The sequence below is a fragment of the Astyanax mexicanus genome, chromosome 4, assembly GCF_023375975.1.
Source record: "Astyanax mexicanus isolate ESR-SI-001 chromosome 4, AstMex3_surface, whole genome shotgun sequence".
In the NCBI taxonomy this organism is placed as follows: Eukaryota; Metazoa; Chordata; class Actinopteri; order Characiformes; family Acestrorhamphidae; genus Astyanax; species Astyanax mexicanus.
In genome coordinates, this window is record NC_064411.1 from 34,321,058 (window position 1) to 34,384,769 (window position 63,712).

The 63,712-nt window shown below is 38.1% G+C and overlaps 1 protein-coding gene across 1 annotated transcript; it reads left to right on the top strand.

Annotated features, from left to right (window-relative positions):
- The first annotated feature begins 11,965 nt into the window (after positions 1 to 11,965).
- On the top strand, positions 11,966 to 49,931 carry jph1b (junctophilin 1b). The gene is made up of 6 exons (XM_007252982.4): positions 11,966 to 12,344; positions 18,311 to 19,076; positions 38,818 to 38,936; positions 47,266 to 47,933; positions 48,324 to 48,421; positions 49,062 to 49,931. Exons 1-5 carry the CDS (start codon positions 11,966 to 11,968, stop codon positions 48,402 to 48,404), a joined length of 2,013 nt encoding a protein of 670 aa, XP_007253044.1. The 3' UTR covers positions 48,405 to 48,421; positions 49,062 to 49,931.
- The last annotated feature ends 13,781 nt before the right edge of the window (positions 49,932 to 63,712 follow it).

A 63,712-nucleotide genomic window follows, 5' to 3' on the forward strand; every position in this document is an offset into this window, starting at 1 on the left:
AATCCTTTCATTTTCTCAAAAATTGTCACTGTGCCTTATGTATAAATTTTACCAGTCAGGTTGTAAGGAGCAGTAAAGCCACTCAGCGGAAGTGCAGGGTTATAGAAAAGATTCAGTTTAGTTCTTCAGCACAGAGGCTGGAGCAGCATTAGCATTAGACTCTAACCACGGTAAGTGCTAGCTTTTTTGCCGTTTAGAGGTGAGTATTATCGACCTGTAGCTTGCTGCTAACTCCGGCTAGCACTACTGGAGCATTAGCTGCTAACTGTGCTAAGCGCTAGCTCTGTCGCCATTCAGAGGTAAATATATCAGACTGTAGCCTGCACGTTTGCTGTGTTAAAACAAGCTACGTTTGGAAGAACCGCTAGCTAATATCTTCCTGGCTTACCGGAACACTCAGGGTTCCTCAGTGTAGCGCTGTTAGGTGGGATTTACTAGCACTATCCGCAGCTAGTGATTTACTTAGCTTAGATTTACTTAACTTAGTTACCCCCAACCACCACCCAGTGGCCAGACCCGCTAAATTAGAAGGAAAACATGACGATTCCCCTGTAACTTACTAGTATTACATAATGTATTCAATGTGCCTTATGTATAAAAAATAGACAAAAAAATAGACATTGATACCAGATTACAGTGTGAAATACTTGATTACAGTATGACAGTATGAACCCAAGATACATTCTTTCATTAAAAATAATTTGTTCCTGCATTTTAGACCTGCAACACATTCCAATTAAAGTTAATTTAAAGTTAGATTATAATGTATATTTTATAATTTATAATTCCAAATAGGTGAGGTCAACGGGTGATTGTAATCATTATTTGATACAAAAGCATTCTGTAAAGGGCAAGGGCATAAGCCAAAGCTGAACACCTATGATCTCTGATCCCTCAGACAGCACTGCATTAAGACCCATTATTTAACAACAGCTGCCAGAATCATACAAGCAAAAAAAATGCTTTGGTAAAGAGTGAAGAGTGAGGGTTTACTGAGTTAATTCTCTCTCAGTAGAGGCAGTAGAAGATCTACTACTGTATTGTCTTTGGTGGCTGCTGATAAGGCCAAGGATACCCTACTTGACTCTGACTGCTTTAGAAATAACTTGCAAAATGCTGTCTTTTGTTTTTCTGCTGCATTTTTAAACGTGAAGTATGCAATTGTGTTGCTATTTCCGTCACTCTCCAGCTGCTATTCTGAGAACATATTCCTCGAGCTCTAAAAACGACATCACTTAGAAAGAATGGCCTAGTTAGTATGCAGATTCATGGGGTGCAGGGCAGTTCTGTGTCTGTGCGTGTGTAGTATGTGTGTGAGTGTGTGGTAGACTACACACTACGAGTACAAATATGTCCATCATTGCAGAAGCACAAGTCATTCCAGTGCATTCCACTGCTCTTTTTTTGATCATATGTACGCCAAGTGCCTACATTACCATATATAGAATTTCAGTACAGCATTGGGCAGCGCAGACAGGTATTACAAACACACTAACGACTAATGCAGATGCTGGAGCTTTGACTTATGACGACATGACTTTTAAAGCTGACTCAAAACCATAATACTGGCTTGCAATATGAAGTATTCCCTGCATATTATTTCCTGTATATAGTGCATATGCATTAATACAAATGTTTATTAAATATACAGACAACGACAGACATACCAAAGTAGTGGCGTCTCCATTTGATACATTTTTATTACATGTGCCTGAAAATGAACTATAACAATCTGCATTAATTAACAAAAAATAACAAAAAATCAAGAAGTCATTTCTGGAATCTATTGAAACTTTATATGAATGTGTAGATGTTAGGATGATATATGTGTGTTATTACAGTATTAGAGCAAAAGGATAAGTGGAAAAGAGCTATAGTACCTTGTTGTGTCACCTCAAGCCTTGATACAAGATGAGACACAGTTGGGCATGGAAGCATACAGGCTCTGTATGGCATCCTGCAGCACATTTACATCTACAGATGTTGCAACTGGGCCTGTAGATCCTACACACTTGTAGGTTGCTTAAGCTGGTACCCCAGCTGGTTCTATATATCCTTAAATGGCAATGCCTCTGGTGATCAGGCAGGCCAAGGAAGGGTTCCAATCTAGTGGAGACATTCCTGGTAAACCCTTGCTGTGTGTGTGCGTGCGAGCATTATCCTGCTGAAAAAAAAATGCCAGTTGGAAGCCTTGCCATAAGAGGCAACACATGTGGCTATACAATGTCCTGCACATATTGCTGAGCTGTTATTGTCTTTTATATTACTACTATAGACGACTGTGTTATGTGTTGGCTCCTCACACCAGCGAAGGCAGGCCCAAGTCAGGACTTTGATATAGACAGCAACGCCTTTGCTAACGTATAGCCAAGATGCTGGGAAATGTGAGCTAGTAGGGAAGCCCCAACGCACATAACCACCCCCCCCTGCCTCGCTGGTAAGAATTTTTGAGTTCTTGCTGCAATGACGTTAAAACATATATGTATATACAACGATTTTTCTAAAAGAAAGGTAACGGAGCTAACCATGTAAACTGTGATGAGATTGTTTCGGAATCAAAACACAGATAAAACCCACTGTGTGCTTAATAAATTACAGCCTGTAAGAGTCGGTTAGCTTAACTTTAGTGTTAGCTAGCTTAGATAGATTATCAAGGTTTGAGGAAAAAAATATATATGTTTAACTTGCACTGATGTATCTGATCAGCCAATAACTATTTCATTTTCAAATATTTTTGATCAATTTAGGATTGCAGGACTTACTGTAAGCTATAATTAACAAACATTAATTTAGCTAACCAGTTAGCTAGAAGCTGGATGTTGTGGGTAGCCAGAATTTAGTACTCAAATGAGTTTCTTAACCCGTTTTCCACCGGATCCAACTGATCAGCTAATAAACTACACATTATAGTGTTAAACATTATATATCAGGATACTTATATATATATAATTAACTGGGCTGAGCCTTGGATCTTTATATACCCAGGCAGCGCCCCTGGTCTGTAGTGATTGACTCTGCTCTTTAGCATCCACCAACCCAGCTCTGTTATTTTGTATGTATTATTTATGTATTATTATGCATAGAGATTTGCTTTCGTCCCCAGTTGCAGAATGTTTAATAGTGAGGAAATTTCACAACTGGACTTGTTGCACAGGTGGCGTTCTATCCCAGTACCACGTTGTAATTCACTGAGCTCCTGAGAGCAACCATGTGCCAATGAAAGTGATTGGATCTTGAGTTCAGTGATTTATATGGGGAAGTAAATACTCCTTGCAATATAGTGTAACTGCATGCAGAGATTTGCAGCAATACAGGGTCAATGTGTATATTGCTGGTATTCTATGTAAACTATGATAAATGTTTTTTACTGATGAGATACGTAAATCTGTACACTCAATGGTGTTTGCCTACTATTGTACCTCTCAGATGAACAGAGAGAAGATGAGGATCAGTTCGTTCTGGCTTCAGAAACACTTGGCTTGAGCAGTAACATGACATAATGGCAAGTTCATTCTGTACTGGCTGGAATCACTGTTTCTAAAAGTGCTGATGAGATAACCCCACCTTGTTGATTCCAGCTCGTACAGGAAAGGGCTGATAATGAACAGTGTCCTGCAGTTCCCTCTTCACACACGAATGTACACTAGATTAGCACAAATGAAGATAACGATTAGATGAAAAAAGGAAATGGTTTGTTGCTCATTTTGTACATTTTAGCTTTTGCTACTGTCAGCATTAATAATAAAAGTCAATTAGCTGGTAAGATTAGCGTAGTTGTATCATTAATAAGTCAATAAATCAGTTATTTACAACTGCACTGAATGCTAATGCTAATGCTAATGAATTTCTCTGTGCTGGTATACTAATTGTACAGTTGCCAAGACAACTAGATTTAAACAGGTATAGCAAGCTAAGCTAAGCTAAGTTGTAGTCTGTCTATTTCATTAGGACTCTAAGGAGCCGCTGTTGTTGTTACCTTTTTTTTAACTGGCACGAATGTAGGCTAGTTGATTAGCCAAGTCATATTTGGTGTCCAACGTTTGCTCCGTGGACTACATGGTTAATGTACCAGCAGGTTAAAGCTGGTAGATGAGGATTCATTAAGTTTGATGTTTAGCTGATAAAAGTTTGATTATCAGGTTGGTGATGGCCAACAACATATTGGTGGAGCATTTTGTTCCGTTTGATCCCCAACTAAAGAAACAAAGTAATATATCTCAGAGTTCAATATGTCACATTCTCAGGGCAGTTTAACCTTTCAGTAATGCTCAGTTTTGCTGGGAACCATCACAGCGTCACTCCGTCAGTAGGCCAAGCACAGGCTCTCACAAACCACCAGCCAAGTTCTGACGCATGGAACACTTACTCATTTATCATTTTAAAATGTTACTGATTGCAAATCACTTTGAGTTTGTCCTTGATCTTGGGCATCATAGGCCTACTTAGTTATATACACAACTCTCCCGGGCCACCACCCCAAAATATTAAACACTACAGAAATTACACTGTTAGTTCTGACCCTGTAATGTGACTGGCTGAGAGGCATTCTAGGACTGCCAATGCTGCACAGTAATGGCCCTATTTTATGGCCATTACTGGCCGATCTTTTAGCGATTTTAGCAGAAGACACTGACTGGTGCGTTCATGCTGTAAAGGTACATCAGCAGCTTATTTAAGAGAACAGTAATGTTATTTTATTCTTGATTCTGTTTATTGTTGGGGTAAACATTGGGTTTGTGCTTTGCAGTGAACGTACAGGTGTGTGTTTAATTTCACACGGGGGGTGTACGCATGCCCAGTGTGTGTGGAACACCTATAGACTCTTGACTGTTGTCTAGGTTCATTTCAGTAAGTGGAGCACCTGTGTTTTCTGCCGCAAAAATAGCAATACACCAGAAATTTACCTGAACACACCTCACTTCCAGACCCCCACACCCACCAGTGTAGATTTAGACTGTTGACAGGGTGTAAGATAGCGAAGAACATCGCAGCATGCCTTGCACAGTGTGTACTATAAGGCCCTTAGACTTTTAGTGCTTTTAATATATTTAATTATTTATTTATTTAATTAATTATATTAATTCTGGAGATGCCAAGCTGTTATTCGCATGACGTTCCAAACAATAGAGCAACACTGTGTATGTAGGATATATTGTGTCGTTTTAGACATTAAATTAAATCAGCTAATTAGAGGGAGCATGATCTGATGCACCAGGTAGAATGACGACTTGATCCAAAGCTCATTGTTGATTATATCTCTGTTAGTTAGTGTTAGTTTTGTCTGTAAATCTCTGTGTGTGGTACAAGGACAAGACAAGCCCTGCCAAGCCACCAGCCAAGCACTGCACAATGAACATGCTCCAGTCTATGACACAACCACATTTATCATCTCAAAGTGGAAGTGACTACTATGAGTTTGGCCTTGACCACTGGCATAATTGTCTTAATAAGTTACATCATGTTCAGGACAGGGAAGTGCCATTTCCTACATATTATAGTATTTATCCAAACCAGACAGTCCATGTTTATAGATAAGTAATACAGTGTCAGATACCACACAGACGTGCTTCTATTATAGATTACTGAACACACGGGCGGAGTTGAGCGTGTGGTCATTTAGCCAAACTCCCAGAGGCTGAGCTGAAGCGACGCAACATCACCGCTCATCAGTTAGGAGGTGGGAGGCAGTGAGCGGCAGAGAGGTGGAGGGGCGTCGCAGTGCTCCTAGCCAATCAGAGGAGAGATATTTGCATGCTGTTTGCATGTATGAATATTCATGAGCAAAGCTGGAATCCGGTCATTTTGGACACACCCCTAAAACAGTCCATTAAAAAAGAGCTATACAGAGACACCTGAGCACTTTTTTTTTTACAAAAACGGCTCACATGTCATTCATTCATACTAGAGACCACAACTAGACATTTTAAAATGAAAGAAAAACGACGGAAGGTGACCTTTAAGACATAACAAGTGCCGGCATGACATCCACACAGATATAGCTGATATACAGCTCTAGAAAAAAATAAGAGACTTAAAAATGATGAGTTACTTTGATTTTACCAAATTGAATACCTCTAAAATTTAATCAAAGGGAAGATGGATGATCACAAGCCCTCAAACCAAGCTGAACTGCTTGATTTTTTGCACCAGGAGTGGAATAAAGTTATCCAAAAGCAGTGTGTAAGACTGGTGGAGGAGAACATGCCAAGATGAAAAACTGTGATTAAAAACCAGGGTTATTCCACCAAATATTCATTTCTGAACTCTTAAAACTTTATGAATATGAACTTGTTTTCTTTGCTTTATTTGAGAAAGCTTTGCATCTTATGTTATTGTCAGCATTTTTTAATTTTCTGCAAATAAATGCTCTAAATTATAATATTTTTTATTTGCGATTTGGGAGAAATGTTTTCTGTAGTTTATAGAATAAAACAACAATGTACATTTTACTCAAATATATACCTATAAATAGCAAAATCAGATGAACTGATTCAGAAATTTTTCCAGAGCTGTATATATATATATGCAGCCACCCAACATACTTCTTTTCCTGAAGACAGCACCAATGTATTAACCTTAATTCCTTCCAATATAGGAGGAAGGTTGGCCAGTGTTTATATCTTCTGTAGGTTAGATATGTCTTTAAATCTCTGTGCTAGGCACAACATGCCATCCTGAGAGGCCTGGAAAGGACAGAGCTGTGCTTGGGAGTGGCTGATCTTCTGGTCAGTCGTTTAAACACAGCTGCTTGGAGGGAAAACACACCCTGACATCATCACACCACTCACCCAAACCACTGTCTAAAGGAGCCTGCACCACCTCATTTGAAGTAATAATAGTGTAAATTTCCACAGGAGTAAAGTACACACGTTTTGTAACGAGTGTCCCGGGTGTACAGGTAAATGTGACGTCTCTGATGAATGAAAGTCAAACAGCAGACAGGACAGCTATAAAATTATCCTCAGTCAGGGACAGAGGCGGCAGACAGTAGGCAGACTGAATGACAGTGCCACACAGGGGCACAGCCTGTACTGACACCTAGTGTTCAATTGTAGGAAATACCGTCTCTTAACTTTAAATACAGATATGATAAAAAGTTTCTTTGATTTTAACACATTTAAAACCTTCTGGAATACAATCAAAGAGGATGATGGATGATCACAAGCCATCAAACCAAGCTGAACTGCTGGAATTGCTTGAATTTTTGCACCAGGAGTAAAGGCATAAAGTTATCCAAAAGCAGTGTGTAAGACTGGTGGAGGAGAACATGCCAAGAACCTGTGATTAAAAACCAGGGTTACTCCACCACATATTGATTTATGAGCTCTTAAAACTTTATAATTATAAACTTGTTTTTTCCTTCACATTATTTGAGGTTTGAAAGCTCTGCATCTTTTTTTGATGTTTCAGCCATCTCTCATTTTCTGCAAATAAATAAATTTGGGATAAATGTTGTCCGTAGTTTAAAAAATAAAATCAACCATGTCAATTTTACTCAAAGATATATGTAAATATCAAAATTAAATAAACTGATTTAGAAACTAAAGTGATCTCTTATTTTTTTTCCAGAGCTGTAACTGCTTTAGTGGTATGTAATACCTTTACCATGTGTTAATACATATCAATTCCAAAAAATAGCTAGGACAGTAAAGAGGTAAACACAGGCAAAATCAGCTTATGTTCAGCTTATGCTTGTGCTCTTCTTGCCCACAGTAAAATCCCTGAATTTCTTGAAAACTTTTTTTTACTAATTTCCTTACATATTTTTGGAAATCCTCCACCCATCTTTGCTCCTGAAAAGCTGAAGGCTCAGCCTTTAGTTATACCACTTTTGTACCCAAATCATGACTACAATCAACTGCTGACATCACCTAATTAAAATCACATTATTATATCACATCTCATTATTGGCCATACAATACAAAATACAATACAATACAAATACAATACAATACAAAATGTGTAAATGTAAAAAGTGTTGCAGGCCTGAAATGCATAAAACAAAGTTATCCAGACAAAATATTAAACATCTTGGGATTAAACTGTCTGCAGTAAAGTAAAAGTCAAACAAAATGTGTTTTTATTGTTTTTTCTTCATACTGAAATGACTGAGGTTGCATTTTTCTCCTCAAATAAATTAATAGTTATATTTATAAATGGACAGATGCATACTATTTCAAAATATTTTCAAAACAGACTTTTCCACAACTGGATTCACAATTCTTTACTTAATAATACATTATTCAGTATTTTGTGCATACAAACACAGCCTGCAAAAGGAAGCCATACTAATTCATAATAATGTCTATGATTTTAAAGTGCAAAAAACTCTCCAGTAGTGTAGGTGTCTTAGTAATATTGCAAAGAAATGCAAAGAAAACAAGTTCATATTGATAAAGTTTTAAGAGTTTAGAAATCAATATTTGGTGGAATAACCCGTTTTTGTATACAGTTTTAATGCATCTTGGCATGTTCTCCTCCACTAGTCTTACACACTGCTGTTGGATAACTTTATGCCACTCCTGGTGCAAAATTTCAAGCAGTTTAGCTTGGTTTGATGGCTTGTGATCATCCATCTTCCTCTTGATTATATAGATAGACAGACAGACAGACAGACAGACAGACAGATAGATAGATAGATAGATAGATAGATAGATAGATAGATAGATAGTAGGGGTGGGCAATATTATATTGTATACAATATATCGTGACACAGAAATATCATGATATTAAAAATCCATATCGTGATAATAGAGATGTTCTGTCTTAAAAGTAGTCTATTATTTACTGTGAAGCTTTAGGTGTATTTATTGTAGATTTTTTTTAGTTTGCAGTTTATATGCATGCACTAACTATTCTGCAATATTATTTACTGCATTATAATATTTTATGCTATATTATTTATTTTGCCACATTATGATTATTCTGTTTTACTATTATACTATATTCCTGAAATGAATGAATTATTTTAGTTTTCCTATATCGCCAAGTATATCGTTATCGCAAAAATACCCAGAAATATCGTGATATTATTTTAGAGCCATATCGCCCGCCCCTAATAGATAGATAGATAGATAGATAGATAGATAGATAGATAGATAGATAGATAGATAGATAGATAGATAGATAGATAGATAGATAGATAGATAGATAGATAGATAGATAGATAGACTGAACAACAGTGACACCTGATGGATCATGTTTTACTGTACATGCTGTATCGCTATACACACTAGATGTCGCTATTGTTCATGTCTTATGTTGTTGGTCTGAACCCTCTGAATATACCCATCTAATAAAACCTGACATATATATCTAGAACAAAGAAAAAATAGATTCTAGTTTACTGATACAAGACTTAAATCTGTAAGGTATTGATGATATAATATTACATTATTGCATGAGTGGCCACTATAGTACTCAGACAACAGAATACTACAGCAGAAAGAGGAAGGTGGTGTGGGGGAATGACTACAGGTCAGTGGTTCACACAGAGATATGCAAATAGATTGTCCTCAATACCAAAGGGAAATGTGTTTTACTCATCAAAAATTCAGTTCAACTCAAAATATGTCAAAGTTTGATTTATGTGAATGAACTGAGTGTGTATCTCAAGCAATCGTGTTTGATCAGCTTAAAAAGTCCCAAATGTCTGTAGTATAAAGGTTGTGTAAAATTAATTAATTCAATAAGTAGGGTTGTACATATGAAACCCTTGGATTTACCTATGCAAAAATAGTGGGATAACCCAGAGGGCAGCCAGCAGTGGTCTGAAGTGTGATTCGGTCAGAGTTGGCCAGCCCATGCTTCGTTGTTTCAGTGCTCTGGAACGTCCCGAGCCTCATGGATCTCACTTTCTATTCTGAGAAGACGATGACGCTCTTTGTCACCTTTTGAACAGCACAAGTTCATTTGTCTTTCAACAACTCCCTGCAATCCTCTGAGCAATCCCTCAGAACCGACAACTGCAAATTGCTGGTCAGAAGGCCAACCGGCCTGCAAGAAACGTCTGCATCCAGGTGCTGATGATAGCTAGGGTTTGAGTCAAGGAATAGGCAACATATTTACAATGATCAGCCATAACATTAAAACATCTTCTAATGCCATTAAAATAGGTCTAAAACATCAGGGTACTCCACAAGATCTCACCCTTGTGCATGGATTGCATCAGTGAGTTTTAGGCACCTATGACCCTGTTGCCGGCTTACTGCTCGTCCTTCCTTGGAGCACTTTTGGCAGGCACTGACCACAACTTACTGGAAACACCCCACAAGGTTTTGGAGAGGCTCTCACCCAGTCATATAAAGATCACCATTTGGATCTTGTTAAAGATCATTAGATCCTTAGACTTTTTTTTATCTTTGAGATAAATGACATGTGCAACTGAAACTGCAAGTTGTTTTATTTGTTATGGCTGATCAATGTATAAAAAGGCATATAAAGGCCTGATTGGGGCAGCTTTTCTTGCCATTAATGGAACAAAGCAAACAAAATACTTTCTTTTTTTTTAATAATAAATGTTTTTTTTTTTTTTTTTTTTTCACTTTTATAACTAAGCTGTCCCATTTAATCTTGTGCCCCAATCAAACTTTATACATACAGCTCTGGAAAAAAATAAGAGACCACTTCAGTTTCTGAATCAGTTTCTCTGACTTACTATTTATAAGTATATATTTGAGTAAATGAACATTGTTGGTTTATTTTTGAAACTAACAGGCAACATTTCTTCAAAATTCCAAATTAAAATATTGTCACTTGGAGCATTTATTTGTAGAAAATGAGAAATGGCTGAAATAACAAAAAAGATGCAGAGATTTCAGACCTCAAATAATGCTAAGAAAACAAGTTCATATTTATAAAGTTTTGAAAGTTCAGAAATCAATATTCGGTGGAATAACCCTGTTTTTTAATGACAGTTTTCATGCATTTGGCATGTTCTCCACCCATCTTACACACTGCTTTTGGATAACTTTATCAGCTTGGTCTGATGGCTTGTGATTATACATCTTTCTCTTGATTATATCCCAGAGGTTTTCAGTTTGGTAAAATCAAAGACATTCATCAATTTTAAGTGGTCTCTTTTTTTTCAGAGCTGTATATTTACATGTACTCGCATGGACATAAACTATCCAACATTTTGTGTTTTTGGTGTTACAAAAACAATATGAGTCAAATGTTTGGGTACATGTTCTCATTCCGTTTTCTTTCTTTCTTTATTTAATTCATTTTCTATGTTGTAGATTCATTTTAAAGACATCCAAATCATCATAGGAGGGCGTAAACTGGTTATTAATACCCTTCTTGACTTCAGAAGAAACACTGAAGTAGAAGGTGTCTGCAAATTTATGGACACTTGTGATGATTTTTTTTTTTTTTTTTTTTACAAAACCTACTGAATCCATCACACTGTAATAACGCACTGACTGAGACAGGCCTATTGCAGATACTCCAGATAATTATTATCCAGCCCTCATCCAGCCAGCGCCTTTAACAGGGGGGAGGTGGGTAAGGCAGGGGGCGTGGTTATGCCAGCGCTGGCTCTGACGTCAGCAGTCCGGTGTGTCTCTCCGGGCTTTGGGCTCCTCTCCTCTCTCCCTCGCTGGGAAGGCGAGCAGGGGGGGAGAGAGAGCGCGCGAGAGGACGAGAGACACAGAGACAAACAGAGAGAAGGAGAGAGAGCGAGAGAAAAACAGCAACAGTAGCCAGAAGAGTGAAGAGCTACAGTCATCCATCCATCCGGCCCTTCGTACCCCCAGATGCCCCCCACCCTGGGTACCAGCACCAGCACCATTACCAACATCATCTCATCAACAGCACCAGCAGCCTCATCTGGAGCTCGAGCCGTCGCGCGCCTCTTCTTTCTCCTTCTCCACCTCCTTCTCCACCTCCTCCCTTCCTTCTCTTTCATCCCCAGCGCGCGCTTCACGGACATCAAAGCCTCCATCCCTCCTTTCCCTCGAGCTGAATGACGGGCGGACGCTTCGACTTCGACGATGGAGGCACGTACTGCGGCGGCTGGGAGGACGGCAAGGCCCACGGCCACGGCATCTGCACGGGACCCAAGGGCCAGGGCGAGTACTCGGGCTCCTGGTCCAGCGGCTTCGAGGTAGTCGGCGTCTACACGTGGCCCAGCGGCAACACGTACCAGGGCCACTGGGCGCAGGGCAAGCGCCACGGCCTGGGCGTCGAGTCCAAAGGCAGGTGGCTGTACCGCGGGGAGTGGACGCACGGCTTCAAGGGGCGCTATGGGGTCCGCCAGAGCCTCAACACGCCCGCCAGATACGAAGGCACGTGGAGTAATGGGCTGCAGGACGGGTACGGGGTCGAGACCTACGGTGATGGGGGTGAGTAACGTACTGGTGGATGGACTGCGTGGTGGTGGTGAGGACTTGAAGACTGTTGGGTTACTGTATATGGTTCAGTGGTTTAAACCACAGTCCAAAACCTTCCTTCTTAATGCTCAAGAAGGTCCATTTGTTATTCCTCTGAAGGTCCAAATTAATTATTCCTAACTTTACATGGAACAGGCAGGCCTACACAGTATTTTGGCCAACGAGTTACCCATTGCAATATTGTTTTTGGTACTCAAACCTGTATGTAAAGCCAGTTTTAGTCCTCTGAAGGTGCTTCATGATTATTCTTCATATTTGTGCCTGGACTAATTGATAAGGTAATATTTTATATATTTTTAGGTCTAGTCTACATGAAAAACCTCAGTCATGTCACAAAATCATGTCCAGTTGGGCAGCAACACATGCATATTACTCCCTTTATTAGGACAGAGTAACAGGTAGAGTGGAGTCAGTTTTTAAAGCCTTAATTCTTAACCTTTACTATTGGTTCACCAGAAAGTCCTATAGTTTTTCCTCTGAAGGTTCAATGTGATTATTCCAAACTTTACATGGAACAAAAAGTATTTTGGCCAAGGAGTTACCCAGTGCAATGATGTTGGGTTTGGTAATCAAACCTATAGGTGAAGCTTTAGTCCTAAATCTCCACTACTGGTCCACCGGTCCTTCATGACTGTTTGTGTCTTTACCGGGACTAACGGATAAGGTAATATTAAGTTTTGTTGGTCTAGTCTAAGTGAAAAACCTCAGTCATGTCACAAATCATGTCCATTTGGGCAGCAACTCATGAATACTGCCTTCATTTGGACAGAAAAACAGGTAAAGTGGAGTCAGTTCTAAACCTTACAACTGGTCCACCAAAAGGTCCATTTGTTGCTCCTCTGAAGGTCCATTGTGATTTTTACAATCTTTACATGGAACAGGTAGGCCCACTGCACTTTGGCCGAGGAGTTAGTCAAACCTGTATGTGAAGCCTTAGTCCTAAACCTACTGGTTCACCAGAAGGTCCAGTTTTTATTCCTTTGAAGGTCCAACATGATTATTTTTATCTGCTCAGGGAGTAAGGAATGTTCGTGCCTGGACTAATAAGTAATTTGTAAAAACAAAACAAAAAAAAAACTTATTTGAAAGCCCTTACTGGAAAGTTCACATGATTGTTCTTGATTACTGATGGGAGAGTTGTAATGATGTTTTTGGCTGGACTGTTAGCCAGTGAGTAATTCAACCTATTTGTGAAGCCTAAGTCAAACGCGTTATTTGTGGCCAGTGGATAAGAGGCCCCACCAGAAGTTGTACTAGTTGGTCATTTGAAGCTCCAACATGATTTTCTTGGCTATGTTTAGAACAGGTGTAGTATGTTTATCTGGACACTTGGGCTGTAAAATGTTAGGTTGGGAGATCCAGCCTACTTGTCAAAAGTTATAGAACTTCACCATTGGTCCACCAGAAGGTTCACTGTTTTTTTAGGTCTAGTTTATATGAGAAATCTTCATGTACCAAAATCATTGATCAGCTAGAAAGTCTACTAGTAAATTTGTGTCTTGTTAAAAGCAGCAACACATGCCCACTGACTATAACAGGTAGAGTGGAGATATTTTGGGGAAAAAAAATAAGATGGACTAGTGATCAGCACATGTTGGTGGTTTATCCATTATATGAAATCTCAAATCCATACCCTCTAAGCTAGTGTTTTGGGTAGGGTAATGCTAAGTTTGGGTGGTCTAACAGTTTTTAAAGTAAACCTTTACTACTGGTCCACCAGAAGGTCCATTTGTTGCTCCTCTGTAGCTCAAATGTGATTATTCTTGTCTACATGTAGAGCAGGTAGGTTATACTGGCTGAACAGTTGGCCAGTGCTATGTTGGGTTTGGTGGTCCAACCAGTATGCAATCTTTAGTTGTAAACCTTCACTATTGGCATTTGTTGCTCTTCTGAAAGTGCACCTGAAGGGCCATTTATTGCTCCTCTGAAGATCCGACATTATTATTCCTAATCTCACATGGTGCAGGTAGGGTGTTTTGGCTGGAAAGCTGGCCAGTGCAATGTTGAGCTTTGTAGTCAAACCTATATGTGATTCCTCCCCCACAAACTTTTACTAGAATGTCCATTTGTTGCTCCTCTGAAGGTCCAGCATGATTATTCTTGTCTACACTTGGTGCAAGTATTTTAAGCTGAACAGTTAGCTGATGCAATGTTTGATATTGCAGTCAACATAATATGAAAACTCTCGGCCCTCTGGGAGTTCAAATGATTCTTCTTGATTACGTATGATATATTTTGAATTATTTTTTTGGTTAAACCAACTGTGCTGTTGGGTTGGGTGGTCCAACCTATTTGTGAAGCCTAAGTTGAAGACGTTCTGTTTTAGTACACTAGAAGTTCTATTTGTAGCTCCTTTGAAGCTCCAACTGCTTGAGTGGTTTTGGTTGGAGCACTGGCCAGTTCTCAGTTCTCATTTTGCACCTGTCCAACACTAAACACATTTGGACAAGGCAAAAATGTGAGACTGGTTTGTGGACCTTGATTTGGCTCACCAGAAGGTTCCACTAGTTGGTCCTTTGAAGCTCCAACATGACAGGTGGAATATATGTATCTGAATGTTTGTGCTGTAAAATGTTGGGTTGGGAGATCCAGCATATTTGTAAAAAGTAATAGAACTTTACCATTGGTCCACCAGAAGGTTATTTGGTTTGGTTGTCTAGTTCATATGAGAAACCTCAATCATATACTAAAATCATTAGTCCACTAGAAAGTCTACTAGTACATTTTTAAGAGTGGTAGGAAAAAGTTGTTAAGATTGAGGTTGGCCTGTACATAAAGTCTCAAACTCAGACCCTCCAAAGCTGGTCCATTATAAGGTCCATTTGTTGCTTAAACTTAAATCTGCAACATGAGCACTACATTTACTACATTTAGATTGATTTAATAATAACAACAGGTAGAGTGGAGCTGGGAGCTAGGCTGGGTGGTTATATTGATATATGGCTTTGGGCAGGACTGGCCTGTCATAGAGGTCATTGCTAATAATAGTGACATCTGCAAGCCTTCTGAATCAAAGTCCCCTTTAACAAGCGCAGACCTAAAGACATGTACTAATCTTCACTGGTTTGACTGGTCATTTTTAGTCCCCACTCAAGAAATATTAATCACATTAATTGCGTCGATGTGTGTTGAGACGGGTGCTGCGGGCACTACATAGGCAGAGATATGCACAGGGACGCTGACCTCCACTGTAGTACATTTTATACTTGTATGTAATAGGCATGTTGGAAGGAAGGATTCAGCTGTTGCTCAGAGCAGCAGGACAGGAGAAGGCTAGTTATGGAAAGAATGGCTGAAATTTGGGCTGGCAACCAACTTTATATGAATGGCTGCTCACATTGAGCCAAATTGCCAATGCGTTCAATAAATCTTAAAAGACTTTTATTATAAACTACAAGGCTTGTCACAATAAATACAGTATTGACTATCGTATAATATATGTAGATGTACATTTAGCTGACCTCAAAATTACTCATTGTGTTTATGTAACTAGGAGAGCCCATTAATGAACAAATCAGTATGTTGACTTTGTTTAAGTTTGATTTCTGTAGGATATTTCTAAAGTGCATTATTACATTATTATTATTATATTATTGTATGAGTGGTATAAAATTAAAGTAATATCTAGCCTGTCACAATATACTTTTTTGGACTATATATTTTGCCAGAAATTATTGCAATAAATCAAATGCTACCTTAATAATTAAGAATTTCTAGAATTTCTTTGTACATGAAATAACAACAAAAGGCAATATTAAGGTCATGAAAAAATTAATGATGTCATGTTCATAATATATGAAAACTTGATAGTGTAATTATTGTGACAGGCATAATATATAGGCATAATATAATTTCATCAAAAATATTCCTGGGAATATATCATTAAACAATATTTGCAAGGTCAGGTTTATAAGCAACTAAATTTTGTTAACTTTTTTGACATAAAAACATCAAATATCCATAACACATACATAAGTGGGTATTTTTTATTTATTTTATGTTTCGATTGACACTGTTATGCCACAAAGCAATGCATAAAAAAAATATCAGTAACCATTAATGTGCAATCCTTCATCGCTTCCTGTTAGTACAAAACGGGTTAGCATGTTAATATTTTGTGTACTAATCTGTATGATTATTAAGATGAGTATATTATATTAAACTTTAAGAACTAAAATTAATATTTAATATTTACTTTATGAACTTTAAATCTGTTCCACCACAGAGTATATCCAGGTTAAGAATGTGACAATTGTATAAGATGTTGCTGTTTATTTCTATCATAGTGTCGATATGCTTTGTATTTTAATATAGTAATAACATTTATACTACTTTCCACTGTGTTTTTTTGATTGTTGTTGCTTTGGACAGTGTGACGGGGTGGTAAAGCATGGTGACAAGTAATGGCTTGAATAAATAAATGGGGTAAATAAATCAGAGTTATGGTTGGCATAAGCTCCAAATTTCACAACGTGTCGGGTTACTTCCATGTTTTAAAATAGGCCTGGGTGTTCTGGCGGGGCTGTCAGGGCTGACACACTGGCAGCCCGAGATATAGGAGGGACAGCCATCCACTGTGTCACACACTCGTCATTCCACAGCTAGGGTTTCACAGGGCGTGTAGTAATTGGGGTATTACTGTCCCAGCAGTGCAGAAGATGGCGTTGTACGAAACATTCTTCGACATATAAGACAGTAACACGATGGTGCTATATTCATGCACGTTAGCGCATTATACACTATACTTTATAACTGGAAAAGGGATTTAAGAGATCTCATAACCAGACCGAGTGAAAAGGGAATGTAAAAGATACAAAAACATGATCAAGAGTATTCAAACATCAAAAAGTAAAACTTTCTGTGCAAAAATAGAAAAATATGGAAAGCAAATTTTGAATTCGCTGTTTTTACTCAGCCACTGCAGTAAAACTTTTGTGAATGTTGGTAGCAGGTTTTTTTTTTATTAAAGTAAAAAAAAAATGCTTTTTAATGTATGCATTCCATGACAGCTTGTGTTTATTAAATTGTTGTAATTGCTTGCTAAAACATTAGTAAATAAGTTATATTTTTGAACTCCCTGGGTATGATGTTTCATATTGTAGCAATGTCCAAGTTTGAAGTGAAGTCTAGAGATAAGTTAAGATCAGTTGGCTATGTATTGGTATCAGCTGATTTGTAGGCAATGGGTTAGATTAGTCTTGAGAGGTGGTCAGATGATTCATCATTTACAAATCGCTGCACCACTGTGCGAGGTCACAAGATGTTGAAGTAGAAATAAGGCCTTAATTCAATGTAGTATTGTCAAAATGCTACATGGCATAGTGGCTTGTTGAGGAATTGAACAGTGCTCATCATAAAGCATCTTTGTTTGTTGGTATATATCTGTTTGGTCTCTTAACGTTATAGTTATAAGCTAAATTGCTTGTCACAGTATAACAGTATGGTGTGATAGAATTCAATATGGCAAGTCCGGCCTGATATCGATGGATGTTTGACTCTTAGGTTCTCCTGTCACCTGTCCGGCCAGACTAATGGAAGTTTCTGAATGCCAGGCTTTCCCATCACCCACAACAGATCAGCTGCTACCATACAGTCTTTGCCATCTGCATCTGAATATATTAGACATATGACAACTTTCATTTATAAGTTGTCTTACGAGAGAAGGATGAGCCCCCCCCCCCCTCTTATTTATTAGCCTTAATAGTACATGTGATAATACAAGGTACTATGTGAGTCCTGGTTCCTCCTTAAGTTTCTTCCCTATCTACAAGAAAGAACATCAGTTGTAAAAAGCACGATATAAATAAATTTGATTTGAATATGAAGTACTGTGACACCTCACAGTTAATAAACATGTAGCAGTCTAAAATCTTTACATGCAGTTACACTAACTGTTTCTCTATCGTTGTTGTTGGCAGGTACGTATCAGGGCCAGTGGATGGGGGGCATGCGTCACGGCTACGGGGTCCGTCAGAGCGTTCCATACGGAATGGCCACAGTGATCCGCTCTCCGCTCCGCACCTCTCTTGCTTCGCTGCGCAGTGAGCAGAGCAATGGCTCCGTCCTGCATGAGCGCCTGACGGACAGTCCTGCCGGGACGCGTGGCGGCTTCGTGCTTAACTTCCACAGTGACAGCGAGCTGGGCGGTCCAGCCCGGAAGAAGGGACTGTTCCGGCGCGGGTCACTGTTCGGCAGCCTGAAGCAGCTGCGCAAGTCGGACTCACGCTCGTCCATCTCCAGCAAGCGGAGCTCAGCCCGCAGCGATGCCACTATGAGCCGCATCAGCTCCAGTGATGCCAACTCTACCATCAGTTTCGGTGAGGGCGAAGGGGCAGACGAGTACACGCCCATGGAGGACAATGTGGATGCCACCACCACAGAGGCCTACATGGGTGAGTGGAAAAACGACAAGCGCAACGGCTTTGGTGTCAGCGAGCGATCCAACGGCATGAAGTATGAGGGTGAATGGACCAACAACAAGCGCCACGGTTACGGCTGCACCATGTTCCCTGATGGCACACGAGAGGAGGGCAAGTACAAGAACAACGTGCTGGTCCGTGGCATCAAAAAACAGCTCATACCCCTCAAGAACACCAAGACCAAGCAGAAGGTGGACCGCGCCGTAGAAGGAGCCATCAGGGCAGCTGCAATCGCCAAGACGAAAGTCGAGATTGCTACATCAAGGTAAACTAAACCTTCTGCTGCAGCACTGACATCACAGTGACCATAAAACATTATTATTACTACCAGGGCCTGATCCATGTGACTGATACAGTTTTTGATACAGAACAATTTGCAGTAGATACGGAATTATTAGTAGTGGATACTAAATAATTTGTAGTAGATACAAAATATTTTGTAGTAGATACTAAATAGTTCATATTGGATACTAAGGGATTTATAGTAGATATTGATTTACTCATATGAATACTGAATAATTCCTGATGTATACTGAATGATCCATATTAGATTGTGAAAAACTCACATTAAATGCTGAATAATTCCTAGAAGATACTTAATAACTCGGTGTATAATAATAATTCATGTTAGATACTGTACAAAGTAGTTACCTAATAATGTATAATAGTTACAAGACAATATAAATTCATTCATACTAATTCACAGAGGATACAGAATAATTTATAATAGATGTTCAGTACAACTTTTATATCTTAACATTTAAAATAGTCTGTTACTGAATTATTAATGTTTCCCAAGAGACACTATCGAACCATTACTTAATTTCCCTTTTTGTCTCATCATAATTGATTTATTACTAATAAGATTTTTAAAAATTAAGCTACCATATCATTTTGTAGATTGGCTTGTGTAATTTTACAGTTTGAAGGCTTTGTTGTTGGCCGTATCTGTGATTATAGAGTTGATCCTCCTTACCTAACTTACCTTACTTACCTGAGTCATCGATTCCAGTTGCAAAAGTCGTATCACTTTTGTTTTCTCTCCATGGCTGTGGCATGTGGGGGGAGAAAGGTAAAGTGAAAGGAAGGAGAGATAGAGAGGGAGGAGGGCGTTGAGAGAGTGTGAGGCCGTGTTGAATAGTCTGTTCGCATGAGTGCCGTCATGTGCCCTGCAGCCACAGCTCCCGCTGAACATCTAATCGATGTAGGGCCAACAGGATGTGCTGGCGATGAAGTCACAGAGGCATGGGGGGCAGTGGCAGCAGCATAAGAAACTCCAAACGCCCCTGATGAGTCCGAGTAGGAATTCATAGGAAGTGGTTGACACAACTTTGATGCATCTGTGGTTATTCCAAAGACGTCCAGGGCATCTGTTGAGAAATAAAAACAAGCACGGGTGTCACTGGGGGTGAGGTGTTGCTAGGAGAGAAGATTCTTATGTAATTTGTGGGATATGTGGTGTATATGTAGGAAGATACAGATGGTAAAATGCTTTTTCAAGACATAAATGAGCAGCTATTTTCTGTAGGAGCTTTTGCAGTTCAGCCCATGCAGTGTTCCCTGATAATCACCACAGAATACATAGTCTTAACGCTGTTCGTTCAGCACACACAAGAAACGCTGGTGCGTCTTTCTAAAAATACACGAAGCAGCTTCTCACCTTTGAAACAAAATAGCTAGAGAATGCTTTTCCTTCTTGTGTTTCCTTCTAGAGCTAAGCTAGCTGCTTCAGTGTGTGATTTAGCGTCCATACTAATGCTTAGCATTAGCATAATGCTAAATGTTCAGTGCATGAGTTAGCTAGCATACATGCTAATGCTGGAGATGTGAATATACTAAAGTAATTCTAAATCTAAATTTCTGATATTTTGACATTGCTGTTGTAATGTTCTAAATTAATACATGCTGGTGTGTGTTTTCTAAAAAATACACCAAGCTTATTACCTCTCACCAAAATAGCTAAAATGCTAGTTCTTGTATTTACTCCAAGAGCTAAGCTAGCCCTTTCAGTGCATTATTTAGCTATCAGTCGTTAACAGGTGTTGTTCACATTATACTGAAATTATTCTCACTTGTTCTGCAGTCAGCATTATTTTACCTTATTTCCATTTGCTTACCCTTATAATGATGCACTAATGTGGTCAGGTTCTCGGTCTTTTGAAGTAACTAGCTAATGCTAACGTTACATTCATGCAGTGTTTTTGATTAGCCAGGCTAGCACACAGTTTCAGACGTTTCATGATGTTTCATGATAATCACATTGATTAATTTGTTGAATAATTTTGACTACAATTTGTTTAATTCGTGGATTGACCTTTAGGGCTCCATTGTTTTTTTTACAGCTAAAATGTGTAATATATTACTAAACTCTTGGTAATACAAGCAAAGTCTGCTGTGCTAAGTCAAATTTTTTAGATGTCTCTTTAAAACCTCAAAAAATTCACTTACATAAAGTTATTATACCAAGTGGTTATGAATACACTGCCTGATGCCTGAGACACAATTTTACCATAGTTTAAAGAGGATTTTATGAAGTATGAAACATGTCCTTGAAATTATATATAATTAAAATAGTGGACAAATACATGCACAGATTTATACAAGTAATAGTCATAGAACACAAGGTTCAGTTTGTTGAGGTTTGTTCAGGCCCTTCCACATGTATCCAGATATTTTTAAAACAGTAAAGTCTGCAGTACCAAGCACAAGTTTCACTGATTACAGCCCATATTCTTACACAGCCTTCTTTCCTTTACTGTTAAGACAGCAGTCAGACTGTGTTGTTTTAGTCGTTCATCTGAAATATATAAGCAGCTTCTAACCTTTGAAACAAATGAGCTAGAATGCTAATCCTTATTATATCTTCCTAGAGGTAAGTTTGCTGCTTCAGTGCATGATTTGGCTAGCTTACATATATACTTGCGATGTAAATATGCTGACATAATCATAACTGTATCAAACATTCTATATTATGTGAATAATATTTTGACGTTATTATATTGTTATTAATTATTTTATGCTATTCGCATCTTTTCTATAAATACACCATAGCTTATTATGTCTTAAACTACATAGCTACAGAATGCTGGTCCTTCTTGTATTTTTTTCTGGAACAAGCTAGCTAGCTGCTTGAGGGCATGAATAAGCTAGTGTACATGCTAATGCTGCAGTGTAGACTAGCTCTTGTAGACACACTGAAATACGTTTATCTCTCTATTATATGTAATGTTTTCAAATTACAGGCTGGTGCTTCTTTTCTAAAAAATACACCCAAGCAGCTTCTCTCCTCTGAAATAAAATAGCTAGAATGCTATTATTATTGTGTATTTTTCTAGAGCTAAGCTAGCTGCTTCAGTGCATGATCTGATTAGCTAACATACATGCTAATGCTGGTGGTGTAAATAATGTAAATAATCATGACTCTATATTATGTCTTATATTTTGACACTGTTGTTGTAATGTTATACATTTTTTCAGGGCCATTTTAAAGGGATAGTTCGGTATTTTTGACATGAGTCTGTATGGCATCATCATAACCAGTGTCGTGCATCCACTCTGACTTACCCCCCACAGCGTCCTGTGAGCCGAGTTCTTGTCCAGTTTAGGTCAAAGCGAAAGTAGTCCGGCATGTTTGCTGGGGTCAGGAAAATAACTCCTTTTTCTTCCCAAAGCAGTACGTGTTCAAAAGAGTGATTTATTTACATCACAAAAAACTAACCCTGCAAAAGTCACGCCTCGTAAATCACTTGGGTCCTACTTTCTCTCGTTCCATATCAATGCGCGCAGCGCTGCAACCTGACAGCTAGCCTACGTGTTTGGGTCGCTTTGTTTACTTCTCGCCTCGAGAACATGTCTGACTACGAGAGTGACGAGGAAAACATTGATCACCGCTCAGAGCCACGGGGATATCTTTATGAACCCGAGTATACAGATGTTGAACTTCGCCAAATGGAATTAGATCAGGCAGAAAGAGAGAGGGTGGACAGAGAAGTGGTGGAAGATGAAACTGGAGCCACTGCTGGAGCTGCGATACCCAGGGTGGCCGACAAATCCTGGTGCACTTGTTTCAAGTGCGAAATAATGCAGACCGAGGTGGAATGCTACTGTTGCCACGAGTGGGACTTAGTTATGCCCGAGATGCAAGACCTATCCATTGATGAGGATGTCAGCGGGGCAGCTGCTTGCATCACAAACAACAGTGACTTCCCTGCACTCCTGAATGCTGGTGTGTTGAGAACTTTTTTCCATGTTCCGAAGATCAACTGGAAGAGGCGTCCCAGACCAGCTGGACCCGATGGCGAGTTGTCTGCAGAGTAAGTGTTGTAAATGTTGTACAGGTTGTTTGTTTTATTTCCTAACTTTATGCTATATAAGTGCTCAATTATGCAATGACTTGTTAGGGCACTGTATGTATTTACTATTTAGTAACCTGAGTCCTAATAATATGCTAGTAATCTGAGTAGTCATGCTAATGCTATAACATTATGGTGATGCATAACTTTATAATTGTATTCCCAAATGATTTCTTTTCTTAGAACATAATTTTTGTAGCATAGATTTGTAAGACAGCCTCCTGAGCTTCACCATGTCTGTAGGTCTCGCCCACTTTACTCATGAATATACTGTCCTAAGCTGTTATCTATACATGTGTGTCTGTATATAAATAAACAATACCAACAGCATCAAAATTCTGCAATAGCCAGAAATGTTGCGTACATGTTGTTACTATTTCCTGATACAAACCTGTCCACGGAGTTGCTGACGATTGTAATAACAGTCAAGTTTTGACGTTTTGACAGCGAGTGATAAATGATTACTTTTATGATTATTTTCCATATTGCTTTGGAATAGCCCTGGTGCACCTTTACGCTATGAGCGAATGCTGTAGAGAACATTGGTAGGCTACAGTTTTATTTACCTGGGGTGCAGGGACAGCAGATTTCTTCAGAATCCGTTTCTTCATCTGTCGTTGTCCAGGACATGTGGATAAAAAGTCATCATCGCTGAAGTGCGCACTGCAAACACAAAGCTTTTTTATTTTTTCCACTTTTGTGTGCACATGGATGCCCAGCGCTAGTACCCAAAGTTTCCTCAGAGCAACATCAGTCACAGGAAAACGATGAAAACTCTGCGGAGAATCAGCCACATCTTTGTTGCTACAGCCTGGATAGTCACAAGTCCGCACCATTTTAACACACACACACACACACACCTAGCTATATATATATGTGTGTTTACAAAGCTTATAAAAGCCAATAGACTTCTCCCTAAAGTTAGCTCGTTTGCGTTGCTAGTCTGAACACAGCTGCTAAGCACTGCCAAAACACAGAACAAGTTGACGCGTGCGCAGCTCGCTGTCAGAATGACGCGCACTGATACGAAATGAGAGAAGTAGGACCCAAGTGATTTACGAGGCGTGACTTTTTCAGGGTTAGTTTTTTGTGATGTAAATAAATCACTCTTTTGAACACGTACTGCTTTGGGAAGAAAAAGGAGTTATTTTCCTGACCCCAGCAAACATGCCGGACTACTTTCGCTTTGACCTAAACTGGACAAGAACTCGGCTCACAGGACGCTGTGGGGGGTAAGTCAGTGTGGATGCACGACACTGGTTATGATGATGCCATACAGACTCATGTCAAAAATACCGAACTATCCCTTTAAGGCATATGGGGGCCCCAAGCAAAAGATTTTTTTTTCATATTTAAAAGAAATCCAGCTGCTTTTACAACTACTAATATTTAAAAACACTCCAAGCTACTGTTTATGTTTAGTATACAAACTTACGACTTGAAGGTTATACGATAAAATTATTGTAGGTTATTTCTACTCCCGTAACCAGTCTTTGTCTGGGGTCCTAGGCAATTAATCAGTTTGCTTGCACTGTTGCAACGGCCCTGATTTAAAAATACACTAAGCAGCTTCTCACCTCTGAAACAAAAGCTAAAATGTTAGTCCTGCTTTTATATCAAACTATCAAGAAGATTCAGTACATGATTTAGCATATATGCTCAGGAAGTATTAAAACCATTTTTCAATAAATATTTTTTGACATTGTCGTATGTTATAATTTATTAATTCCAGTGCATCTTTTCTAAAATTTCATCAAGCTTTTCACCTGTGAACAAAATAGCTACTCCTTCTTGTATATTCTCCTAGCACACATGCTAATTCAGGAGGTGTGAATACACTGAAACAATCTTACCTCCATATTATATGTCTTATATTTTGGCATTATTGTTAAATTATTATTTTGTACTGGTTTGTCTTTTCTAAAAAATAAACCAGGCTTCTCACCTCTGAAAGAAAAATAGCTAGTCATTCTTATATTTCCTCCTAGAGCTAAGCTAGCTGCTTCAGTGAATGAATTAGTGAGCATACGTGCTAATGCTGGAGGTGTAAATACAATGAAGTAATTTTTAATCTGTATTATGTGTCTAATATTTTACCATTGTTATGTGAATATTATAAGATTATTTCATTTATCACCAGATATTTAACTTTTTTAGGAGAGAATTATTTACTTTTTTAGACTAGCAAAGACAATCTGGACTGTGTTAAAACAAATATCTAAAATATCTCTCAGTTCAATACAGACTAACCTTATTAGAGTATTAAAATATTGTTTAAAGTGAGAAATGATATATTGGTAAAAGATCTGTATTAGATAACAGTAATTTTTTACAGTTTAAATTCTAAATGCTAATAATTGAAATATAATATAAAGCTAGTAGAAAAAAAAAACATAGCATCTTTTAAGCAAGTTCTCAATCCATTCAAACTTGGACTGATTTAACTGTCTTATTAAATCAATGTCCAAATTCTGTCTGTGGACATGTTATCATGATGTTTGAATGCCTGAAATAACAATGTAATATGGAACAATTCTGTTTTTTGGAAAAGTGTAAGTGGTGTACACATTTCTGTATGTTTAACTGGAGTGCCGTCAACTGGCGTAACATCTGACATTTGAGGTAAATAGTATGCAGCATTAGACATAACCTCATAATCTTATTCTTATAATATTCTTCGAAACGAGAAGTATATTGACTTGACAACTAACTGTTTGCACTATTAATACATTTCACCTAATAATGCTAAATACTAATGAGGAATGAATGATGAATGAGGAATGATGAATGAGGTAGTAGAGGTAATTTAGCATCACACAAACAAGTACATGCTAACTGGTTCTTGCTTGCTTTAAAGCACATGTTGCCATTTTATAGCATAATTAATAATAATGTGAAACAGCACTGTAGATCACATAATTAAGCAGTACTGTAATACTTGAGTTGTAAGAGTTTAAATACAGCCGTCACTCTACTAAATAAACATGATCTAAAATAACAGACCTGTATTATTTTAAATCCCGGAAATCATTAAGCATTCTCCAAAGGCCTTGAAGGCCCTGAGCTCCCCACTGGAGGCGAATAATTGCTCCGGTTCATGTTAGGACATGATAAGTGTAAAATCTAGCTCTTACACACGCATACACTGTAGCATGATGACGCACGCAGTTTCCCATGAATTACCGCATTTTACTTTTATTGTCTTCTGCGCTTTACACTGAGTTTGACCTCACGACTGCTTTCTTTATCTTCCATATCTTAATGTGACGGTGCGTTCCATCTCACAGGGGCGGATGTCTCTGACTAAATAGCGGCTCAGTCGTGTTAAATCAGTGTGAATTGTTACATAAAGCTCTTTTTCCTTTTTTTCTTCTTCTTCTTTTTTTACGCAGTCCCTCTCCGTCTTCGAAACGGTGTCTGCATCCACACGACGCTGTTGTCTCAGCTCAGGCCGCTCATTACCATGTGCATCATTCTGATGGCCTGGAATATGAATTTTAATGAAAGCTCCAATAACGAGGCTTACACAATCCGTGCCGCTAATGAAATAGTAATATGTCCCAGAGCAGCGGTATGAATTAAATATCTCTCCGTGCCTTTGAAGACTGTTATGGAGAGAAGTGATAAGCACTGAGAGGACTCTCGGAATGTGAGGAGAGGCTGAGAGGGCTTGAGGCAGAGGAGTGGGGGGTGGAGAGAGAGAGCGAAAGAGAGAGAGAGATCTAACTAAAGGGGAGAATGAGAGAGATGGGGATACTGAGAGGGAGAGAAAGACTAGGGGCTGTGCTCTCTCTACCTCTCTCTCTCTCTCTCTGTGTGGCGTCTCTTAGGCCTGACTAAATAAGGCAAGACAGGAGTTGGCTCCTCAACCGCTGACAAGAATATAGTCCTGCGACTGATACAGTAGTCAATCTGTGCACTCCTATCATCTGTTGGAGCACTCAGCAGAGTGAGCGTGTTTGTGTATGTGTGTGTGTTTCTTTGACACCAAGATAACTCACAACTTAGCCTCTGCACTCAATCTGCTATTACCAGACAGTGTAGAATTTAGTAGTGGAGTACCGGATCACAAAACGAATCTTAAAGGTTTAGATCAGATCACAGTTTTAGAATTTCAGTCAAGTCATATTTAATTTTCAGTTAAAAGGATTTTGTGATAATGCTGAATTAGAGACTTTTATTTTGACATTGTTAAATTGTTAAAGTTACTTTTATTTTGACACATTGTTTGTGACACATTGCTTTTCATTTTGTATAAGTGACTATTATTTTTGACACATGTTGCACCCCAAAGCCCAGGCTGCACCAAATGTAGGCCTAATTTCTTGACCGCTATGTCGTAAAAGTTTGTTCTAATATAAAGGGCCATTCGTATACAGTCAAGAAATGCAGTCAATGTTCAGAGTGATTTTAATGATGCAACTGATGGATCCTTTGTGGCTTACAGTTAGCAACAATTCGGTAAGCAATGTCTTTGGAGCACAGTCTTCATATCTTGATTTTAGCGATCGGTTAGCCGCTAATGCTCCAGTCTTAGTGCTGGAGAAATTTGGGAATCTAAGCTTACTATAAATAAACAGCAGCGATTTAGTAACTCAAATAAACGTTTTTCAGCATTGCCTAGTAGCCAGCGCGCTTGGAGGACAGCACAGCGATACATCGGTTTCGATACATCAGCTCACAGGTGCCTTATGCTGCGGACATCACCCTTTAGTGATGTGGGGAGCTTGATGGCAAAGCTGCATGAGCTGGGGTTTGAACCTGCGACCTCCCGCTCATAGTAGCCGAGAGAAAATAGATTTTCTTTGATAGTGTGCCTTATAATATGCTGTGCCTTATAGTGCAAAAAATACAGTGATAGTGGAGTCTGTTGTCCTGAGGTCAACATATCTGATTATTTTTACTTTTTTATACTCATCCCATGTCTCACACTAATATTACTCAGCTATCCACTCATACACCAGGGTGATACCATTCCAGATGACTAAATGTTGTGAATGTTGCTTTCTTGTTCTCTGAGCACAATGTTTACAAACCATATCAGCTCACATGAAAAACACCTGCACAGTCTGTATGTTTCTACTGCAGGTTTGTGTCAAAATATAATTACAGTTAAAAGTAACAGGTAGTATTGGCGATTGGCGATTCAACTGCAGATCTTACACCCCTAATTATGGAACATTGTGGTACTAGCATATATACCCCAAATATTCGAACATCTGTTCTTATGAGTAAATTCATTATTTTAATTTGCTTCCAGAGAAAAGAACTTACTCATGACTAGTGTGGACTGTGGGGTTCTCTGAAATTATAGAGATGCATCCAATACTTTTGGTTTGAGTTGAAATGATACAGTACTCACCTTGCTCTCCATATTACAGTGTACATTTAGTTGAAAGGAGTGTGTTTGGCCTCTGTTTGTGTGGGTGTGTGTATGTGTCATTTATTTTGCCACCAAGATATGCTTGCAGCCCCAGCAGCTGTTAGCATGTATATAAGCATTTCTTGCTATGAACATACAGGCACCCTTTTTAAAGCATTTCACTTTGTCTGTACATTTCTAGGGGTTTAAGAAAAGTGGTTAATTTTCCACATAGCAGTGATGTTCTTTGTCTTTGTACCCTATGTGTATCCCATGTATATGTTCTGATTGGAGAAAAAGTAATGTGTGGTGTATGTTTTGCTTAAGACAGTTTTCCTTAAATAACCAGAATTGTAATCTATTTACTTGTTTAAAGAATCAGAACAAATCAAACTCCTTTGTGAAATGAGTATTATATTGTCAGCTTGTTGGTTGTGCTGAAAGGAAAGAAGGGCGGCATAAATATGCTGTGCTTTAGTTTTGTTGTAGGTTTTTGTTGAAACAATACTTTATTTATATTTCTCTGTTTTGTTTAAAATTATTTTTTATTGATTACTCTATTCTGTTTCAGTAGTATATGCTTGAAATCAATAAAAAAAAATGTTTTTATATCTCAAAGAATATTGTTATTGAAAAAATATCCTGGTATATCGTGATATTATTTCTGGGCCAAATCGCCCACCCCCACTGTTTAATATGTGCAGGATTGCTTGCTAGTATATGGTACTAGCATACATTTATGCTGAGGTAATTTAGCATTTGTTTAATTTAATATAACCTTAATATATAATTAATTATTACCTTAGGATAATTGCAGCATAGCTTTTGCTACTGTTATGCAGCAGTCAATTGTCTGTACTGTTGTCTGTCAACAGTCAGCACTGTCCTTGGTTAGCATTGTTGGTGATACAAGTTGAAAACACACTATACAGTAATTTGCACATTCAAACACCATGAAAACTGAAAACACAACAGCTAGAAGCAGTATGTGTATGTATTAAAAATTCATGAGACACCAACAGGTAGAGGTGCTAATAAACTATAGAATGTTGTTGATGTGCCTTGCAGCCATATTGGATTCTAAACTCCGGGTTGGAAAAGACTCTCCATACTTTCCAGGATAATCCAACCTGTGAGGGTGTTTTAGTTGAAATTTCGTATTTGGAAAGTAGGAAATTCCAACATTCAGTTCAAATGAAACAGAGCATTAGCTTAGATTCAGCATTTCTTGCTGAAATAGCATCAAGTTTATAAATACAACTAACTGAAGCTAACTAAAGAGAATCGGAAGAAACTGGTCAGATCAGATTGCATGTGGACTGTAAATATAATAAAATAATAATAAAATAATAAATAAAAAATATATATTTCTCAAATTATCTGCTATCTGTTGAGTTTCTACTCTTTTACTGCTTTAAAGGCGTCATTTAACTCAGAGGCAAGTAGAGGAAAAAAGCAGGAGACAGAAAATGAGGAGCAAGGCCAAAGAGAGCACTAGATTGAAAGAGAAAAGGTTCTTGGAAAGAAATGTATTCATTTATTCAGGGATAAATATTTAATAACCGTGTCTTCATCATCCCAAGATACGTACCTGATTAATTATGTAATTACAATGGGTTTCATCCTTTTACCAATAACCCCTTCATCGTCCGCCTAAGAGTCGGGCGCTGTTTCTTGTGGACGGGATTACCTGCGCAGATTAACCATCCACGTTAATCCCCAGTACGAATTGGTTGCATGGTGTTTGTGTGCAGTGAATGAAGAGTTATCTTAGCCTGATGCTAACTGTCTGTATACATTAAGACCACCCTGATTTGGAGGCAAATTCAGGACATCTGCTTCCAGCTTAATGTAATCCGATGCACAGAAACACAGCAGTGCCGGCAATCCTGCATCCACACATACAGAAATGTTACGCCATGTGATGTGGAAGCATATGTTTGGGGAGTTTGTGGTATCTTATCAAAACAATACATTTTTCTTGTGCGTTCAGTGTTTACTTTAGTATCTTGTTTAGTATCTTGTTTATCTGAGGTAACTTAGCTTTAGCTTTAGCATTTGTTTGTTTACCTAAAGACTGGCTGCCTGTCTCTGTATAAATTTGGATCCTCTGTGGCTTTCTGTGGACTTGATAGGGCTTTAATTTAATGTATTTGTGCTCAGAGTCTGTGCATTTATTTACGCAGCTGGTGTGGGTGTGCGACAGGCTTTAGGTTACATTGTAAAGGAAATAAGATAAGATGAGATAAGATACGATAATCCTTTATTAGTTCTACAGCAGGGAAATTACAGTGTTACGGCAGCAAATCACACAAAAGCAGGAAAACGTATTCACAATATAAACTATACTAAATAATAAAAATGTAAATAGTATAATAATAAAATTATTTACATCAATATTTACATGAAAAGGCTGTAGTGCACATAATGTGGTATATACGAATTTCTTATTAGTACTGCATCTAGTAATTGTATAGTGTGTGGATACATTAGAACACTAGAAAAGTTTATCAGTACTTTACTCAATACATTAAAAACTGAACAATACCAATTTATTTAGTACTGGTACTTTAACCCAGTTCACAGCAGGCCCTGTGCACCTTTCTTTTCTTAGCTTAATAACTTAAGAATACCTCAACACATTAGCATAAACCTTATATGTGGCTAGAAAAAAGTAAAAAGAAACAGTTTCTAAAAATTGCAGTGTCATCACTTTTTCTCTCTGAGAGGATTCGTGATAAATCCATTGTGTAAAACACTTAATAATAAGCTCCTAAGTTTTTTTCAGATAAATTTTTACTGCGTTATTTCTTAATTTTCAATCACAAACACACATTCGGGAGTTTAATCCAGTGTCTGAAGCTCTCTGTCTCTGAGTTTCTCCATGGCTGTTTATACACAAGGTCAGAGCGTGATATCAACACATGGGCTTGTAAACTATGTTTCGAATTATTGATAATTCACAAAATACCAGCAGATTTAAATGTTTAAATGTCCCCCAGCTTTTAAATGCCTTATTATTTTTTTTTTTTTTTTTGGCTTTTCACAGCAATCGAGTGAATCAAAATACTGAACAATGACTTTCTTTAACTTTTATTAATAATAAAAAAATAATAATTGTTAGTTTCATTAAATTCCATTTTTATCTTATAGAAAATCATAATTTTGGTATTGTGACAGCACTAACATACACTGTATATGTGTGTGTGGTCTACTGGGAGAATCTCTGGGTATAAAGTCTTATAGCAGCAGGAAGAAAGAACTTGCGGTGCCTTTCCTTTAGACACAGCTCTAAAACCTCTCTAACGCTAGCTTAATCCACCTGTCTCTTTTCTTTACTCTCTTTATCTTCTTCTTATTTGTTGTTTTAAAGTAAAAGCCCCTTGTAAAGTTTTTAAATTTGTAATCATGGTCTTCCATAAATCTCTGAAGCAGCGATGGCAATAAATATAACTTGTGGAAAAAACTGCTTTTCCAGCACTCATTAATTTCTATGTCTAAGTCTATTTGTATAATTTAGCGTTTAATAAAATAAAAAGCTGCGCCGTTTGGGAGCCCACATTTTTTTCATGTTTTTACATAGTTTACATTCGTTATTTACATAGTTATTCGTACAATTATCTGTTTTTTTTTTATATAACCAATTTTGGACGATATATTGACCCAGAAATAATTGTGATTAGGGATATTATTTGTAATTGTATGCTGCTGATGTAATGATAATACCAATTATTAGTTCAATCTTTATTTTATTATTAAGAACATTTATACAATTAAAATTACATATAAATTAGTGGCTCTCCTTGTTGGACAATATTCAGGTCAGCAAAAATATTGAGGTAATGTCGATATATTGTACGATAAGCCAACAATGCAATTAAATTCTTGTTAGCATGGTGTAGTATATGTGTATTACCAGTATTTCTTACTAAGCATTTCAGGCATATTTCTTAATAGTCCTTACATTCATAAAATCCTTTGAAATGAAAGAATAATTTACAAACCAACACTAATAAAATTACTCACTATAATAACTGCGAGAGTCCTGTTCTGAACCCTGTGCTGCGTGATTATATACACACAGAATTCTCTCTGTGCTCTATCTAGAGCACACTGTAAATACGAGGATGCTGCTGAATCCCTGCAGGATTTGGTGTGAGCGTTTCTAACGGAGGGAGGGAGGAGGATACGCGCCTCTTGACATCTTTATCTGCGCTCTTGTGTGTGTGATAGAGAGAGAGTGGGTGGATGTGTGTGTGTGGGGGGAGGGTGGGGGGTGACTGCTGCCAAATTAAAACCTCAGAATTTCTGCAACTGCTCCATCTGTCGTCAAGGAGATGTTCTTTGGCTCCGACCGTACAGTATAACACATTAGATCCGGCCTATTGAACGAGGAGTATAATACTGCCAACATAGCTTAGAAAAAGTACAGGTTTTCTGATTTTTTTTCCTCTCTAATACACAGTGTGGGAAGCCTGCGCTCTGACACACATTCAGTGCGAACATTCAGTGTGTCATTCCCGAGGCTTAACAAACACTTGTTAAGTCCTTAAAGCCTGCGGTGATAATTATTAGCGGCAAGGATGATTGAATATTACAATGATGTTAAACACTTGATCGTGACAATAGGGGTAAACCGCAGGTGTCCTGTTGCTTGAGTTAAAGCGCCCATATCCTATATAACATAAACAACGTTATTAAAGGTTGTACATGTGCCGACATGCCATTCACTTCCTATTTCATGTATATATAGAAGCTCAGGATGCATTTTAAACCCATCTTGTTTGGTCTGGAAATTTAGATTTTCATTTTGGACTAGAATAGCAAAATAGCAGTTGAGAGCTTTGTTGTGAACCATGATCAAGAACAAAATAAAAATATTTAGTCAGCCAAAAGAGTTGATTTTGGTTTAAGTTTGGACCATTGATCAGTTGACCTGGACCAAGATCAACTGATTTGGTCAGACCAAATTTATTTATTTTGTTCTGGACCATGGAACATTGTTTTAGTTCATTCAGACTTTTAGACACCCATTAACCTCCTGAGAACTTTTGCACTGTTTGCATTTTTGATTTCTCCTAGCTATTTGGGAAGTTGTTTTTGCAAAAAAAAAAAGTCCTCGTAGGGAGACAGTAGTTTATTTTAACATTTAAAAATCCCTTTCTGTTTGGAGTCAGAGAGTGAAATCATTTACAGTACGTAAATAGTCTCAAACATAGATAATATTATAGATAATAGATTTTTTTTTTAACCTGGCCCATGTTTCTGTCTGGCCTGGCTGTAAAAAAATTTGACTGGGATTCCCGCCTTCATGTTTTCAATAAATTGAGTGTAATATTGTCACGTGACCACTAGATGGTACGGTCAGTGGTCCATATGAGGCCAAAGACTCATCGTTTAATAAAATTAAATACCATAGATCAGAAAAGCAGAAATGTAATGTCCCCATTAGAAGACGGAGGGTCTTTAAAGGTTAAACAATAAAAGATAAAAAATAACCAATGTTGTAACAAAATCCTACTCCCCTTCAAGTGCACGCACATCATGCCGTCATATGTGTGTAACATATTATGCTGGAGACTTCTGTATCTACTGTAAATGTAGTTTAACCTTTATTTATAATCACAAATAAAAAGAATCTGAGGGAAGATGTGTGACATTATGATACTCAAAAAGGGAAGTAAAGACTATATATTTATAGACTATAGTTACATTGTGTACTAAACCACATCTATTTGACAAAAAAATTAAGGTGTCAATTAATTTTGTGAGTCCTGCATGATCATGTACACTATTGGTCACAAGTTTTAGAACACCCCAATTTGTTAGTGGTTCAGTAGCAGTGTTGGATGAAATGGGTGTTCTAAAACTTTTGACTGGTAGTGTGTTTATGTCAGTCATGTTCATTGGGTGTTAGCAGCATTAGCTTAACATCTCCTGTCTTAAACTTAGGAAGCACACATTCAGTACCAAAAATGTATTGGCTGATTGACTGCATGTGGGATCAGTGATCAGTCATGCTTATTATTATTATTTTTTTATATAGATTTAGTGGCAAAAATAATAAATAAAAAAAATCTAATATGGGCTCTTTAAGACTGGAGCTTTTGCTGTGAGGGAGGCAGGTCTGATCAGAGCGAGCTGCTGGAGCCGTACTTTGTCACATGTGTGTCAGGAGCCATAATGAAGCCTTAATCCCGCTCTGTGGGAGTATTACAGTGGCTTCAGCAGTGGCAGAGCCCAGCTCCACATCCGAGCTGCTGCTCATCAGTAGTTCAGCAGTTCAGCCTCATCAGCGCTGGTCCTACACACTCGGTCTCTACCACTGATCTGTTCCCACCCACTTATTTGACTCTTGAGCTGCTATAGGATCATTCATATACTGTATAGGGACTTACTGAGCACATTTTCTACAGCTGACATTGAGGATCTCATTATGGCTGCAAGTCCACTGGTTTATCCGGTATACCGGAGGGGAAATGAAAACTGCTATGCATTTTGCACACACTGCCATGCTGCTAGAGGCTTTGCGGAACGCTGTGTAGAACAGCAACACCAAAGAAACTGATACAGCCAGTTAGCATAACAAGCTAACACATCAAGTGGTGGTAGTAGGGGTGCTAAAAAATAGATTCTTTAAAGAAAATGAAAATGAAATAAAATTGAAAATGCCCCGAAATCGATTTAAAAATGCGCTTAGGTTTTATTTTTTGCCACTCCTACCCTGACAGTACTGCATACAGCATTATAACTAATATAACTAAATAGTAACACTTTACATTAAGTGTTGACTAACTAACATGAATCAATGCATTAGTTACCATGAATAAGACAGTAATACATTAACAATGGTTAGGTAATGTTAGGTCAACACAGAACTACAGCATTAATTAATGTTATTTTCACACGAACCAAAGTTAGAAGTAAAGCATTTACTTAAAGCATAATGTTAACTAATGTTAGGTAAATGCTAATTAACATTACCTAAGCATTGTTAATGTATTACCTCATGTCTTATTCATAGTAACTAATGCAATAATTCATGTTAGTTAGTCAACACTTAATGTAAAGTGTTACCAACTAAATAAATAAATAAAAATACAGTAAGATTTTATACATTTTTGGTCATACTGCCCAGGACTACTAATAAATAAAGTATTGGTTATTCTAAAGGAATATTTATGTGTTCCATTAATAGAATTTAACCATGTTAATAAAACTGTGCTGTTATGCTGATGTCTTGACAATACTTGTGCTTCAATTGTTTGTGTACAACAGGTGTTTTTTTTTTTTTACTGAAAGAATCCATGCATACATTTCAAGCTACACACTTCTGTACTTTAATTACTACAATAATGAATGCACTTCCAATGGCATTATTTTAACACACTATTCAGTGTGGTCGTATGGCTGGGACACAACCCCTTTTTCAAGTGGGTGTGGCAATCTTTGTTATGCAAATCAGCGTATTTACGTAATTGGCAGGTTGCCCAAGCCAAAGTATGACATTCAAAACAATGGGCCTGCCCATTTCTTAGGGCCCAGTTTAGTGACTGCACACTATATCAGCCCAATTCAGTGTAATCAGCCAGTTTTTTCCTCAGTTCTGAATCAAATAAAACCAAATAAGTTACTTTGTTTTTAAAAATACACTCTATATTTGATTTAGACAGTTGGCATATCATATAAAACATTTAGGACTAAGATTACCAACACATAAAAAGAAAGAATAATTTTCAGTACTGACCTGAAGTTGGTTTCATTCATAGTTAGTAATAAAATGTCTTACATTACACTTAAATTACAAATGGCAATTTTTGGGTTCCAAGTGCTGGTGGCTCTTATTAGGCCAACAAGGCATAAATGATGGACAGTGTTTTGTTTGTAATAGGTATGAAGTCTAGGGGTGTAAGAAAATTATTTATATTATATATTATATCATTTTCAAGAACATTTTGTGGTTGTTTTGTGATGATAGACACAAAATGTGTTATGATTGCATAGAAAGTATACTTTTCTTTTACTCTGATTTTATCAGTGATATTCTATCAATGTATTTAAACAATATATTACCTTGCTAACAGTAACCCCTGTATCTTGGCATGTACGATATTACCATGTTCATGCCAATGCACAGCCCTACTATCATCTGTGTATGATTTCTGGATATTTGTGTGGAAATGTTTTGGTTTCTGGAGAGGTGAGATATTAGTCAATATTAGCAAAATGTATCGTATGGGCTTTTATAAAAGCAGGCCTGGTCATTATGAGGAGAAAAACTGAGAGGCTAGTGTTCAGAGTTCTGCCACATCTTTTTAACCTCAGTTCAGGGCTATAAAAGTTCTCCTTCTCTATTGTTCTGAAACCTCACAAACCCCAGTAAATGATTAAAATCATTATGTCAGAGATAAAAGATTCAAAGAGCCTCTCGCCTAAAGACGAGTCTGACACTGAAAGCCAGGCCAGCTGTTGAAACATCTAAACCCTGGTACTTTCGCGACGCATTTCAGTTAACAGCATTTATTCACGAAACTCCTTTTAACGACGCAACACTTGAGTTTCTTTAGGCGTAGAGCTCGGAGGGTGCCTTTTCCGGAAGCCCGTGCCTTGAGGGTTTCTCTCAGCAGATGTGATTGGGACTCCTCAAATAGATCGGTGCTCTAAACAGGGCCAGTCCACTCGGCCTGACACGAATAACAGGCAAAGAGGCCGTGCTGCCGGACTGAAACGCTAGATGAGCCTAAAATTAGAGGCTGTTTTTTTTTTGGAGCAGCAGTTGAAGCCCTCAATCACAAACAGCGCTGTCCAAAGCCTGCACTTATTAACTGCTCACTTTCTGCTATTTTCAGGTTCCCCTGGATTATTAGAATCAATAAAAATAATTAATTAATTAATTAAAGAGTTTAAGAACATTTTTGATGAGGTGTGCAAGTTTGTCAGAACAAGTTTTTGAAGCAGTGGCCAAGGGGGGTCTGAGCCCCACCCCCCAAAATTCCCAAATGAGATATCTCAAATAGGCTAGGCATTTGTCATTTCAAGAATAATTTAAGATAAAGTAGAGGTAGGAACAAGTCACTGAGTTGCAAGTTAAAAAACATGTCCCAAGTCAGATCAGTGAGTCTCGAATCCTAAACTTTAAATCCCACATAAATCTTCCAATGACTTCTTTAAACGAATAACCATAAAATAAAATAATTCTCAGTTTTAGGGCGAAATAATTTATTTTCTTTACTATTATATAGACTGTTGCTTTACTTGAGGTAAATCGATCTTTAACTGTTGGTGGGATGCAGAATAAGACCCTGTGTGTTTTTAATGGCTTGTGTATTGGCTATTTTAAGCCCAGTCTACACTGTGTGGACAGAAGTATTGGAAGAAAAAAACACTCTTATAATAGAGGCAGTTGCTGCTGTGATCTTGTGCAACATGCATTTGTATGAAAGTCCTGGTGCAATTAATTTATTAACTATTTAACTATTTTTAAAAACAAAAGTTTTGTCGTTTTTCAATACTTAAACACAATTACATTCACTATATATACAAAAATAGAGACATGTGATTATTCATTGTTTATTTTGAATCAAGCAAAATAAGAAAATACTTTTTAGTGCTTTTGTTGGAGCAACTATCTCCATCCTCATTGCTGTGAGGATTTTTTTTTTGTTGTTGTTTTTTGCATTTAGTGATAAATGAAGTCAGGATGTTGGATGATCAGCACCCATGCTACAGAACACAGCTCCACAGGGTCTTTATACCCCTCTAGTCCACATATGCATTAAGTATGGTGCCAATAGGTTAATGTTGATCTGCTCCAGAGTGTCCTATTCTATGGACAAAACATATCGACAGTGATTGTAAACTGTGTTTGTGCATCTGCACATCTGTGTCAGCAATAAGTGCAACTAGTGTACTTTGTTTTTACCAGTATATTTCAGCAGAGCACCATCTGGCACTTTTTATTCAGGTAAATGGACATTATTTCCAGTTTGCAGCTATAAAGAGACTTCTTAGAAGGTTAAAGAACAGATTAGAGTCTGCAGAGTGGACATGTTTTACAGCGCAATATAAAAAATTAGGTAATATTTTTGCGTCAAATGCTTTGACTTTGTTTGTGACACTTCAGTCACTTTGCCCACACTGTCAAATTCAAACAGTTGCACTGCGTCTTTACTCTTGAATTATGGATGGTTAGAAATAAAACTGCCATTGGAACCATAAACTGTCCTTTTTTTAATTGTCTTGATCTGTCCTTCCTCCAGTCTGACTCTGTGTCTTTCTCTGTTTAATCTCAGGACGGCCCACGCCAGAGCAAAGGGTGAAGCAGCTGACCAGGCCTCACTGTCCGCCTGCCAAAACTCAGACGTTGCCAGAGCGGTGGCCAGAGATCTATCCCCCAACTTCCATCAGCCAGGTAAACTCCTAAAACACACACTCTTTTGTTCCGGGGTATGAATTCACATAATCAAAGCGAACAAAATCCAATTTTGTTCATTTGATTTATCCAGATGATCTACGTTAAGTTGAAACCTCTGAGAGGTGAAGTAGATAACACTGATTATCAGATTCCAGTATCACCTTTCAAAGGGTGAGCAAGTGAACTGGCAGTTCTGGAAGTTGATGTGTTGGAAGCAGGTTAAATGGACGAACATAATCATCTAAGCCACTTTGACAAGGGCAGTTTTGAAGTGTTGTCTAGAGGACTTTGTTAGGACGCTGTGTACCACTGAGCAAAGTCATGGGTGCCCAAGGCTTATTGATGCAATCTGTAGAGGACCCACTCACAACTTACATTACTTTTTAAAGGATCTGTTGCTAAGGTCTTGGTGCCAGATATCGCCGGGCACCCTTTGAGGTCTTGTGGAGTCAATAGGTCAGAGCTGCAGTTGGTTTTAATATCATGGTTGGTCACACTGGTTAACTGAAGATAAGCTGGGTCTATATTATCTTGCTCATAACGTCAGCAGGGAGTGAAGTGGACAGCAGGTTAATTAATCAAATTAGTTACTAATAACTAATTTAATATAATTTATTGCACTGTACAGTAGGGGTGGGCGATATGGCAAAATTATTATATCATGATTTGTTTTCTTCATAATCACGATAACGATTTTATCACGATTCTATTCATGTTGACCGAGTACAATCAAACAATCTAACCATTCCTAAATACAGCACTAAAAACCAAACCATTTTGGCCAAGCCACGTTTTGAACAGATTTTAATCCATTAACACTGGTTTAAATTCGTACAGGGAAAGTGCAATCTTGGTGTTTAAACAGCAAACTTAGCCTACCACAAAAATAACAAGGCAAGACCAAGACAATAACAATTAAATAAAAAATTGCTGTAAAAAAACCTCTTCCTGTAATTTAAGTATTACTATTAGCATTCAATGTTTTGACAGGATTTAAGACTTAACTGCTTAACTGACAATGTAATTTAGAACAAACATTTATTTTATTTTATTTTTTAGAAAAAAGTAAAGTATTTCTGGCTTGTTTTCCACTGTTTTAAAACGAACCATGTCCTTTGCCAGGTAAAACGTGATTAAAAAAAGCTTCTGTTACCTCTCTCTATCATTTACTTCTCTTCTCGTAGGGAGTGCCTCTCTCGAATGACCGCGTTAGTGTTGTTTGTTTTGGTCCGGCTGTAGCATTAGCCTCTGCTAGCTGCGGTGTAGTTAATCTGTTGGTTACCTGATTTTCAGCGTACTGTTTGGGATGTCGTCTCTTTAAGTGGTTAAAAAGATTTGTCGTGCTTCCATCCGATGTTAGAACGACCTCTGTGCAAATTTTACATATCACTGTTTGTGTAACGTCAGCTTGGGAAAATCCAATATTACTGGAATCAACCTTTTTTTTAGGAACTAACTCTGCCGCTGTGTTTTCATCCATGGCTTCGCGCTTGTGAGAAAAGGGGAGGGGCTGTAAGCAAAGGTGTTCCGGTGAGCTGATTGGTTTATGTGCGGGCCACTAGGGTGCGTGAAAGGGCACCAGCAAATAGTGCGCTTTGGCTGAGCAGAAAACTGCTGTAGTGGATAGAATGGGCTTAACGATCCAGCGGTTTTTCTGTGTTGGCTTATCGTAGACACTTTATAACACTTCACGATCTGTTATCGTCATATCGCACACCCCTACTGTACAGTACAGTGTTTAACTAGTTATGGCTTACTTATTTACTTACTTGTGGATGATCTTAGTTGAATAGCATTACTAAAGCTGTCCATGCACTACACGACTTTGAAAAGACTCTGAAAAGACTTTTAACAGATTGAAATCTGACACCCTCTCACATCTAAAGACAAGTCACAGACTTTTTAGTTACAGACTAGTCACAGGCTACATTTGCCATTGTTTTAGATATAATTAATGCAGTAAAGAGACATAATTCTTGCAAAATCTGTATTTATTAAACTGGTTTGTATAAAAAATAACACTGCACAATAAGACAAAGTAGTGCAAAATAAAACAACTTTAATTATGACTTTAAAGTGCTACCTGTGTTTAAAATGCTGTACATATAAAAGTAAGAACCATATAAGGTTTATTAACTGCAAAATGTGTTCTTTTTTTTAATTGTTTGTAAAGAGTCACGTGAAATATATTCTTGTTGTTTCCCATAGCTCTTCTCCTAATGGTTGTTGACATCATTCACGTCACTATTTGCGCTAGCAGAGTCTCAAGACTTGCGATAATATTAAACACGGTTGATTTTATCGGAGCTCCAGGACGTGAACCCGACTGACTAAAACTTTCAATCGTAACCACCTTACACTCAATGATAGAGATGACACGACCGTGACTGCAGCTCGACTCAAGCCAGACTCCCGTAATTTTATCCTGACTCTGGAAATTTGTCTGCAACAGAGAAATCGCTTGAAAATTGTTGGGTATAAGGTCGGCATAAGTTAATGTGTTAACTCATTAGCTAGTTAAAATATGATAGGATCCTATGGTTCCTTTGACAGATATGACAGCAGGGAGTACAGCATCTCCATCTGAGTACAGGGTATAGTGATTGGCCAGTAACCAGAATGGGGGTCTGCTAAAACACACCTGTCAAAAATTTACGGTTAACACATTTCACAAGTGGAAAGCCATTTGGGCACTGTTTGAATAACAGAGGTTAGCATGTTTGCTAACACAGTTGCTAGGAAGTTACAGTTAGACCGAAAAAAATGGACAGTTACACAATCTTTATGATTTGGGCTCTGCATGCCACCGTAATGGATTTAAAATGAAACAAATATGATTTTTCAGGTTTAAAAAATGGATTAAATAAGCATTCTATAAAGCCTTCTAATTTCAGGGGCTCTATTGTAATTGGACAAACAAACCTTACAATAAATAAAATGTTGGACATCACCAGACACTGGGTCTTATCCTTTATAATGCTTTAAAAGGCTTTTAGTGCCGCTTTCTTCAGTTGTTGCTGGTTTGTGGTCTTACTTCCTTTAGTTTTGTCTTAAGCAAGTGAAATTGCGCTGATTAAATATTCCACTTCTTCTTTAAAAAAACTCCTGTGTTTCTTTCACATTATGTTTTGGGTCATTGTTTATCTGTACTCTGAAGCGCTGTCTAATCAACCTTGCTGCAGTTGACTGAATCTGAGCAGAAAGTTTATCCCTATAGACTTCAGAATTCATCCTTCTGCTTCTGTCACATCATCACTAACACTAGTGACCTAGTGATATTCGAAGCCATGCACGCCCATGCCACCACCACCATGTTTTACAGAGAATGTAGAGAGCTTTGTGTCGAGCTGTTCCAAACCTTCTCCATACTTTCTTTTCCCCATGATTCCAGTGCAGGTTGATCTTAGATTCACCTGTACAAAAAGTGCTTTTTGCCAAAGTCTTGTCTGGCCTTTCTATTCAGATATTTTTTAGGCCTAACTGTATGGTTTATTTCAGAATAGTTTGGAACGCAGCTGTTGGCTAGGTATCTAACAGCATTTTATAAAGCATCAAATTGCAAAGATTTCATATAACTAATGTCAAAAACTTATTGATTCAGTCAGTTTTCAATTACCACTTTCTATTTTCAATTACCACTTTCTAAGCGGTGCAACAACCCCTAAGATTGTTGTAGGATGTTCTCCAGCTCTACAAATGCACACACCCAGGCACACACACTCACAAGCAGACAAGCAGACATCTAAACACACTCCACGTGTCCCCTCGACCCCCCCTCCCCGCTGCGTGTGTATTGTCTCTATGTCCTTGTCTTAGTGTCTGGCCTGAGTGCATCTTTATTGGGCTCAGAGAAAGTTGAGCAGATGCAAATGCAAATTTGTTCTGAAGGGGAGGCATATCATTTGCATAAATTATCTGCAGTTCAGTTTGCCGCAGCCAGTCAGCTCGTGCTGGCTTTAAGCGTGGAGGAGATTATTTTAGGAAAACGCCAGGCTCGGGCTTTTTTGCACTGACAGGAAGCGCTTGTGTTCAGTGGATCCCAAAAATGCCGGAGTGTGTATTTTAGGCTGGTAACTCGATTATGCGGTAGTGAGCTTTGCACTGGCTCGTCACAAACATTTTCAAAAACTGTTTACTCTGCTTGTTTGTGTATTGGAGAACACACACCCTTTAACATTGAACACATGCTTCACATCTTAAGACATGCTACATATTAATGTAATTAATGTAAATAATGTAATATAATTGCTGCAGTAACAGCCTCTAATCTTTAGGAAAAACCTATCACTAGATCACGGGTGTCAATTGTATGTCCCAAGGCCCGTGTTTTAATCTGGCGCAAGTAAATTTAGAATACAGGTTTTAAACAGCAGCTATTTTATTTCACCCACTTAAAAAATCACACAAATTCTCCATATTTAATTTACTGCTACCTCAATAAGATAGAAACTTGTTAGCTAGCACCGTTAGAGTACTAATGAAGCTTGCAGGGCTAAACAAACACTAAACTCTTACTCTGATTATGAATATGTTTGTTAAGACATTAAAATATTACTATATTACTATAATTTACATTGTTTGACATCCTTGAAAAAGATGTTAGATCATTGCTTGAGGAGGATCAGATTACACGCAACCATAATCATTTTGGAAGAAACTCCACAGTCCACAACTGCACAGTCCGAACCCTCAGCGCTAGGAAAAGTGACCTTAGATTCATGTGTTCACAATTCTAATAGTCAGGGTTTTTCTAGGTAGTGTATACAGTGTGTATACTCCCAGGCAGAAAGAAAGTATGGATATGACCTCAATCATTTTACTACACACTGTAGTGTTACATCACTGTCATGCTTCTGGGTTTTATTGCTGTCACCATCAAGTTCGCCAACTACATTTCCCATAATCCACCTACCCATGAGGTCACAGTCACATATCCTACGTATCCACAGCCCACCAATTTTTTGTTTTGACTCACCAGTTCAGTTTCATGCTAACTTGACAAAGTATTGCCATATGAAATATCTCTTCTGTATTATTAAAACGTTTGTGTTTTTCTATTCAGTGTATGATCTCTGCATTGTCTTTTGGTTTCTTGTTATGGTTTTACGTGTTGTTTTTGTCGCCTGGATCTTTGCCTAATCTGATATTTGACTCTCTAGCCGGCTTTAGCCAATCGTGATGTGTTAAATCGGTGAGCAGCAGTGTCATCTTTCGTACAGGAAACAAGTGCTGTGCAAGCAATGACCATCAATAATGGTGCCTCCAAATACACAGAGCAGACCATATTCTGTTGGCATGGACTAGAGGGGTACAAAGCCCCCAGCATTGAGCTGTGGAGCAGGGGGAACTGTGTTTTTTGGAATGATGATAGTGCTGCATCCAATATTTTTGTGATAAACAGTGTTGTTTACAAGTGTTACAAGTCAGCATGCTTCTTATCAACTCTGAAATACACATCAGAATCACTGTCTGTGGTGATCAACTGTGCACGTCAGGTGCAGCAGCAGATAGAGTCAACCTCACAAAACCCTGTACTCTCTTTTAATGAGCTGTTCACCATTAGGCTACAGGTCTAAATGACCAAACACAAAAGAAGACACTTGCAGAGGCTTTTCTTATTGTCGCACGAAACAATCGCCTCATCCGTCACTTCTCCCTCTGTGTCAGAGACGTCTCCCTGGTCTCCTCTCTCTCTGTCTCTGTCTGTGTATTGATCGAACGCCCTGAAGCTCACAGCATCCTTTGTCTTCTCCAGCAGTGCTGCAGAGGCATCGCTGCCAAAACTCTGCTCTGAGAGTTCAGCACATTCTCTACAATGCAGGCAGTGTTTGTGCAGAGTATGAAAACAGCCAGGCAGTTCCAGCTTATCTCTTACCTCACATCTGCCCGGCACTGTCCCCCGAAAGGATCCTGAAATGCTCCTGAACGAGCAGTGCAGACCCTAGCTTTTGCTCAGACCAAGCGGTGATACTCCCAATTTAACTAATTAAAGTGTTTACTTAGTGCTTTATTAATTTTGCTGCTCTTTCATTATTGCATAAATAGAAAAAGCCTTAATGTTTTATTGAACATTATTAACATCACAGCAGACATGCAAACAAAGCACACTATTACTTAAAGGACATTTAAACTATATATCTGCTGACATGACATGAGTAATCATGTATTTTGTTTAAGTACTTTGAGACATGGAGACTGTAAATAAACTCTTAATTGAATAGCTGCGAAGGGTCTCAACAGGCTTTGAGTTCTTTAACCAATGTAAAACCACCAACGCCAATGCTAACAACAGGCTTTGGCAGGCTTCAACGCTTTAACCATGATGCTAATAGCAGGCCTCGGCAGGATTGAAGCAGTTTTACCGTGATGCTAACAACAGGCCTTATCAAACGCTTTAACCATGATGCTAATAGTGGACCTCAGCAGCCCTTGTGCAGTTTAGTTGCAGTGCTAACATCAAGCCCCAGTAAGTTTGGAGCGAATCATCCGCAATGCTATCAACATCAGTCTTAGAGCATTTTAGCTATAATAATGATAGCAGCCAACTTAGTAGGCCTTGTGCTAACAGCTTGCCTTATTGAGGTTGAAGCGTTTTAGCAACAATGCTAACTGCAGGCCTTAGCATAGTGTCAGTTGGTTATCTAAGATGCTAACTGTGGAGTTGCTATGTGGTAACAAAGATATCATTACTAAAAAAATGATGATTTTACTCGTGTAGTTCTTCATTTGCAAGGAAGATGTTGCAGCTGTCCATCCATTTTCTTAAATTTCATATTTTACCTGAGCAGATAAAAACATTAAGAACATGTTTTCCTTCTACTTTAAACTGTGCCTAGTTGGAGTTTGAAATTGATTATAATGGAGAATCCCATTTGTTAAATATGTTTCCACACCCAAAAATGGCAAGTTAAGATGAATAGACTCCAACCAGTAGTTTTAGGCTGTTTTTCCCTGTGTATAATGGTTTTCTACCTTCTTGACTGTGAGCAGAACGTCTTTTCTGGCTTTGGGCTGTGTGAAGCGTCTGATAAACAGAGTGATTTATGTGGTCGGCTGTGGTAGGAGCTGGAGGCACTCCAGTAAGAGTTCTAGAAAGCCTGTCCGTGTCAGATGCGAGGCCACTTTGGCTGCGTGTGTGCCGAGGAGAATCTGGAGAATGCCTGGAAGCTTACACTCCAATCATAAAGCAGCTGAGCAGTGTCTGATTCTTAAGCTCTAAAAAAACTGGGTCTGCTTATGGGGGGTCTTTAGCTAGAACTCAAAAACAGAGTGATTCAGTGAGAGCAAACATGCAAGTGAGGATTCTGTTTATACGTTTCCTGATTATTAATAAATAATATTATTACTATTAACCTGCACTAACCCTTACCCACTAATAGTAATGGCTTTTAGCAACAAGTTCCCATACATATACAGTCAGTGGTGTATATACAGCTCTGGCAAAAAAAAATACAAGACCACTTAAAAATGATGAGTTACTTTGATTTTACCAAATTGAAAACCTCTGGAGTATAATCAAGAGGAAGATGGATGATCACAAGCCATCAAACCAAGCTGAACTGCTTAAATTTTTGCAGCAGGAGTGGTATTAAGTTATCCAAAAGCAGTGTGTAAGACTGGTGGAGGAGAACATGCCAAGATGCATGAAAACTGTGATTTAAAAACCAGGGTTATTCCACCAAATATTGATTTCTGCTGAGCTCTGCGTCTTTTTTGTTATTTTAGCCATTTCTCATTTCCTGCAAATAAATGCTCTAAATGACTATATTTTATTTGGAATTTGAGAGCAATTTCTCTGTGTAGTTTATAAAATAAATCAATGTTAATTTTTACTCAAACATATACCTATACATATCAAAATCAGATAAACTGATTTTAAAACTGAAGTCGTGTCTTATAATTTTTTCCAGAGCTGTATATTCAACTCCTCTACTTTCGTTCATACAGTTTGTGGGTTCTTGTTACAGTGGAAGCTCTCAACAGGAACCGGAGAGCTGCTGGTGTTCTGGCTCTGAGACTAAAATACAGGAGAGTTAGTTTTGTAGTTCACTGAGTTCATATGTACAAAGATTTGCTATAACATTAAAACCACCTGCTTGATTGTGTGTGTGTTACCCGTAATTAGAAACACAGTCCAATTAATAAAGTTTGCACAATGTTTGTGTTCGCATTATGGTAAAAATTGTGTTTAGTAATGTGAGTTCTACAATATTTAAGAATTTTTTTTTACAAATTTAAATTGAATTGTCTTTCAGTTTAAACATTAGCGTTATCTTTAGTGCCATCTGGAGGTTAACGGTATCTCTTCTCTTTTCTCTCTTTAAAGGTCCAGACTACATCAAGCAGCGGTTCTCCAGCGAGCCAATCGAGATAAAAGAAGTCCCTGAAGAAAAAAAGGAGAAATCCCCCTCAGGAAGTCCCCACTTCTATCGCAAGGGCACCACGCCCACCCAAACTCCCACCCAGAGCCCAGGGCCCACTCCCCCACCCTCACCCCCCTCCAGCAAAAAGAAATCCTTCTTTAACCGGAGCGCCCCCAAAACCAGCAAGGAGAGCAAGGTGCCTGAGCGAGCAACCACACCCGTCCCGAGAACATCCACCAAACAAGAAGTGAAGCACGAAGTGGTTCCTGCTCCACACTCATCTGCACCCCACAAGCCGTTGGCACCGGCCATCAACCCCTCCAGCCCTGGCAATGGTGAGATCCACTCTCAGTACCACGGTTACTACGTGAAGGCTGAGGTTATGATGCCGCCCGATGAGCCAGACGACGAGGAGCGTCAAGGTGCTTCCACTGCCCTGGTCAGGATGCCGCAGCCAGTCAAGCAGCAGTACACCGCCTACTCTTCAGGGGGCAGCAGCAAACCCACTTCAATCAGAGAGAGCAAGCCAGAACCCAAGCTAAAGAAGCAGGAGTCGCTGAAACCAAAGAGTCTAGCAGAAACCAAGAAAGCCAGCATGGAGATTACCACTGATGTGGTTGAGGAGGAATCAGTAAGTAACAGCATAGGACAAAAGGTTACCTAGAAATAAATAAAATGTTTTCTCTTTTAAATCAATGATTTTTTTTTTTACAAAATCTGGCAACCTCTCCTTTCTTTTATTGACCAGTTACCACTTTTGACCAAAACCAAGCATTTTTAGAGATCCTATTTTGTGCACCTACCATACTCATTAAAACTTACATTAATTTATTCATTTTTCAATCTGTTTTTTGCCTTCTGTTTATACCAACAGAGTTTCAGAGGGAGTTGAGTATACGTTAATTAAAAGATTAAATGCTAAATGTCGGGTAAAAATACCGGAAGCATAAGGTAGTGGCCAGTCAGTGGAAATATATGGGACGGTTGTTTAATCGTTTTTGTTTCTCTGCTTTTCTTGTAGGGCCCTAACTCAATCCTGGTGGCACTAGTGATGCTGATAAATATTGGACTAGCAATTATTTTCGTCCATTTCCTGACTTGACACATCATTAAACTCAGGTAAGAAACTAAGATCTGAACACAACAGGTCTGAATCTGAAGCTATGCCTCTACAGAAACTCGTGAGCAAGTGTTCCAGCCCTTTTGTTGTGTAATGATTGGCATACCCATGCTCCTTCTCTGATTTTGAAAATCTCCATTGGAGTTTCTTAGCAACAATAGCTTAGCATGTTCTTTTTTAAGCTATGGAAGCACCTGTCGGATACCAAACACCTGTTGGCTGATTGACAACATCTGGCATCAGTGATAATCAGTGGTCATAGGGGTGGGATAAAATAGCCATATTGCGATATATTGTATAATTTACGTTTGCAATACGTTATCGATATATGGCATCAAATATCAACATTATTTTTATTGAAACATAGGGAGCTCTAACCCCCCCAAATTTGACCAAAGTTACTTCATCATTACTTCTTGTGGTGGTGCTAATCAAATGAATAGGGTAAACTTCCTAAAATATTTTTGTCAAATAAGTATCATAGTATTGTGATATTGTTTTGTGGGCAACATAACTTATTTAGTGATTTCAAATTGTGGATGTTTTTTATTTATTGGAACATGGATAGGTCAATTACTGTCATGTCTGAATGTTATGGACTATAATCCCTGACTGTCTCTCACTGTTCTGACCCCTCAGCGAGTTCTTCAGAACGCGCGGCGTAGGCCCCATCATTCTCTGCAGTTGCGTCGACGGCCTTTAGACACACGCCGCTCAGACTCAGACACAGGCAAAGGACTGGACGACTGGAATTAGAGCGAAAATGCTGGGGGAGAGCGGCCCGGAGCTGAGCACCACCCCAGTTCCTGCGGCCATGATTTGAGACTCGCTTGGGCTCTGTGAAAGCTGAAGCAAAGCAGTCGTTGAGAATGAAAAAAAAAAGTAAAAAAAAAAAATCTGCTGATCCAAGCCGTTCCAGGTCGAATACATGGGTGCCCCACTGCTGTGGGACGGGTTGGGTTGGGCTGTGCTGGGCTGGGTTGAGCTGGGGGGTGGAGGGTGGTGGGTTTTGGGTGTTGGGTAGGGTATGGGTAGTGGGAGGTGGTGGGGGGGAGGGTCTTAACTGGATATGTTCGGAGATGCACTTTTAGTTGACGGAAGCGAACAGCTGCCTTACTATTTTACCATCTGACGTTGTTGAGGGGAGATGTGCAGTACGATGCCAGTGTGTGTGCGTGTGCGCGCTCGTGTGTTGGTGTGCGCTCGAGTGTGCGTGTGTGTGTTTGTGCTCGGATGCCGGAGAGTGCGTACCAGCGGCCGGCCACTCTCCGCTCAGTTCAGAACACCATGCGTGTTTGAAAGAAGAAGAAAAAAGGGTCACTTGCCAGTCTTATTGCGTTAGCCGTCTCTAAAGCCCCCTGTCTAACTCCTCTTTGCCCACTTTTGTTTTACGGAGGGATGATTGATGCCGAGCTTGTGTGCGGCTTTAGGTTAATAACTTGAGTCTTGTTTCACTGTGTGTATGTTCTTTTTTATCTATATATTGGTTTGAATACACAAAAGCAAAATCTGCAGTATCATCTGGAACATAAGAACAGATACGTACGTTTCAGGGGTGTTGTTTTGTGCTGGTGTGTTTTTAGCTTTAATCATCATGCTAATTTAAGCTCTAATCGTGTGGGTCGATTGGGTCTGATTAAAGCAGTAAGCGTGTGCATTTTAATTTTGAAAGTAATGCAATTAGTATTAAATCAGTTTAAACACAGTTAGAACTGTATCGTTGGGTTGAGTAGCAGTTATTATACACTACTAATATTGTAAAATAGCTGTAGGATATTATGCATGGTGTTTTATTTATTTATTCCTGTGGTTTTAATTTATTTATTTTATTTTTGAAGGAGTGATTGATCGTTGCACATTGGGTTTTTGCACACGTAGTGCTCAGAGACTGTGCTGGTTTAGACCTTTTTTTTTTCACCCTCTACTCTCACCGGTTGCGTACGCATGAACCCCCACTCGAGCGATCAAACGCATTCAGGTTGAGCCACTGGTTCTGCAAGTTGAATGTAGACAGATGCCTTAAAGGACGTTTATTTTGAAAACTAAAAAAAATAAAGTGTTCTAGTTTACCTCAAAAGATTAGTGATTTTGAATTTTTTTGTCTTAATGAATTGGAGAATTTCTGCGAATATTCTGTAGTATATTTATTTGTCTGGTGGTGCATGAAGATGTGGTTTTACTTTAGATTAAACTATATGTGGCAGTTTTGTGCCAGTATTTGAACTGAATAATATATTAAATGCATATATTTTCTATACATAGTATGAATATATTTAGTTGTTCGATACCTTGAACTCTTATCGTTATTCTATCGATGGTTCATTTTATCACCTTGTGCGCATGGTTATATTGTGAAGGTGGTTACTGCTTTTGGGTCGTTATTGGGAAGTGTGCGGGTGTTGTTTGTATGTGTGTGTGTTTGTGGGTGTGTATGTTTGTGTGTGTGTGTGTGATAGAAGGGATAGATCTCCGATATCAGAAAAGTAACAGGGTGAAACAAAGGTTTGGTCAGACTGCGAGAGCATGTGAGAAATAAAGAAGAGAAAAAAGGAAGAGCGTCAGATGGGAAAAAGTTGAACCATCTTCAAACGTAGAACTGAGTTTTCTTGTTTTGTTTTTGTTCATTATATTTTTTTTATTTTTATTATTTTTTTCAAGAATAAAAATATATAGTTTGGTTTTTTTTTCTTTTCTTTTTTTAAAGGAGAGGGGAGTGTTCCCCAATCAGATTAATATATTTATATAAAGTGGCTGTGTAAATGGCTATTTATTTTTTTCTGTCGTGTTTTTATTCCATCCCAAATTAAATTTTAAAATAAGAGTCCCATATTGGTCTTGCACCTAAAAAGTATCTGTGCTATTTTTAAGCATTTATACAAACAGCTAAATTTATCTGTATTTTTCTAACCAAAAAAATGTAAAATGTATTTCAGTAATGGAAAAAGCTATATGATTGTATTGCATTTGATAGTATTGGGTATGAGTCAATTTAATATTTTCAAAATCAAAATCTTAATGTTTTCATTTTCAAAGCTGAGTTGAGTTGTGTCGAACTTTTTGGTATTGACTGTCTCTCAAACTCTTCTTTTTTTTAAATTGTTTAAAGTTATAAGTTATAATAAAATGAAATAACTTTACAGTGGTTTATGTATCTTTAATCATGCTTGGATTGCCTTTCACATTTCCACCTTAGTGAATGAGGAAGGACTGAATTAAAGAATGAAGCGCAGGATTTGGCTGGGAGTTCCCCTATGCTATGGAGCTGTAGAGCAAATCGCAACCCCTATAGTTACAGTGCAGTTTATTTTAGGACCCCCTCACTCCCCCCGCACCCCCATCCAGACCACAGTGTGAAAACTGGCGCTTGTCTGGGGAACAGCAGTGGTGATCCTCAGACAAATATAGTGACCGACAGCTGCTGCTGGAGCAGAGCAGCGATCTGCTCCCCCTGTCTTTCTCTATGCTCCTCGGCCGTTCTTTCTTTTTCCTCACTTACTTATTTTTGTTCTGTCTGTCTTTCTGTTTCAGTGTTTTATCTCTCTCTGGCATTGTGTCTCTCTCACAATAATAGAAACACATTTTCTTCCTCACTGTCTTTCTCTTTTTCTCTCAAAACCTCTTGTTTTTCATTAATATTTTGCCTTTTAATCCATCTGTTTCTGACATCCGTCACTGCATTTCTCTCTCCATGTTTCTGACTTTCTTTTTATTTTTTTTGCTTTTCTCTCTATATTTCTAATGTTTTTCATAATCTAATTCTCAAGGGCTCTTTCGCTTAATTTTAAATTCTATGGCATTTTTTCATTTTCTGCCTTTTTCTCTCTCTTGCTGTCTGTATTTTTCTTTCTGTATTTGTCTTTCACTTTTTTTTCTCTATATCGCTTCTATATTTTTTATTTCTCTTTATGTCATTCTGTCTACCTTTCTATATCTGTCTCTCTCTTTTTTTCTATCTCTCTGTCTCTCGCTTTCTCTCTCTCTCTCTCTGGAATGGAAGGTCATGCTGCACCTGCTTTGTTGCGCTCTTTCTGCATGTGAACATGGTCAGCGCTGACGTTACCACAGAAAGAAGCCACTGCCTCCCTCCTGTAACTTAGCTGAGACTTTGTGAAATAACGCTAGCACTGCTAATCATGAAAGGAAGTTAGCGGTGCCCAGCTAGCGTTACACAAACCAGCCTGACTGGCTTCCACTTGCTGCTGCCATGTTAGTACACCCATATGGTATATGGCTTTACCCCAGTGCACAATTAAAGCTTTACCTCTGCTAACTATGAAGCCAATGTGAGAAATAGAATAACAAAAGTGATTTAGGCACAGCATGTGTCTCATTAGCAGTATGTTGTTAGCTAGCTAGTTAGTTAGCCTGACATATCAAATGTAATATTACTGCAGAACAGAGGAGAGGACAGTGTCAGGAAAAACACAAAAATATAGAAAATCTAAATATACAAAACCCATAAGAAAATATAAGAAACTAGATAAAATATTGTACAGAAATCTAGGTAAACTGGCTAATCTGTTAGCTCGCATTAGCACTGCTAGTCCCATATATTGTGAACACAAAAGGATCAATACTTTGACATATTGACTAAAAACACTAGCTGCAGCTAAAGATTAAAAACAAAAAATGCTATTTATAAGGTATAACCTTTCATAGCTTGTTAAATACATTAGCCTGGTGGTGCAAAACTGAATAAGCAAAACTAACATGTCTTAGTGAATTAATGCCAATATGTTCCTTCAACAGCAGATAATCTAGGATATGTGTCATACACACTGGGCCAGGAGATGCTACCAAGCAGGTTCCCTTTCTGTAGAAACACTCCAACTTTCCACTCGCCAAACACAAGCAGTCTCAACACACAAGCCCCAACAGGGATTACAAACAAAGGTGTGTCTAAGGAAAGATGATGTCATGCATCTGAGAATACTAACAAAGAAGTAACAACTACTACCTATGGCTCACATCACACTCACTTTTATGGTGCAGTGGTGAAAACATGACATATCTAGTCAGTGGCTCTGACTGCTTTAGCTGGACACTGGCCTTTCAAACAGAGGAACATAACCATTATCTTACAATTAAACAGAAATAATACATTTAATCAGCAAAGATAGGGATGAACCACTCCATTACCAACCATCAGTGGACCCAAACAAAACGTAGATTTGTCAATAGGGTTTTAGTCCATATAGCAGCCCAGGTTTCTCATTCACATCACCACTGCAAATGAAGGCGATGGTGGTTGACTGGTAAATGGCCAAGATGGACCATGCTGCTTCTCATTCCAAAAACAGCCTTTAAGAGCCTTTTCATAGGACAGTGGGGAAAGCATTTTATGCCCTCTTGTGGCAAGACCCAGTGTCTGATCATACCACACCTGTAATCGTTTACATATCAGCCTGAAATGTAACTGCATGCCAAGATTTGTGGCATCCTGAATGCATTAGTACACGCATATATACATCTAAGCAATAAAAGAGAATTACAAAGCAAGGGTCAGTACCCAGGGTTATCCATGATATTCATGATAAATTAAACAGAGATGATAAGATTTATAGTTCAAAATACCAACAGTGGCAATCTAGTGAACCTGGGCCCGACACACCTACAACCCTGAGACCAGTGCATTACCACTGCCCACCTGCACCAAAGGTTTGAACCTGAACCTGAGATATAGTACCATGTTAAGCTGAGCTAAAGGTGTTGCAATGTGGGTCAGCCCGACCTCTTTCGGCACCAGTTTTCTCCAGTTTCCCAAAAACGTTTAAAGGTGTAGGAATTTTCTTTCTACAATATACAATTATCTTCTGGGTTTTTTTTGTACAATATATAAATTATTATTTTTTTGTACAATATACATATTAAGAGGTTTTACGTTTGTTTGATTACCTTAAAAGACCTGGTAGTTTGCTGCTAACTTTGGTGCCATATTCACTGGATTTTATACCATTTTAGGTTGTTTACTGGACCTGAAGGGCTTAGATAGTAAAAATAAAATCAAAATCTGGAGGTGTTTTACAACATTTGACCAGTAGTATGTATATAATTAAAAAACCTATGAAAAACTATAAAATCATTCAAAATAATCTATGGTAACACTTTACAATTATGGCCATAAATAACAATGATTGCATCGTTAATAAACATCTAGTTGCATCTCAAACAATTAGTAAGTGTTACTAGTTAAGATATCAATAAACAGTACTACATTTTAGTGATTAAGAATGTTGTAAATAAGTTGTTTGAGAAAAAATGTAAGTTTAAAGAAAATTAATGATTAATTATGTCTTAACTTATAACTGTCAATTAATAATTAGTTAAACATTCTGTTGTAAGTACTGTTAGTTAATGTATCTTTTTTGTAAAGTGTAACCAAATGTTTTATTAAATGAGCAAAAAGCTGAATAAATGATAAATCATATTATGCTAAAAGCATAATAGGCTGTCATCCAATCAAATGCTTGTTACTATGCAGTTCATGCAGATATTACATACTGGTTATTGTTGTTTACAGGCTCTACATCTGTCTTTTTTATGATCCATCGAGGTGTTTAGTATTCCTGGAATCCTGACCACACCCATCCCACACTCAGAAAGGCGTATTGTAACAGTATTTATCAAAGTAATGTTGTCCGTCCCCGTTTAGCGCTGTCATCAAGTTGCTGTCAACTACGAGTCTCGGCTGAACCGATTCCAAAGACCTTTTCTGGCATAACCTTTAAAAAAGTCTCTAATGAACAAATGGGCCCGGAGACACTGCGGCAGTTTGAGAAATATTTCGCTGGAAAGAGTCAAGGTCGAGCCGCGTTACAGGGAATTGACAGCATGCGAACGAGAGACAGCGACAAACCTCAAACATCTCAGACTGCACACACGGCCTCACGTTTCACAGGACCCCCCCCTTTATTTCTTTTTTTGTGTAGTCTGAAACACTCCCACAGGCTGAGAGATGCAGAATGACTTGTAGTTTCAGTGTTTTAGTTAGCATTATCATTAGACTCCACTGTATTCTGAAGATAATTTGCTGATCAATTAAGAAAATGTGCAGAAAATAATAATAATAGGCCTATAAATAGAAAATTACATCTGACACACTGATACATGAGCCCAGACCAAATGCTAATGTTGCTAATGCTGCAAATGCCAGTGATTTGCTTCCATTCATAGTTAGCCATGATATCATGTTTATTCAAGCTATTTCAGTTATTAATACTTAAGGCACATTGTTTCTATAAGCATTTTGGTTACATATATAATGGTTACCAGTTATAAAAAGGTTACAGTTTCTGAATCATTTTCTCTGATTTTGCTATTTATAGGTATATGTTTGAGTAAAATTAACATTATTGTTTTATTCTATAAACTACAGACAACATTTCTCCCAAATTCCAAATAGAAATATTGTCATTTAGATCATTTATTTGCAGACAATGAGAAATGGCTGAAATAATAAAAAAGATGCAGAGCTTTCAGACCTCAAATAATGCAAAGAAAACAAGTTCATATTCATAAAGGTGGAATAACCCTGGTCACAGTCTTCATGCATCTTGGCATGTTTTCCTCCACCAGTCTTACACACTGCTTTTGGATAACTTTATGCCACTCCTGCTGCAAAAAAAGCAAGCAGTTCACCTTGGTTTGATGGCTTGTGATTATCCAACTTCATTTCAGAGGTTTTAAATTGGGTCAAATTAAAGAAACTCATCATTTTTAAGCAGTCTCTTATTTTTTCCAGGGCTGTATATGGGCACCTCTTATTTATATTTTTAGCTATACAAACACAAGTAGTGTCTTGTTCATTGTAGAGGTTCCTTATGATGTTTAGCAGAGGGGTAAAGTCTTTATAGCACATGAAAGAGCATCCCACACATTTTTAGTCAGCGATAGGTCTTGAAATGTGGCAAAACCTTGAAACAGCAGCGGTATGTGGATGAGCATTCTCCTGTTGGAATAGAGCACCAGAGTGTGTGTACAGAAAAGGTATAGCCACTGGTTCCAAGACCTCATTAACGTAACACTGCGCTTCAAACTGCAGGAAAAAGCAGACAGAAGGCACACCCCAGGACATTTCACCCTCAGAGTCAACTCCACCAGCTGTTCCTGTTCAAGCTTTGCGTCACCTTTTTGTTTAAATTTCTCTCACCTTTGCTCTTGGTACTTCACGATCAGGCTGGTTTACATGAAGGCTCCTTAATTAACCCTGTTCTCTTGCACTCCCCTCCCTCCGCCATTAGAACTAGACTGATAGGCCCCCTGTGGGTCAGAGCCGAGAGGTCGAAGTGTCCGAAAACACCTGCTGCTACCCGTCAGGCCTGCAGTGGCGCGCCCTGCTGCCCACCCCACTCCTGCGTCTCCGCTGCCCTGGGAAACACAACACAGAGGGAAGGGGCTGAGGTTATATGACCGCATTAGGAAAAATTTTTATCAAATTTGGAAAATCAAAAGTTTGGTGACAATAAGTATAAAGAGTAAACCATGTCTTTGTAGCTCAGCTGCCTGTTGCTCCTGGGACTTTATGAATGGGTGGTTTACAATGATCCTGTTCTTTTACACCCCCCTGCACTCTTAGGACAACATTGTTACATGCTGAACTGTGCCAGAACATCCTGCAACAGCCCACCCCTGCATCCCCGGAAACACTCTAAAGAGCTTAAGTGCTTAAGTGATAATATGTACACATTTTTATTGTTTTTTTTTTACATTTTATTTCTTTCAAATAGTATAATTGGAAGCCCATTAAAATGTTTTGCATTATGCAATTTATTTGACTTGACCCTAGAATGCTTACACCAGGTGATTTTAACCCACACAATTTGTTCATGTGATTTTCATTGTGTTGAATGGGACTTTGGGTAGCTTCAGGGTGCTCATTGATGCCATTAATGTTATGGTTGATTCCCTCCTCCCATCTATGCATTCGGGTGATTTTAATCTGACGTTAGTGATAGAGAGTAACACATTTTATGGGTGTAATTTACCTGATGTTAGTGTTTGTGTGTCTAAATCAGGCACTCCCATGTCCCAGTAGCATTTTTTTTTTGGACATTACCTGTTAACTATTACCTGATTTTCCAATAATTTCTTCTGCTTTTTTATAGGGTCATCCATGGTACCTTTTTTATTTTATGTGATATTGTATGTTGTAAAATCAAACAAGGGTTCCAAAAATTGTCATACCGTGTATACCCAACATTAGTAATGGTATTACTAATTTTAACATTAGTGTTCTAGGGTTAATACTATGAAGTAGGGCTGTTAATTTTTGTTAATTAATCACAGAAAAATTAACATTTTAAAAATTGTAATTCTAAATTTAGCATTTAGGTAATTTCTGGTGTGTTTCTATCTTGGTGGCGGAAAACATAGGTGCACCACTTGTTGATTTAAACCCTGACAACAGTCAGCAGTCACCCGTCCATACCCTTTTTTATACCATACTGTATTCTGTATTCTGTTATACATCAAATATGTAAAATACGTCAAAATAGGTGCAGTATACAACAGTATACAAGTGTGTTATGAATGACAAATGTAACCATCCATGATTCCAAAATGTTAATGCTCATGGAAGATACCTCCACAACAACTTGTCTCTGTCCTGTGTGTTTAATTCCATGACTCACTTTTAAATACTAAAACAATAATTCACAGTGATTAATCAATCTGTCAGACACTGACTCACAAATCATACACTGCCAGTGAATGTGCAACATCTCAGCATGGTGCTGGATTTTCATTTCAGCCTGTCTGTTCTGCTCTATTCTACTTTACAATAATAATTTGCTCGAAAATACAGAGAAAACATGAGCATGAGAATCAAACAGCAAGCAGTTAGCATTAGTACCAGTTAGCTGCTACAAGGTTTTATTCATTCTGGGGAAAGCTAGCATTTTTAAATGAGAGTGAACAAACATTCGGTGCAGTCATTGAGTAAATGTTATTTACATGTTTTTGTGACAATTCTAAAAACTAGTTTAATTTGTGTCTAAAAACCATACTTTAAAGTTTACGAAAACATAGATTTCCCAATTCTTTTTTTTTTTATTATTTTATTTCTAATTTTTCCTGTTTTCTCCTAATTTACACGCTGCATGAGCGGGGGTTCAAACCTGCGACCTCCTGCTCATAGTTGCAATGCTGCCTCCCCATTCTTTACACAGTGTGTTAATGATAGCTAGCTAGCTGTTCTATAATACTCCTAAACAAAAGTGCCAAATGTATTTACATTCATTACTGAAGGAGAAGTATACATAAAGTTTAAATTACTTGTTGAAATTAAAGTCAACTTAAGCTCAAGCTCAAGCTTTTAAAAATGAACAGTTCACTCACTGTACTCAAGTACCGGTAAATATGTGAAAGTGTAAAGTTTTAAGAGGTATAGGTATATATGAGAATTGTTTGTGTCTGAAAACTGATCCTCTAGGGTTAGCAAAAGCTGCAGTTAGCACAGCCTCCCCAGTTCAAAACTATGTGCAAATAAATAAAGTTATCAGGATTTTTTTCACAGTTTTAATGAGAATACTGTGACAAACCTATAAATAATGATTCCAAATAGACTGAAATAATACTTTCCCATTTTAATTACTTCATAATTACTTTATTATTCATAATAAATTAATTCTAATATTTCTTATATATTTTTATTATAATTCTTTATTCTTCATTATATTTTTAATTTCTGTAATGCATGCACCCACACTGTCATAGAAGGCTGCATAACATGGTGGACAATCAATTTTGAATTGTGTATGGTATCCTTGTTCTGTTTGTAATGTACCTTTTTTCTACTTTAGACACAAATAAGTAGCTTGATGTTTACAATGAAAAAATCAAGTAAAAATGAAGAATAATATTCCTCTTTATTTGTAATAATGTGTTTATTCAGAATATATCTAAAAAATTGAAATTCAAACAACTATTCTACAGACATAAAAGGTATGTTATATTGACATTGACCCTTTTAACGTTTTCCTTAAAGCTCACCTTCCGCGAAAATCCGATTTTTCTTGTTTTTTGTGGAATACAGTAGGTCTCTCCGAGTTGAATGTGTACACCTGCACATTAAACTGTTTTGCAGCCCCCATTGTCTGCAGGAGCTAAGCAAAGAAATCCCCCCTCCCCCCCTCCGAAAAACGGGTGAATTTTGAATTATCTTTCTGCCTACGTAGGCAGAAACTCACAGACCAGCCCACCTTGGCTCGAGAAACTCCCAGAGGCGGAGCTGAAGCGACGCAACATCACCGCTCATCAGTTAGGAGGTGGGAGGCAGTGAGCGGCAGAGCGGTGGAGGGGCGTCGCAGTGCTCCTAGCCAATCAGAGGAGAGATATTTGCATGCTGTTTGCATGTATGAATATTCATGAGCAAAGCTGGAATCCGGTCATTTTGGACACACCCCTAAAACAGTCCATTAAAAAAGAGCTATACAGAGACACCTGAGCACTTTTTTTTTTACAAAAACGGCTCACATGTCATTCATTCATACTAGAGACCACAACTAGACATTTTAAAATGAAAGAAAAAACGACGGAAGGTGACCTTTAAAGTGAGTACTGAAAAGTGCAGGGTATTGGGCCTTCAGGACCATGGTTGAGTAACACTGAGCTAGCTGTCCTATAGCACTCCCAAATGGCGAAAACTACTCTTACTGGCATAATTCCTCATGAATATTCACCTTTAAACTGAATATGAATTCCCTTTCAAGGTCTTCAGTTATGTGTGCTGAGACAATATTCATACTAGTAATAAAAACAAAACAAATGTTTAAATTAGTTTAGCCATCCACCTGGTATGCTCTATCTCTTTTATATTTAGACATTACACGCTTTGGGTTAATTTTTTTTACTTGGAATGTGTGAGTTCAAACATCTGAGTTCAAATGTAAAACAGCAATAGAGTTTTATGTTGTCTGGCCACCCAACCTCAAACTACTGTACTTTATTTAAAGAGAAATTTATTTATCAGAGCATTTAACTTTCTATTATTTTAAATTATATATCAAAGCAATGTCTATGTGGTTAACAACATGGATATTCCATGGTACTGTTAATTCTGTTTTATACAGTGCTTGAACAAATGTTATTAAAGCTTTAACAAACTCTGTCTTGTCCTAAAAAAATAAACACGCCAAGAAGGAGTCGATGTATTTGAATGAAACTTTATGTGTGTTCTAATGACAATGTATGTAAGTGATTACAATATTACATGATTAGAATAAGTCTGTGGACAAAACCTGTACAATTAAAAGAAGACTCTAGTGTAATGAGCAGCTGCCTCTTTCCTGGATACAATTTAAGATACAGGTGTGCATGGAGGCATACAGATCCTGTTCAGCGTCCTGCAGCAATTTTGCCACCGATGTTGCAGATGAGCCTGTAGATCCTGCATGCTCGAGGGTTTCCAAAGCTGCAGTCCCAGATGGTCCCATAAATGCTTGATTGGTGATAAATCTGGTGACCAGGCAGGACAAAGAAGTGTTGTAACCTGGCCGAGACATTCCTGAGAAATCTTTGCTGTATCCTGCTGAAAAATGCCAGTTGGAAGCCCTGCCATGAGAAGCAGCCCATGTGGCTGCAGAATGTCCTGCATATACAGTATCACTGAGTTTTTAATGTTAGTTTGAGTTATAGCAGGTCTCTGTTATGAACCACAATTTCACACCAAATGCTAGTCTGTTCATCTCGAAGAATGAATAAGCAGGAATTTTAAAAGACCCGTGGAATTCCTCTTTAAGAAACAGCAGCTGACTGAGAAGTCAAAGGAAGAAGAAAGGTCACTCTGGGGTCCTTTAAAGGTCAGTACTGAGGTCTATGTACCAAGTCTATAGTCAGGGTTGCATTGATCGTTAATTCCCTGTTAAAGTCATCAATGATGTTTAATGTGAGGTGAGCTAGATATTGACCCTGAGGACAAAAGAGAAAGAAAAGCCTGATTTTAAGTTTGAAAATAACAGCGACAACAAAGAATTTAAATTTTAAAATATTGAGAAGAGCTTACCGGGATTTCTGCCCCAGTATGCGTTTTCAGGCTGGCAGAAAAAGAATCTTTTAAAGTCTCTGGAACAGTAAAGCCAAATCATTAAGCCACATTATTTATTATATTATTAAAATATGCTAAAAGTATGGCTGCTAAGTCAAAATTAGGTGCTGAAGATGAGGGTGAAGACGATGGCGCAGTTCTTACCTCCTTTAATGATCTGACAGATTTTAAACCCCTCACAAGCCTGCAAAGGTTCAGAAAGCTCAAACCACTGTTTGTTCTGGTATTGGAGGGTAAGGTGGTATCCAGCAAGTTTAAAGGTGAACACTGAAAAATTAACAACAACAAAACACTCTCAAAAACTGTACAGATGTTCAACAATCTAAGGACTGTTTTAACCCACAATGTAAAGCCTTTTAATTAGGTTTAATGACTAATTTCTTTATTTATTTCCTTATTTCCAATTCTTACACAATTATCTGTTTTTCCCCATTACAAACTGCTGGTAACACAACACCACTAGAGCTTAACATGCTTGGGAACATTTAACTATGCAAACAGACATACCTTTAATATGGTACAAAAACTGCCCAGCAGTAACAAGAGAGCACATTTTCTACACACATGCAGTGGTGGACAGTAACCAAGTAAATGTAATTTTTACTTTTCTTTTTTTCACTCCACTACTTTGTGCAAAATGTGGTGTTACAGTGTGATGATGTTTTTTCTTCATTTCAATTAAGAACAATAATATGTTGATTGAATTTCTTTGATATTTATCTTTAGCCCTATCTGGACAGGATTAGTTTCTCAGGGGGACGTCTGTGAAAAATATTTCACACTTCTACTCAGTGATAAAACTCTTGCATCCCAACTGCAGTTGAAAAAACAGGAGAAGCAGTAAGTTTCTTGGCTTTCTCGGTCACATGACATCGCGATCAGTAGCTCCTCCATTTCCACTCACTGTTGTGTTTACGTGGATCTCTGTGGAAACGGGTGCCCAAAGTGTAAGTACAGTGTGTGGCAGTGGACAAATAGCTATTTTATTAAACACAAGGAGACGAAACTCAGAGATGTGGATTCGGACTGGACTAAAATTACCGGACGACCACAGAGTTCAGCGAAAAACAGTAGATAATTCAGCCTGTCATTTTCTCAGAGGACGTCTAAGAAAAAAAAACACGCACATGGTCGTTCCGGATGGGAATAAAATCACAGAGGACCCCCCACCCCACCATAAAAGAGAAAATTATCCAAGTACACCCTAAGAAACTGATACCATTTGGATAGGGCTTTTGTCTGAGAACTGTGAGCTGTCTGAGAAGAGAGCCCCTCCTAGAAGAAAAGCTAAGAAAACTAAAAGTTGGAAGAGATTTAAACTTTAAAATCCGCTTATATTTCGAGAACTATCATGTGATCTGTGTGGTGTTTGGATGCTTTGAGGAACTTGCATAAAGGGTTAAGTGTAAAGTGTAGACACTCATTGAGGGAATCGGTTCAGGAGTGCCAATTCAAATGATTAGAAACATTATTTATTTACAAGTCCATGTGTTGATATGAGGCTTGATATGAGGCTAGCCTCAGAAACTGGATAATACTTCAGAATGCGTGTTAGTAACTGTAAACTGAGAAATAAAGCAGTAAACGAATCATAGAAAGTTACTTGAAAGAACATTTTGAAGGAGCATTTATATTGAGTGTTTTTCACTCAATTTTTAGAAATGGCAGTATTTCTCTCTAGCCATATATATTTAGTTTATGTTGATATGGTGAGACATATCAACTTTTGTTTCAAATGTGGCATCTGGTGCAGAGTGGGTTAAAGTACCAGTACTAAATAAATCTGTTATTGTACAATTTTAATAAAGTATTAAGATACTTTTCTAGTATCAGATACTGTGCAACACAGGATGCTAATATAAATAAAAATCTGTTAAATATATACATTTCGGCAAAATTTGACAATAAAATCTTACTTGAAATGATGGTGTAGTTTATGTTCAGTGTGGTGGTCCCAAAAGAACAGGGTGTGAGGCTCGCTGAGAAGTAATACACAGGCCCTGATTACAGAAACAAACACACATGAATTAAATAATGTTAGGAACCTTTCGATAGGATGAAGAATGAATGAACAAAGCTTCATACAACAGTGTCTTTAGTGAAATCAGTATATCTTTAATAAACGAAACAGTACTGAAATGCAGTCAAATATATTCTTACCTTCATATTCGTACCAGATGCTTCCATATTCTGAGGAACACAGGAGCTGTTTCTCTGCTGAACTCCACACAGTGCAGAACACCACCAA

Bases quoted from the DNA above. Each gene is read 5' to 3' on its own strand.
- jph1b (XM_007252982.4), top strand. From the start codon at position 11,966: ATGACGGGCGGACGCTTCGACTTCGACGATGGAGGCACGTACTGCGGC. The intron at 12,345-18,310 runs GTGAGTAACGTA...TGTTGTTGGCAG, and splicing joins CGAGACCTACGGTGATGGGG to GTACGTATCAGGGCCAGTGG. The intron at 19,077-38,817 runs GTAAACTAAACC...GTTTAATCTCAG, and splicing joins GTCGAGATTGCTACATCAAG to GACGGCCCACGCCAGAGCAA.